General features: G+C 38.6%; 4 protein-coding genes across 6 annotated transcripts; 1 reads left to right on the top strand and 3 right to left on the bottom strand.

The window, feature by feature from the left end:
• The first annotated feature begins 30,695 nt into the window (after positions 1-30,695).
• LOC104094240 (transcription factor MYB32-like) lies at positions 30,696-32,604 on the top strand. Its single transcript, XM_033655634.2, has 4 exons — positions 30,696-30,885; positions 30,997-31,197; positions 31,481-31,610; positions 31,682-32,604. The coding sequence occupies exons 2-4, from the start codon at positions 31,065-31,067 to the stop codon at positions 32,505-32,507; spliced, it is 1,089 nt and encodes a 362-aa protein (XP_033511525.1). The 5' UTR covers positions 30,696-30,885; positions 30,997-31,064; the 3' UTR covers positions 32,508-32,604.
• Positions 32,605-33,333: 729 nt separating this feature from the next.
• On the bottom strand, positions 33,334-49,021 carry LOC104090872 (uncharacterized). Of its 3 annotated transcripts, none has more exons than XM_070197461.1 (2): positions 46,908-49,021; positions 33,334-34,050 (listed from the first exon to the last, which is right to left on the bottom strand). In XM_070197461.1, the coding sequence occupies exon 1, from the start codon at positions 48,768-48,770 to the stop codon at positions 46,965-46,967; it is 1,806 nt and encodes a 601-aa protein (XP_070053562.1). In that variant the 5' UTR covers positions 48,771-49,021; the 3' UTR covers positions 33,334-34,050; positions 46,908-46,964. The 3 variants fall into 3 exon arrangements, with proteins under 3 accessions (XP_070053562.1, XP_070053561.1, XP_009594372.1); XM_070197460.1 differs by lacking the exon at positions 33,334-34,050 and adding an exon at positions 44,314-44,888; XM_009596077.4 differs by lacking the exon at positions 33,334-34,050 and adding an exon at positions 45,935-46,109.
• Positions 38,008-38,496, bottom strand: LOC138908345 (uncharacterized). The gene has a single exon (XM_070199006.1). It carries the CDS (start codon positions 38,494-38,496, stop codon positions 38,008-38,010), a length of 489 nt encoding a protein of 162 aa, XP_070055107.1.
• Positions 38,773-40,775, bottom strand: LOC138908344 (uncharacterized). Its single transcript, XM_070199005.1, has 3 exons — positions 40,173-40,775; positions 39,804-39,866; positions 38,773-39,585 (listed from the first exon to the last, which is right to left on the bottom strand). Exons 1-3 carry the CDS (start codon positions 40,773-40,775, stop codon positions 38,773-38,775), a joined length of 1,479 nt encoding a protein of 492 aa, XP_070055106.1.
• Positions 49,022-63,369: the final 14,348 nt, after the last annotated feature.

Below are 63,369 nucleotides of genomic sequence, written 5' to 3'. Positions count from 1 at the left end.
AAAAGGGGGAAAAATAATTTAGGGGGAACAAGATGAAAAACAGATTCAGGGGGAATTCAGGAAATGCTGGTTCTTAGGGGGAACTTGAATTATAAGTTTGTCATCATCAAAAAGGGGGAAATTGATAGGCTCTATATATATCCCTGTTATGTTTTGATGATCTAACAAACTTACTGTCAAGAACCAGATAAGGAACCTGTTACACATTCTCAAGACCTTATGATCAAAAGGTTCCAGCTTGGGATATGGTTCAACTCTTCAAAGTCAAAGGAACAACAGAGGGAACAGATAGCTACCGTTTCCCGAGGAAACTACACAAGTCAACTGTCTCAGCTGTAAAGTTGCTATGTGCACACGCTACAGTGTAGAAACAGTGCAACTGTCAATTTTATGGGGAATACCCTTTACCTAACTTGCTTACACCATTCAAGTGATGTCACAAATGAGTTATTTACACCAAGCAAAGGTAAAAGAAAACACTTTCACATTCAAGAATTGATCAAGCATTTTCTCTCAAGTCTGTGCCAATCTTGCAAGTGATTCTCAAGGGGATCAAGAACAAAGAACAACATAACGAAGGACCAGTTTTATGTATTGAGTCATTACATGTCCTTAGTTGTGTTGCACCTTTGTTAAAGTTCTTTACTTGTAATTTTTACTTAGTTTAGTTAGAAATATTGTGTAGGAAATCTTTGTAAATCATAAACCATTGTGTTTATGTCTTGGCTAGAGTTAGTCGAGTTGTAAAGTCTTTGTAATAGAGTTATTACAAAGTAGCTTGTAATAGGGTTGTTACAAGTTAGTGAGGGATTAAGAGGTTAATTCCTAGGTTATAATAGATTGTAATCTAAAGTTTGCTTAGTAGTGAAGTTGAAATCCTACAAGGGTAGGTAGTGGTTTTTAATCCCGTGAGCTGGGAGTTTTCCACGTAAAACTTCTTTGTCTCATTTACCTACTGCAGTGTGCATGTGTTCTGTGGGAACTAATAGAAAACCTGGTTCTCTATATAATTTGGAGGACCCTAAAATTCTATCAAGATTAGTCCATAAATCCATATAATATTGTAGACAACACAAATAATATGTATCAGATTACAAAGTCTGTTACCAGTAGAAATATGTGACTTTAAGAAGTAAACAAAATAATAAACGTTGCACTATAGGAAAAATGTATATCCGGGATAATAAAATAAAAATAGAATAAAGTTCTTAGTAAATCACCTTATGTCAACAATATCACAGGAAGGCAACTCAAACGATTTTTGATTTTACAGTTGCAACAAGCATTTTGAAGATCATATCAGCTTGCATCTAGCATCACTTCTTTAACTCCTACGTTTATATACTGAAACAACCAAAAGAAAGAGCTCATTGTTAAAATATTATTTGGTCCTTCTCTAGAGATAATATTTCCTTTATAATGCATTAATTAATCTTCTTCCACAAAGGCTTCTCACTACAGTCAAAACTATGGGTGTTCCCAAATAACTAAGGTATAAGAATATAGTGTGTTAGAAAAAAGTATACACAGTGATACCTAGCTTGTCAAAGAAGTGAATCTTTGAAGCATGAAACATGTAAACTGAAAATAGTAACCAAGACAAAGTTTATCAATAATACCATAAACAAATATGGTATACAGGTATTTTTTGCACTTTCTAAAATACTTGATACTCCATGAAAAAAATTTAGCATCTCGTTTTGTCATCTACTTCAAAATTAATCTTCTCAACAATCCTTCATAATTTGTTCCATCATTTTACAGTCTTCTCATTAGGAAAGTAATTTTTTAGCTTATCAATTTGTGAGAAAAAATATAGTCCACTAACATATTTGATATATGGGGAATACATCACATAAGCAGAAGGTGAGCTACCTGTTGTTGGCTTGTGTAGAATTCACAGATGAAGCAACCCATCATTTCTAAGGCATACAAACTTCAAAAACCAATGCATTTCCGTTTTCCAAATGCTCGGAATATCAAATAACAAATCCAGACAAAGAAGCTATTTAACAAAGACAATGAAACAACTTTTGAGTTTCAATTTTTGTTTTGTATAATAAATGATATATATTCTAAATTTTTACGTCTACCTAATAGCCTATAATAAACACAGTATTATGCTGGGCAAATTGGCTAGCAAGTGCATGATAAATTGCTCATTTTATAGTAATAAGTTAAGTTACGATCCAATAGTTTATATTTGAGTGCAATTCTTATGCAATAACTATTTTTATGATGAAGCAGTACGAAGTTATGTATTTATTTTGTACTTTTGTTAAAGAATTAAAATCTTTTAAGACATAACAAGCCGATAAACTAAATTTACTGAGTATTCCAGAGCATATGCATTCTTTTGCCTTGATAACAAGTTCCAACCATATGGGAAATTCACCATTAAATTTGTCTCAACCAATGTACTCTAATTTCTTTTTATTTATTTTTTTATATCATGTAGCATAGATTCAGAATTGCAGTATAGGAACAACCACACAGTGGAATAATTCATTCGGACAAATAAGCAAACACCTTATGGCCATCTCTTTACATTTACCTATTTAAAGAAGAGAGCTCGCATTCTTCTCCCAAGATAGATTTTCAGATAAAGGGAACTAACAGTAATATTAAAAAAATAAGCACATTGATATAAATCGTCTTCCCAAAATAACCCATTTACTACTTTACCCGATTTAAATAATTTTAATCCAACAGTGATTTCGAAAATTGAGAAATTAAGAATAGCAAATGTAGAGGATTTGCAGAAAAGGTGAGAAGATTAAGGCAAAAATAGGAAAAATATAATTCACCTAATAATTATATATGCAACTCATATAAACCGAGCAGGGAGAGAGTAGAGCAAAAAATAGAGGAGTACGTTAAGAAAGTTGGGAAATAAGACAGCAGTTCAAATTGAGTTCTGCAAAGACAACATCAAGCAGATCAAAGCAAAGTGAGAGACAAAATCGACAACGATTTATAGTGAGAAAATCTGGTTGCTTGCCTCGTTTTTAGCAGAGCTACACGTGCTGCTATGTGCAGATAGTTGTTCACTTGGTGCCATACAAAGACAAGCTCTCCAACGCAGCATAAGCAAGTGAAAACCACCAAAATTTACCAAAATATCCTCAAACGATCCTAAGCTCCTCTTTTATCCGCTTCTATAATAGTAGTAATATATCCATACAATTAGATTCTTGATGTTTTATGCTTCATTGCCACAGAAGAATGGGTGATTTGTATGGTGTCTGATTTTCGTGTGCACTGATTATAGAAGGACATGATTCTTCTATGTGTTCCTTATACTACTGTTGCGAAAATAGTAAATGCGGAAAATAAAGAATACAAGTATTTTTACGTGAAAAACACTGGCTCAAAAGGTTAACAAATCACGACCTACTACTTAGTAGGATTTTTCTCAATACTTCACTAAATCACTGAGCCAAAATAACATTTACAAAACTCTTTGTAAACCTATGGATTACCTCTAATCCCGTTGTGGCAACCAGCCTCTAACTGTTGCGACAACTTCAAATTAACTCTAACTTGAATATTTAGAGTACCTAATACAATTGCCTCTAGATAAAGCTGAAAGGTACAATTTGAAAAGCCCTACTACAATTGAACTAGAATAAAATACATGCACTTGGAATTGGTTCTTCTATCTGGTTCATGTATCTTCAGGTTCGCACACTTGAATCACACAAGAATTATTTTCAAAATGCCTTGCTATTTTGCTCTCAACTCAGGTTTAACTCCAGCGATTGTGCGTGCCTGTAGAATGAGAACATCATGCAATATATATATAGTTAGTAGAATAAGAAATAACTAGAGTTCTAATGCTATACTCTTCCTTGGTGGGAGAGTTCTAGTTATCTTTAACTTCTAACTCCTCCCTTATCTTGGATAAAGTTCTCTTCGGATAAGGAGTCCTTCTCCTTATCATTTATGTAACCTTTTCAATCAGGAGATATCGGATATAACAACTTAAGCTTATCTCCTTCACGTGCATCCCTTATGCTCGAATCTGCCCGTGTATGTGTACACTGTGTATGGACCTGCTTCATGCTTGAGTTCCTTTGTCAATCATCAAAACAAACTTTACTTTGGGCCAACAAATATCTTAGGATCATCTGTTGAAAAAAGAAAGGAAATATCGTAGGATCATAGGATTTGATGGTAACTTCGTTCTTTCGCTACTATCTTGGTCATGTTTCCTTATTTGACAGTGTGATGTATTACGTTGTATAGAAGAACTCGAAACTGTCACTAAAATGTGAATACTATTTCAAAAGGGAAAATTTTCATAGATTATTGTCACGACCCAAAATCTGATCTGTCGTGATGGCGCCTATCTCGAAACTAGGCAAGCCGATAACATCAATAACCCCTAATTTGCTTTGAAAAACATAATAATTTGAGTCTAATAAAAGGCCTCACAATTTCCGATAAAAACACCCAAAATCTAGTGTCACCGAGTACATGAGCATCTAATTATTAATACAAGTTTGAAAAATACGGTCCGTAATAGTCTGAGACCAAATACAGTAAATAAGAAGATAGGGAAGGAGAGGCAAGGTCTGCGAAACACGGCAGCTACTTCAGAATCTCTGAAAAATCAGCTGAGTGATAGAATCAACACCCGCTATATCCAGGAACACCTGGATCTGCACACGAAGTGCAGGGTGTAGTATGAGTACAACTAACTCAGTAAGTAACAATAATAAATAAGGAACTGAAGATAGTAATGAGCTATACAGTTATGGTTCATTTCCAGTAATTCCAGCAAAGAATAGACCTGCTATCAAATCTGGCAGTTTAATATCAATTTAATTTTTTATACAGTTCCTGTTCATGTAATCCGTATATAAAAATCTTTCAGATATTTCACAACAATGACAGATAACAACTAAGTGCAACAACAAATAAAAATCAAGTACAACCTCCCAGGACAACAATCACTCACTAGGCTCCCAGCCCTCATCACTTACGCTCAATGGGTACCCGCACTCACTGGGGTGTACAGACTCCGAAGGGGCTCCTACAGCCCAAGCGCTATAATCTGCACAGCCAACTCACGTGCCATAGTATCAATATCTGGATCTACACGGCCAATTCACATGCTGCACGGATAACTCACGTGCTATAGTATCAATATCTGGATTTGCATGGCCAACTCACGTGCTATAGTATCAATATCTCACAATCAGGCCCTTGGCCTCACTCAGTCATAAATCTCTCCAGTCTCTCAGGCTCTCAATAATCATGAAATCAGCCCAAACAATAATGATATATTGCATCAATAATGAACAATAGAGACTGAGATAAAATAAATAAGTAAACTGTGACTGAGTACCAAACAACAATTTAGCAGATAATTAAACATGTACACGACCTCTGTGGGTCCCGGCAGTACCAACATATAGCCTAAACATGGTTTCTACCATGCCTTACAGCTAAATTTCCACAACACATAGAGAGAATATAGCAAACAACAAGTTATTCAACTTTACAGTCTCACGGAACAGACCAAGTCACAATCCCCTCGATGCACGCCCACACGCCCGTCACCTAGCATGTGCGTCACCTCCAAAGTAATCACATGGCACAAAAATTCGGGGTTTCATACCCTCAGGACCAGATTTAAAACTGTTACTTACCTCAACCCGTGTAATTCTTTATTCTGCTATGCCTTTGCCACGAGAATTGGTCTCTGAAAGCCTCGTATCTAGCCACAATTAATTCGATTCAGTCAATACAAATTATTGTAATTAATTCCATAAGGAAATACTAATTTTAAATAAAATCTGAAATTAACTCAAAAATTGCCCATGGGGCCCACGTATCGGAACCCTACAAAAGTTACAGAATATGAATGCTAATCCAACCACGAGTCCAACCATACATATTTCACCAAAATCCAACACCAACTCGACCCTCAAATCTTCAATTAAAGTCTATGAAGATTTCTACCATTTTCAACCCAATCCTTACCCATTTGAACTTAACAATCTTTCCACAACCTTATTGGTATGTATACATAATACTCTTACACCCAAGAATCATACTATTAATCACCCATTTTTACTCCAAACCCGAAATTGAAGAATTGAGGAAAGAAATTCTTACCTCTTTGAAGCCATAGCAAGATCCTTGTGAAACCTTCAAACCTTGAACAATAATTGATGGATAAATGACTAAGTCTTCACTTTCTCTCTCTAAAATGCTCTCACCTCTCTCTAAAATATCAAATGAAACTCTTCAAAATGATCCCCAATAATGTTTTATAAGAATGGGATCGGGTTTATAAAACTAAAAAATGAAGCTCCGGAATAGGTTCTGCGATCGCATATGCGACCGCATAATGGTTATGCGGACCGCATATCGGTCGCATAATCGGTGTCCAATACTGGCAATTATCTGTCTGTGTATGCGGTCACTATACGGCCCGCATACCTGTTCTGCGGCCGCATAGTGACCGCAAAATAGTTATGTGGTCGCATAGTCGACCGCAGATTTCATCCAAACTGGCCCTCTTCTTCCTCACTTCTGCGGCCATTATGCGGCCCGCAGAGTGATTATGCGGTCGCATAATGGGCCGCAGAAACGTGTTTTTCTGCCAAAAAATTTCCTTTACTTCCCAGTGCAATGTTCAACCCAAAAAGTCCGAGTCGCGGTGAGCAAGCTAGCCGCGAGAAATTTCTACAACCTTTGTACTAATTGATCTAACTCGAAATCACAAAACCTTAATTTCCTTTGCAAAAATTCTCCGGGTCACTGCACATACGTCAACATCTGGTCAACCTTTCCAACTAAATTTCGAAACCTTGGAACTAGGTGTTCCAAATCATTCAAAAACTTCACCGGACCCGAACCAATTACCCTCGGCAAGTCACATAACAAATGTAAAGCATAAATTGAGCAGTAAATGGGGTAACAGGGTTATAATACTCAAAACGACCGGCCGGATCGTTACATTCTCCCCCTCTTAAACAAACGTTTGTCCTTGAACGGGTTTAGAATAATACCTGTAGTCTCAAATAAGTATGGGTATTTACTCTGCATCTCCTGCTCAATTTTCCAAGTAGCTTCTCCGACTGGCTGGCCTCTCCACTGCACCTTCATTGATGCTATGTTCTTGGACCTCAGTTTTCGAACCTGCCGGTCTAAAATAGTTACCGGCTCCACATCATAAGTCAAATTACCGTCCAGCTGCACTGTACTGAAGTCCAGAATATGAGACGGATCCCCGACATACTTTCGGAGCATGGATACATGGAACACTGGATGAACACCTGATATACTAGGTGGCAAAGCAAGTTCATAAGTCACATCTCAAATTTTCTTAAGTATCTCAAAAGGCCCAATATACCGAGGGCTCAACTTGCCCTTCTTCCCGAACCTCAACACACCCTTCATTGGTGAAATTTTGAGCAGAACCTTCTCCCCAACCATGTAAGCAACATCACAGACCTTCCTGTCGGCATAACTCTTCTATCTAGACTGTGTCGTGCGAAGCCTCTCCTGAATCACTTTAACCTTCTCCAAAGCATCCTGAACCAAATCAGTACCCAATAGCCTAGCCTCACCCGGCTCAAACCAACCAACCGGAGATCGACACCGTCTCCCATATAAATCCTCATACGGAGCCATCTGAATACTCGACTAGTAGTTTTTATTATAAGCAAACTCCGCGAATGGAAGAAATTGATTCCAAGAACCCCCAAAATCAATGACACAAGCGCGTAACATATCCTCCAATATCTGAATAGTGCACTCGGACTTTCCGTCCGTCTGAGGGTGAAATGTTGTACTCAACTGAACCTGTGTTCCCAATTCTCGCTGCACTGCCCTCCAAAACTGCGTATCCCAATCTGAAATAATGGACACTAGAACACCGTGTAGGCAAACAATCTCGCAAATATAAATCCCAGCCAACCGCTCCGAAGAATAATTTGTACCAACTGGAATAAAATGTGCGGACTTGGTCAGCCGATCTACCATCACCCAAACAACATAAAACTTTCTCAAGGTCCGTGGGAGCCCAACTACGAAATCCATGGTAATATGCTCCCATTTCCACTTCGGAATTTCAAGTCTCTGAAGCAATCCTCCCAGAGTATGATGTTAATACTTCACCTGTTGACAATTTCGACACCGAGCTACAAACCCAACTATATCCTTCTTCATCCTCCTCCACCAATAGTGCTGCCTCAAATCCTGATACATCTTCGCAGCACCTGGATGAATGGAGTACCGCACTGTGAGCTTCTTGGAGAATCAACTCACGCAAACCATCTACATTAGGCACACATAGCTTGCCATGCATCTGTAATACACCGTCCTCTCCAATAGTGACTTCCTTGGCATCACCGTGCTGAACCATGTCCTTAAGGACAAGCAGATGTGGGTCATCATACTGACATTCTCTAATACGACCATACAGAAAATACTGGGAAACCACACAAGCCAAAACTCGATTCGGCTCTGAAACATCCAATCTAACAAACTGATTAGCCAAGGACTGAACATCCAAGGCTAAAGGCCTCTCTGCTACCGGTAAGTATGCTAAGTTGCCCAAACTCTAAGCCTTAAGACTCAAGGCATCGACCATTACATTGGCCTTGCCGGGATGATAAAGAATAGTGATATCATAATCCTTAAGCAACTATAACCACCTTCGCTCCCACAAATTAAGATCCTTCTATTTAAACAAATGTCGTAGACTCTGATGATCGGTATATACCTCACACTGGACACCATACAAGTAATGACGCCAAATGTTCAAGGCATGAACAATAGCTGCTAACTCAAGATCGTGGACTGGATAATTTTTCTCATGTACCTTTAACAGTCTGGACGCATAGGTAATCACTCTACCGTCTTGCATAAGCACTACGCCGAGAGCAATACGCGATGCATCACAATGCACAGTATACGACTCTGAACCTGTAGGCAATACCAATACTGGAGTTGTAGTCAAAGCTGTCTTGAGCTTTTGAAAGCTCTGTTCACATTCATCCGACCACCTGAACGGAGTACCTTTCTGGGTCAATTTAGTCATAGGCGATACAATAGACGAGAATCCCTCCACGAAGCAACGATAATAACCGGCCAAGCCGAGAAAACTCCGAATCTCAGTAACTGAGGATGGTCTAGGCCAATTCTGAATTGCTTCTATTTTCTTTGGGTCCATCTTAATTCCTTCACTGGACACTAGATGTCCCAAGAATGCTACCGAACTAAGCCAGAACTCACACTTAGAGAATTTAGCATAAAGTCTCTCCTCTCTCAGCCTCTGTAATACAATACCCAAGTGTTGTGCATGCTCCTCCTGGCTACGTGAGTACACCAGAATATCATCAATAAATACCACGACAAATAAATCAAGATATGGCTGAAATACACTATTCATCAAATGCATAAATGTTGTTGGGGCATTGGTTAGCCCAAAAGACATCACAAGAAGTTCATAGTGGCCATAACGAGTCCTGAATGTCATCTTTAGAATATATGAATCCCGAATTTTCAACTGGTGATAACCAGACCTCAAATCAATTTTGGAGAACACCCTCGCTCCCTGAAGCTGGTCAAATAAATCATCAATATGTGGTAATGGATATTTATTCGTGATTGTAACTTTGTTCAACTGCCTATAATCAATGCACATCCACATAGTACCATCTTTCTTTTTCACAAACAGAACCGGTGCACCCCAAGGTGACACACTAGGCCTAATAAACCCCTTTTCAGGGAATTCCTGAAGTTGCTCTTTCAATTCTTTTAACTCAGCTGGTTCCATACGATACGAAGGAATAAAAATGGGCTGAGTGCCCTGCACCAAGTCAATACCGAAATCAATATCCCTGTCGGGTGGCATACCCAACAGGTATACAGGAAATATATCCGAAAAGTCTCGTACGACCGGTACTTAATCAATAATAGGAGTATCTGCATCAACATCTCTCACAAAGGCCAAATGTGACAAGCATCCCTTTCCAACTATACGTTGGGCCTTTAAATAAGAAATTACCCTGCTAGAAACAAAATCTAGAGAACCTCTCCATTCAACCTTTGACAACCCCGGCATCGCCAACGTCACGATTATGGCGTGACAGTCCTGAATAGCATGACATGGAGACAACCAATCCATACCTAGGATTTCATCGAAATCAACCATACCGAGTAATAAGAGATCAACTCTAGTCTCCAATTCTCCAATAGTTACTACACACGACCGATACACACGATCCATAGTAATAATATCGCTCACCAGTGTAGATACACAAACAGGTGAAACTAAGGACTCACAGGGCATATCCAGATAATGAGCAAAATACAATGATACATATGAATAAGTGGAGCCAGGGTCAAATAGTATAGAAGCCTCCCTATGGCACATTGAAACAATACCTGTAATTACTGCGTCTGAGGCAACAACATCTATCCTGGAAGGAAAAGCATAGAATCGAGCCTGCCCGCCACCTGATCGGCCTCCCCCTCTTGGGCGACCCCTAGATGCCTGACCCCCACCCCGAGCTGGGTGGGTGGGTGGTGTAACTACTGGTGCTGGCGCTGTTGGTCGAGAACTCTGCTGTGGAGCCCCACTCAACAGCCTAGGACACTCTCTCTTGAAGTGACCAAATATTTCGCACTCAAAACAACCCCTCCTCTGATGGAACTGCTGCTCCTTATAACTCGAGGATTAAGCTGCAGAAGCCTGTATAGACGAGGCATGATGAGAACTCTATGCTAGTAGTGCACTGAATGAAGACAAGCCTGAGTGAGCATTGTAAGAACCGTGGCTAGCTGATGCACCACGATGAGCTGGACGACCTGTCTTAGCGTGTCTGTAAGAACGACCCCTACCGCGGTAAACCTGACCCCCTGAAGGAACACCGCTGTAATCACCTGGACTATGAGGCCTCTTAGCCTCTCTCTCTCTCTCTCTTTCTCTCTCTCTCTCTCTCTCTCCACGTTCCTGACTATGAACCATCTCTATCTGCCGAGCGTGCACTACCTCATTAAAAGTAGCACCTGATACTCTCCTGGCATAAGTAGTCGCAGCTAATATATGAGGCCATCAATGAACCTCCTAATCCTCTCCCTATCAGTGAGAACTAACCAGACTACGTGAAGATCCAACTTAGAAAATCTCATCTCGTACCGCGTAACGGACATATCACCTTGGCAAAGCTGCTCAAACTGTCTGCGCAACTCTTCTCTGTGGGACTGAGGTACGAACTTCTCCAAAAAGACCACGGAGAATTGATGCCAAGTAAGGGGTGATGCGCCAACAGGCCTATGTCTCTCATAAGTCTCCCACCATCTGAGTGCAGACCCAGAAAACTGAAAAGTAGTGAATGAGACCCCACTAGTCTCCAGAATACCTGCTGTCCGAAACATCCGTTGACACCTATCCAAAAAATCCTGAGCATCCTCTGACTCAATACCGCTAAATGGTAGATGTCGAAGCCTCTCAAATCTCTTAAGTCTCCTCTGCTCATCATCTACCATAACAGGAACTACTAGGGCCTGAGCAGTTACAACGGGCTGGGCTGGTAGTGCCCTCGATATCTGAAGTCCCTGTACTACCTGGTCTGGAGTACGGGTAATGGGGGTATGAGTACCTCCCCCAGCCTAAGAAGTGGTAGGTGCGGCCTGAGCCGAAACCACCTGAGCAAGACCAGTGCAGGCTACCAATATCTGGGCCAAAGTCTCCTGAATGCCTTCAATCTCAATGGGCACAGTTGGTGCCTGAGCTGATCCTGTCGGCTCAACTATATCTGGAATCTGCTACTGAGCTGAGCAACTGGTGGTACTACAGGTGCTGGTCTAACTGTGGTACGAGCTATACCTCGACCTCTACCTCGGCCCACGCCTCTACCACGGCCTCGGCCTCTCACGACCCTAACTGGTGGCACTAGTGATTGACCGTCCGATCCGATAGTACGTGTCCTTACCATCTATGAGAGAATAGAATAGCAGAAATTTAGTTTCCAGAATCAACAAATCCACACGACAGAATACAAGAAAGTGAAATTTTCCTAAGGGTTCTGCAGCCTCTCGAAAATAAGTACAGATATCTCCCCACCGATCCGTAAGACTCTACTAAACTTGCTCATGACTCGTTAAACCTATTTAACCTAGGCTCTGATACCAACTTGTCACGACCCAAAATCTGACCTGTCGTGATGGTGCCTATCTCGAAACTAGGTAAGCCGATAACATCAATAACCCCAAATTTCCTTTAAGTTTGAAAAACATAATAATTTGAGTCTAATAAAAGGCCTCACAATTTCCGATACAAACACTCCCAAAACCTGGTGTCACTGAGTACAGGAGCATCTAATTATGAATATAAGTCTGAAAAATACTGTCCGTAACAGTCTCAGACCAAATACAGTAAATAAGGAGATAGGGAAGGAGAGGCAAGGTCTGCGAAACATGACAGCTACCTCAGAATCTCCGAAAAATCAGCTGAGTGGCAGAATCAACACCCGCTATATTCGGAAATACCTGGATCTGCACACAAAGTATAGGGTGTAGTATGAGTACAACCAACTCAGCAAGTAATAATAATAAATAAGGAACTGAAGATAGTAACGAGCTACATAGTTATGGTTCATTTCCAGTAATTTCAACAAATAATAGACCTGCTATCAAATCTGGCAGTTTAATGTCAAATCAATTTTTTATAGAGTTCATGTTCATGTAATCCGTATATAAAAATCTTTCAGAGATTTCACAATAATGACAGTTAACAACTAAGTGCAACAACAAATGGAAATCAAGTACAACCTCTCAAGACAACAATCACTCACTGGGCTCCCAGCCCTCATCACTCACTCTCAATGGGTACCCACACTCACTAGGGATGTACAGACTCTGGAGGGGCTCCTACAGCCCAAGCGCTATAATCTGCACGGCCAACTCACATGCCATAGTATCAATATCTGGATCTGCACGGCCAACTCACGTGCTGCAAGGATAACTCACATGCTATAGTATCAATATCTGGATCCGCATGGCTAACTCACGTGCTATAGTAGCAATATCTCACAATCAGGCCCTCGGCCTCACTCAGTCATAAATCTCTCTAGTCTCTCGGGCTCTCAATAATCATGAAATCAACCCAAACAACAATGATATGATGCATCAATAATGAACAATAGAGACTGAGATAAAATAAATAAGTAAACTGTGACTGAATACCAAACAACAATTTAGCAGATAATTAAATATGTACACGACTTTTGTGGGTCCCAGCAGTACCAACATATAGCCTAAACATGATTTCTAACATGCCTTACAGCTAAATTTCAACAACACATAGAGAGCATATAGCTAACAATAAGTTATTCAACTTTACAGTCTCACGGGACGGACCAAGTCACGATACCCTCGGTGCACGCCCATACGCCCGTCACCTAGCATGTGCGTCACCTCCAAAGTAATCACATGATATAAAAATTCGGGGTTTCATACCCTCAGGACTAGATTTAAAACTGTTACTTACCTCAACCCATGTAATTCTTTATTTCGTTATGCCCATGCCACGAGAATTGGTCTCTGAAAGCCTCGTATCTAGCCACAATTAATTCGATTCAGTCAATACAAAATATTATAATCAATTTCATAAGGAAATTCTAATTTCCAATAAAATTCGAAACACGTATCGGAACCCGATAAAAGTTATAAAATATGAACGCCCATCCAACCACGAGTCCAACCATACATATTTCACCAAAATCCGACACCAACTCGACCCTCAAATCTTCAATTAAAGTCTATGAAGATTTCTACTATTTTTAACCCAATCCTTACCCATTTAAACTTAACAATCTTTTCACAACCTTATTGGTATGTATACATAATACTCTTACACCCAAGAATCCTACTATTAATCACCTATTTTTACTCCAAACCCGAAATTGAAGAATTAAGGAAAGAAATTCTTACCTCTTTGAAGCCATAGCAAGATCCTTGTGAAATCTTCAAACCTTGAACAAGAATTGATGGATAAATGACTAAGTCTTCACTTTCTCTCTCTAAAATGCTCTCACCTCTCTCTAAAATATCAGACGAAACCCTTCAAAATGACCCTCAATAGTGCTTTATAAGAATGTTGTCGGGTTTATAAAACTAGAAAAATAAAACTCCGGAACAGGTTACGCGGTCGCATATGCGACCGCATAATGGTTATGCAGATCGCATATCGGTCGCATAATCGGTGTCCAATACTGGTAAACATCTGTCTGTGTATGCGGTCACTATGCGGCCCGCATATTTGTTCTGCGGTCGCATAGTGACCGCAGAACAGTTATGCGATCGCATAGTCGACCGCAGATTTCATCCAAACTGGCCCTCTTCTGCTTCACTTCTGCAGGCATTATGCGGCCCGCAGAGTGATTATGCGGTCGCATAATGGACCGCAGAAACGTATTTTTTCGCCAAAAAATTTTCTTAGCAAAAATTCTCTGGGTCACTACACATACGTCAACATCTGGTCAACCTTTTCAACTAAATTTCGAAACCTTGGAACTAGGTCTTCCAAATCATTCAAAAACTTCACCGGACCCGTATCAATTACCCTTGGCAAGTCACATAACAAATGTAAAGCATAAATTGAGCAGTAAATGAGAAAACAGGGTTATAATAATCAAAACGACCGGTCGAGTCATTACAATTATAGACATCATTTTTCTTCACTCTTTATAAAATTGTTACTATCCTTTAATGAGTTAGTAAAGAAATGGGATGCATGCGCACGAGAAATGGAAACACAAGAAAATGGAAACGCCACCTTATTGGTCTCCAAACACAACGAAGTAAATCACTACAGAATAAGGTCTAAGATTTTCAAGTTTAAATTATATACACTATCAGTATAAATATTTTTTTATACCATATCAAATCACCATTACATATTATAGCAGGTAATATTTTATGCATTGTTAAAGCAATATATACCAGGGAATCCTCTATATATGTTAGTGATTAATTCTTGTAGATTAACGGAATGAAGAGATATATCGATGCAAAAGGGAGAAAAGTCGGTGGAATGGTAGGATGTGGAATGGTAGGATTTGGACGTCTATGAAATTTGATAACAGTACATGAAAGGAATATGATGGATACCCATGGGCTAGGAGAAAATATGTTGATTGGGTTCTGTTATCAAAGCAATCTTTGTAAGCTTATTTTTTCCAAATTTCATTTAGGTCATGCAATGCAAAATTACGGCCTATTTATCTCCACTGGCGATGATTCAATCAAGTTGTGACAACTCACATTGTAGTTGGCGAGTTACTCAAATCGGCCAATCGGGGAATTATGATAATCGTCTATAATAAACGTTATTTTAGTTATATTGATATTTTTCGCAGAAGATCCACAAGTTAGGCGCATGTGTCAAACAAATATGTGCATATCATATGTGTGTTACATAAATTTTATCACTTCATTATGATTAGTTAAATGTATATTTAGCACTGAAACATGGCTACTTAAATATGTAATTTTATCGGGAGAAATTCAAAAATAGTCAGATTTACAAGTGGTAATTGAAAAATAGCCACATATTCAAAAGTAATCGAAATTTAGCCACTTTTCATGTAAAGATAAATCTAAACGAAAATACTGTTCAAAATCCGAAAAATATTCCAGCATACTATACTGGAACCCCAGCATAATATATAGGAGTTCCAGTATAATATACCGGTCCAGCATAATATGCTGGAAGTTCATACATAGATGCTCCAATCTCCAGTATATTATGCTGAAACTTTCCTGTCACGACCCAATTTCCCCTGCGTGTGACGTCGTGACGGTACCTAGTCTCTATAACTAGGTAAGTCTAACACTTAACGGAATAATGAAACAAAAATATAAATTTAACCAACTATTCAAAAATACACAACAATCCCCAAAACCTGAAACATCGTGAATCACAAACTACAGAAGGAAAAGTCTAGTGTCTCTATACATCAGAATCTAACAAGGAAGATACAGAAAATAATGGACATGAGAAAGAGTAGAAGGGGACTCTGAGGTCTGCGTACGCGGCAGATATACCTTGAAATCTCCAAAGTTATCATGGCTCACTGATAGTGTGGCTGATAAGGTGCACATAGATCTGCACACGAAAAACATGTGCAGAGAGTAGCATGAGTACACCACAATGGTACCCAATAAGTGCCAAGCCTAACCTCAGTTGAGTAGTGACGAGGTCAGGTCAAGGCCCTACCAGAGTAAATATAATAAATTAAACAGTAAAAGATATAAGTAAAATTTACGGTAATACAGTTAAAGAAATTCTTGAAAATTTAACAGTTAAAGGAGCCCTCGACTCAGAACAAAGTAAACACAATGGGGAATCTCCCGGGATGCCGTCCCGTAATTCCAAATAAATATGCAGTACATGGGGATCTTCTAGAATACGTCTGTAGTCCCAAAGTAAATATGCAGTGCTGGGGGATCTCTCGGAATACGTCCGTAATCCTAAAGTAAATATACAGTGTTGGGGGATCTCCCGGAATACGTCCATAGTCTCAAAGTAAATATGCAGTGCTGGGGAATCTCCCGGAATACGTCTGTAGTCCCAATTTAAATATGCCAAGATACAATGACAGGTATGGCCTCGAATTATACAGTTTACACTAACCACAGATAAGGAAGATAGGGATTTAACTAAGCATAACGCACAGACTGTCAATTAGGCAGTTAAAACACGTAAGCATGCTTTTCTAATCTAAACTAAACAATTAAACATTATTAGTGCAATTGCATATCATAAATACAACCATAATAGACTCATCTAATTATGAAATCAATATTTTAACAAAAATTCCAAAATTAACTCAAAAAATTGCTCGTGGGGCTCACGTCTCGGAATCGAGTAAAAGTCGCAAAATACGAACACTCATTTACTCACGAGTTTACTCGTACCAAAATTGCTCAAATCTGATACCAAAATCTAGACCAAAACCCCAAAATTCGGCCTAGGAACTTTTCTCAATTTTTCACCCCAAATTCGAAATTTAACTATGAATTCAAGCATAGATTAGTGGAATATAACCATAAAGGAGTTAAGAATCGTTACCCAATCGATATCTCTGAAAATTCTTCAATACCCCGTCCAAAATCCGAGCTCCCTACTCAAGTTTTTGATAAAAATGGCAAAACCCCCATTTTTGGCGACTTTAACATTGCCCAATAATTCCTTAATCGTGATCGCGAAAATAGCCTCGCGATCGCGAAGAACAACTTTACTGCCCCAGAAATTAACTCTACGCGATCGCGTAAAACACCACGCGAATGCGATGCTCTGGCTTCCATACTCACGCGATCGCAAACGTCCTCACGCGATCGCGATGAGCAAAACACGTGGCCCAACTTTGGTCCACTTAACCCTACGCGAACGCGACCTTGTCTCTGCGTTCGCGAAGCACCATCTCACATCACTACGTGTTCGCATGCCCATGTCCGCGAACGCGAAGAACAATTCCATCCTCTGCCCAGCTAAGCCTACGCGATCGCGGATCACCCCACGCGATCGCATATAAGAAAACCAGAACTCAGACACCAGAAAACTTCAGCAACCTCCAAATTCTAAAAATCTATCCGTTGGGCGTCCGAAACTCTCCCGGGGCCCCTGAGACCTCAACTAAACATACCAACCAATCCTAAAATATTATACGAACTTAGTGAAATCCTCAAACCACATCAAACAATACTAAAATCACAAATCATCCTCTCATTCAAAGTTACAGAACTTGAAACTTCCAAATTCGACAACCGATGCCGGAACCAACCAAACCACGTCCGATCGATCCCAATTTTTGCATACAAGTCATATTCAATATTACAGACCTACTCCAACTTTCGGAATCAGAATCCGACCCCGATATCAAAATTTCACTACCGGCCCAAAACTCCAAAAATTTGACTTTCGTCATTTCAAGTCTAAATGAGCTACGGACCTCCAAAACACAATCCGGATACGCCTCTAAATCCAAAATCACCTAATGGAGCTAACAGAACCGATGAAATTCTATTCCGGAGTCGTCTTCACACAGTTCTAACTACGGTCTAAATACTAAGGCTTAAACTCTCATTTAGGGACTAAGTGTCCCAAAACACTCCGAAACTCAAAACCAATCATCCCGACAAGTCACAATAGCAGAAATAGATATGGGGAAAGCAGTTAATAAGGGATCGGGGCATTTTCGCGTGTTGGAGTTCCAGCATAATATGCTGAAAGTTAATACACAAGTGCACCATTCTCCAGTATATTATGCTGGACCGGTCCGTGTTGCAGCAAAATAGTGATTATTTTTCAATGACTTTGCAAATGCTGGCTATTTTTCAATGACTTTACAAACGCTGGCTATTTTTCAATTATCAGTGCGAAAACTGGCTAACCCGTGCTATTTTTACAATTTTATCTCGATTGATCGCTAAACTACTCCAATAAACATGCTTTCTCCATATAACCTATTTCCCTCAATCCGGCCATCCTACTTTACAATACTAAAAGATATTAACAAGGACATAAGGTTTCTACTACTATTATCATAGCATAGCTTGTGAATATGTTACAGTCCTCTTGATGATTTCATTTCCATTAATTTTATATTGTACCTCAATATAATAACTTGTAATTTTGAACTCTGAATTTTGTTCTCTTATACTAAAATTACAAAGGGTGCAGGAATAGAAGTTTCTGAAATCCAGATGCTCTGAAAAAAGAAATATACTGTATATTTGCCATACGAGATTTGTTATATATCTCACCCTAGTAAAAGAGTTGGGTCCACCTTAGTATAAGAAATTAAAGAACTAGTAGAAAACAACAAAATTGAAATTACTTTACAAGTAAAATTAAAACATTGAATAAAGATATCCAACAAGTATTTTCAAAGGGGATTCTTTTGACTTGTAATATTTTTTTGCAGTCACGGTTCCATAACTTATCCCCAAGCAAATCAAGATTGTCTTCGCTGTATAACAGCCTGTATGAATATATATGATTATAATAGCATTGATACTATATTATATTGCATGAATTTATTTGATCACGACACACAAATGATAAAATACGAAAGTCCTATATGCAGGGCGAATGTAGTGTGCTAATGACGGGTTCATGTACTGAATTCATAACTTTTGACACAGAGTAAAATATAGGGGTATTATCACTTTTAACCCGCGCCAGAAACTATTTACATTTAATAGTCGAAAAAATATATAAAATTTATATAATTTTTGTATATAACATACAGAATGTATAAATATAAAAATAAAAAAAATAAATATACAAAACTAAAACAATAGTTGCACTCGATATGTAATAGCCTTGGTCATCATTTGTTTAGAATACATTTGTCTCTTTTAAACATCTCATTAAAGTTGCACTCGATTAACTAAAACAATAGTATGTGAATTTGAAAGAAGAAATACTTACTACCTTTTTTTTTAAAAGGTTAAATATATTTGAATAAATTAATTTTCCAAAACTATTAATAAACATCGTAACTGACAGTTTGTAGCGTCACTAAAAATTTCATGATTTTTTAGGTTATTGGACTCAAAAGAATACTATGACCCAACAGAAACCGAGTCCGTTACCAAACTATGGTTCATTTGGACTCAAGAGACAAAAATATGGTAAAAAAAAAATTGGGCACCATTTTATATATAGTGCGATTATTGATCGCGCTATACCTTAAAAGTTTTGTCCGTTAACGTATAGCGCGGTGAATAACTGCGCTATATATAAAATGTGGCATCACCAATAAGTCATCTGCACTTAACTGACGCACCAATATTTTATATGTGTATAGCGCGTATTATGGATGTGCTATACATCAAACAATTGTACCCTCGGGCTTGGTTTTTTTTTATTTAAGGAGTTTCAGAATTTGGTAAAAATCTATTCAGCTTCCTTCGAGTCGTTCGAAATATTTGTTCGTTAAGTTATTTTGCATTTTGTCATAATATCGAAGAGTGAAAAATTAGGGTTTCATTATATGGGGGGAGGGGAGGTGAAGTTGTGGCGGAGAATAACTTAGTACGGTATAGTTGTTCTCCACAGTGTCATGTTAAGTTGCCACTTACAATGGAGTACGATAGATTGGTATCGTTGTTATGTAAAAAAAATGAGTGTGAGCAAACATTCGATGAATATTAAAGTAACCTGGAGATATCCGTATTCTGTTACTCCGCAAGGGGTTGCTTGTTATGTTGAGTTTAACATCGAAAAGGATAAAACTCTGACAGATTTTTTGAGGACTCTGGATGAACACCGAAAATTTCTTGTGATAAAAATATTAGAAATGCACGTCAAGGCTGAAGACATTCGCAATAATAAGGTTCCACAAAGCAGGGATATCCCTCAATCATCGGGTGGTTATTTTGGAGTAGTTTTAGCCGAACAGGTTCCGGGTGAAAGAGTTTGGCCTGATCTAAACTTATCTCCACGGGCGAATGATGAGCGAGTATATAATTTCTCCCCAAATCTACATAATCCACAAGCGGAGTGGTAAACTTTAATTTTTCTTTGTGTTACGATGTTTATTTTTATGTATAGAATTTGTATTAACACTCATATATTCCACAGGGGGTACCGACCAGATATGAATTTTATAAATTATGAACCAACGGGCAGTTGAAATATGCCTAGTTTTGATATGTTGGATCATGGTGGTCCATCCGGCAGTCATCACCAACAGGTTAATGTGCATCATGGGATATCAACACATTATGATTTGTAAGTGAAGTGATAAAGTTTATATGTAAATTTTGGATGAATTTGAGAAACTCATTATTTTATTGGTTGTGCAGTGAAAAAGAGCAACTTGAAAGTCCTGTCCTTACTCAATTTTTCGAAGACAACATATTTAATCGGGATTTGGCAGATGCGCAGAGTCAGGAAGATGATAGTGATTATGACAACAATGCTGGCGAGTCTAGAGATGACATACCCTTCCTTGATAAGGGTGACGGTGATGGACGATAATGATGAACCTGATTTGACGAGGGAGCATGCTTCACCTCCCGTTAGACCAAGAGTGTACGAGTCCCATGTGTCGTTTCATTCAAGTGATGTTCCCTACCTTGATTAGTTGCCAAGTATGCTGGATGTCCATGCCCTCACAAGGGATCTTGACGAAATTCGGACAAAAATGTGGGATGAATCTAGAGCAACGGTGTTGTCAAAAGGCATGCTTTTTGCTGATAAAGTGCGCCCATGCAGGGCGGTGCAAATGTACAGCGTAAAAGAGTGTCGTGAGATCGTGGTTCATGAGTCATCTCCGGAAATATATAAGGTTATTTGTCGTAGATGATTTCAAGGTTGTAATTGGATGCTGCATGTGAGAAAGTTGAAAACAAATATGTGAATTGTGGGAAAATACATAGGCATCCACAATTGTGAAATGGACACATTCAGTGGAAATCATTTTAACTTGAATGTTTACTTGATTTCTCTTGTCTTGATTCCACACATTGAAGCGTCCATAAGGTACAAGATCAAAGAGTGTATAACATCTGTCCACCAAATATATGGATGTACCATTATCAAAAGAAAGGCATTTCTTGGGCGTAAACGTGCGTTTGAAATTATTTATGGTAATTGGGATAAGTCATTTGCCGCTCTACCCAGGTACATGGCTATATTGTAACACTTTAACCTCCGGACTGTTGTTGAATGGAAGCTTGAGCAGAGTCCAGGAATACCAAAATATATATTCAGATATGTGTTATGGGCATTTAAACCAGCCATTGATGGTTTTGTAAATTGTCGGCCGGTAATATTCATAGACGGCATTCATGTCTATGGAAAGTATGATATTAAGTTGTTAATCGTCGTTGCTGTAGATGGTAATGGAAATATTTTTTTCCTAGCATTTGCTATTTGTGTTAATGAAAGCCAAGAAATGTAGACATTATTTTTGAACCACTTGAAGGAGCACATTGTCAAACAGCGTTCAGGTATTTATCTAATATCTGATCGGCATGGCGGTATTTTATGTTATGTACAGAATTTGCGTGCATGGCAGGATTCGTATGCCTACTACCGTTATTGTGTTAGGCACTTGAAAGCCAACTTCTAGAGGGCTTATCCGAATAAGGACTTGCATGATTTAATGTGGATGGATGCAACAGATCACCAAGAGTGTAAATTCAAAAGGCGAATGGAATTGATTAGGCAGGAAGACCCAGAAGCTTATCGTTGGTTGATGCGACATGAGCTTGACAAGTGGACTATGCATGCGGATGGTGGTAGAAGATGGGGAATTCTGACTACAAATGTGTTAGAGTCTTTCAATGGGTTATTGAAGTCTACACGTGGATTGCCAGTCACTGCCATGGTACGGATATTATTCAAGCAAATGCCGGAGAGGTTTGTTGAAAGATCTAGAGGTGCATCGTCATTGATGGAAATGGGTGTTGAATATATGCCGTAACTAATAAAACGATTTGAGAAATATAGGAAGCGAGCACAGTGAAATTTATTTTTTTGCAGTATTGTAGTGAGCGAAATATTTTTGAAGTTTGCACTGGTCTGAATCACAACCATGGGAATAATACACACACCGTCAATGAAGCCATAAGAATATGCTCTTGTGGTAAATGGTCAATCTATCACTTGCCATGCTCACATATCATGAAGTGCTTTCAACATACAGGTTTCGCGGCAACGAGGTACGTTGATAAAGAATATAGTGTTGTTGCATACTTAAACACCTATAGTGGACAGTTGTAGCCAATGGGTGATGAGAATTATTAGCCGCTGGAACTATTTTAAATGGTGTGTAACAAGGATTATGTGTGTCAATGGTAAGTGCAAAAAAGAACGTGTATACGGAATCAAATGGATGTTGGTGATATCGTTTATGCGCGTAAATGTGGCATATGTTCCCAAACAGGACACGATTACCGTAAATATCCTTCAGCTGGTTTGGGAAGCGGTAGTAATATAGCAGCAGGTGGCAGTTCATCCAATGTGTCTAATTAATCACGAATATTACAAATTATGTTTGCTAAACATTTAGAATCTGACCAGTGAATACGAACTCCAGATCGTGAAGTTACAATAATAACTTGCGGCATTGCAGGAGAAACTAAAAGAGGCGGAAGAAGAAAAAAATAGGTTGGAGGAGAAATTTAAGTGGTTGAAGCACAGAATAATGGGCGATAGTGACTAAACAAACACATTGATGCGTTAAGGGTAGTATTTTATTTTTATGTTGTACGTGTTATTTATTATCTTTAATTGGTAACGAATTTAAATTTTATGTTAATTTGTCATTTTTTTCTGTGTTGTACTGTTAAACTATTAAATATCTCGAGAAATAAAAATACATGCGCAAATTATATAAAACATAAATAATGTTGCTATTATATATTTAATGTCATATATACAAATAATAATAAATGTCAATATGTCCCACAGCCTGTATGCTTTAAAGCATTGGCTAGCCTGAGGCGCATCCCATCTCGTCCGGCTATGCTATCAGGATCATCCTCATCACGTCTCCTCTTAATTGGAGGATGAGCTGCAGCATGATCGTTGGTAAGGCGAATCGGTAGAAGCGGTCATCGGGCCGGCAGTAACCTACAGAATAATAAGATATTTTACTATATGAAATAATAATTACTAACGTACATGTTAGGAAAAAAAATTAATGGTCATACCATGGTCTCAGCGGGCTCCTGAATTAGATCATCCGTCTCCGGCATCTCAGTATCGCACAGCCACTGGTAATGTATCCTAAGCCAAGCGGGCGGAATAGGTACAAGTTGCGGTCGACCAAACTGGCGAAGGACTCGCTCGGTGGCATGATGCTCGACAATATAGAGACATATCAATGGGATGGAAGAGCTCCACATAGCTCGATCGCGGGAGCAATAATCGAGCAAATCAGCTATGAGCGCATCGTTATATTGCCTCCATAAGAACTATTAATCAAACACAGGAATCGTGAGTAAATGCAACACATATAAAGCCAGACCAAGTAAACTTAAGAATACATGTACCTGCACGCCTTCAAGCAAATCCAACAAATCCTTGTAATAGGGGAGATGATGTCGAGCCTCAACCTTGCATCTGTAGCCTCGCCTATCAACCCACCTCCAAGCTAAGGGGAGAAACGGTGGAGGTGGTGCATCCGAATTGATGGGTGATAGAGGTGGCTGGAACTGTAGGAACCGCTCCTAGGCCCAAACCTAATATAGATTGTGGACATAAAATTTAAGGTATTTTTTTATTATGTATGTTATAATCATGAAAAGAATTGGCTATGTTTTTACCTGCAGCAGCGGTAAAAATCTGGCAACGTCTCTCTTGGTGCCCATGCACGCCCAGCATATCTGCATATACAGGCAACCTAGAACAGCTGCACCCCAGCTGTAACCAGGTAAATCATCTAGCCGCTCAAGATGATGTAGAAATCTCAAGCTGACTAGGTTTTTCGAAGTGATCGGGAACAGTACACCACCAAACATCAACAACAACAACAATCTCGTGTGTCGGTCGATAACCTCCGATAGTGAATCATCCGTAATCTCCGCATCCATCGCATCCAGATGCTGCCGGACGCGCGTCAGCTGCAAACGATTGGCCCCACTCAATGCAGTCTCCTCCGCTGGCTGGAATCCGGCGAGCGGCTGCAATATATGCAGTTAATGCAATCCCCTATAGTCTCTGAGAGCATGCGGGTATGCTACAGGCAATCCATCAACCGATAGCCCGAAAAGAACCTCCATGTCCTCAAGCGTGATGGTCGCATCGCTGATGGGTAGATGAAACGTGTGCGTCTCTGGTCACCACCGCTCTATCATAGCCGTGATCAACGCCCAGTCGAACTGCAACTGGCCAATCTCTATGATCTTATAGAAACCCGTATCATGAAGGCGTCTATCTATACGGGGATGGAGTGGGTGGGCCCTAATGAACTCCCACATATCGTCTATATGTCTAGGGCGGAATGTCTGGGACAAACACTGCCCATTCAATATGTATGAAGACCTATGGTTGGCATGTAGCAACAATAGTTATAGAGATGCAGGTCTGAGATGCACAGGGGGAACCTCCATGACGATGTCTGTAAATTGAACATTATTAATTAAAATATTTTTCTTTTAAATTGCTTAACATCTATAAATATATTGCAATATATTTTATATTAGTATTTAATCGATATTTTTACCATATTTTATATGTTAATTTATATTAACATTAATATTTAATCGATATCTTTTATATTATTTTATATGTTAGTTTATTATTTTATATATTTGCTTATTATTTTATATGTTGGTTTACTATTTTATATTATTTTTCTTATTTTATACGTTAGTATATTATTTTATATGTTAGTTTATTATTTTATATGTTAGTTTATTACTTTCTATATTTGTTTATTATTTTATGTGTTTGTTTCTTACTCACCTATTTTTGGGTATAATAAAATTAAATAATTAATTTTCATAACTATACTTGATATAATTAATAAGTACTCATATAAAAATACTTAGTTCGACAAATATTTTTGTTTTTTATGTTAATATTTTATATTTGTTGACTAAATTTCGAGAGAGTTTGTGTTTGAACTATCATCATTTTCAGATATTTTTGGGGTTAACAGATAATTAAATAATTAATTTTAATAACTACCAAGATACTAAGCTAAAGGGCACTACATTATAATTACAGACACTACATTAAAATTACGAGCACAACATAACACTAAAGGGTACTAAACAATAATAAAATCACATATTAATATATGTACAACAATAAAATTCGGATAAAAAATAACTACACGATAAATAATCTAATCCTGATGAAAAGCAACAAATTAATTTAATCACAAAACAATCACGAAAATACATATACACATTAAAAAACAACCAATAAATATTTTTTATGACATCTAATAACATTAATTATTCATAAAATAACAATTTCTCTATTTCACTACACAAATAATCTAATCCAGATAAAAAATGACAAATTAATGAAATCACAAAACAATCACAAAAAGACATAGACCATAGTAAAAAATAACTAATACGCATTTTGTATACATGAGTTTTGACAAAAAAATAAGTCGGAATACCTCGATTTACAATTTTTTGAAATGTGAAGATTTGATGATTTGGGGGCCGAAACGAGCAAGCCACTACACGATAACGCCTTAGATCCGATATTAGCTTGCTACAATACGGACAAGATACATTTTTTATGTGACGGGTGGGCTCCACTGAGTTTTTTTCTTTAAAAATGGAGGGGGGACCCATTTTTTTTGGGCTTGGGGGTTGTTGGTTCGCGTCTGGCTGAGGAAGGAGAAGGCATAGTTTTTTATATAGGTATAACGCGCATATATAAGGTGTTATACTATAGCGACTTAAATATGTGCGTTATACCCTTCCGCCCATTTTAAGTTCAAATATAGCACGATTGTTCATCGTATTATACTTTAACGGATAAAATTATTTTTAAAATATAACGCAATTAATAATTGCGCTATAAATAAAATGATGCCCAATTTATTTTTTAAGATATTTCTGTCTCTCGGGTCCAAATGAACCATAGTTTGGTTGGGGGACTCACAAAAACCTTCCTCAGAACAAGCTGGATTTTCTAGCTTTTCATAAAATATGAAATGTCATGATTTTTTTCTTTCACATCCCGACACATTGTTTTTCACGTGTGATCCAAGATGTTTTCTGGACCCCACATAAAAGTTTAATATCACATCTTTTCAATACTTGCTTTTTACTTCTCATTTTTTTCCTTTTAAAATATAAATCTAATAGAAACTGCAAGATACACCAAAGGAAGTATTTTGAGCCACTCGGAGAAGGAATTACTTCAAAGGGAAAGAGAAATCAATACATATTTTCCTTATATTTATCGTGAAGAGATTTCATATCTGGTAACAAGGCATTATTTGTTCATATTCAAGTATTTTACTTTGACTGATTGCATACACATGTATATATCAGAAATAATCCAGTTGAAGTTTCTCTTTTTATGGTTCAGTTCACTATTCTACTACTTCCTCCGTCTCAAATTATCTGTCGTATTTCTCTTTTGCACGTCTTCAAGAAACATTAATTAGAAGGAAGATTGAATTATTTTACCCTTATTTATGTCTTAAGATATAATCTCTTTTCAATGAATATTTATTTTATTTATGCATTATCTCCATTTTCAAGAACAATTATTATTAAGGGTAAAATGAAAAAATATAATTTATTTTGTCTTGAATTTTTAAAATAACAAATAATTTAAGATAATTATTTTAAAAAATACGACAAATAATTTAGATGGGATTAGTACTTAGATCTAAAACTAGTAAAGTAATTTGTTGAAAATTGTCTTCTTGTATACGTTAGTGCCATACTTATATTTTGCATAAGTAACACTGAACGTAATTTCCCAAGACAAATGAATTTATGTCTATCCGACGTGTAACTGTCGGAGGACACGTTAACGTCTATCGACGCGCCAATCATTGATTCTTCATTTATCTGCACAGCCTCCCTTGTCCACTCCACCCTGCTCTCCAACTATCTCCCTTCCATTATTTCTTTGTGTTTTTTCGTTTAATTCTTCTTTTGTTTCTAACCCGTGTTCACTATCAATATTGTAGCTCAAATTAATTTAGATTGTGCAACGTAAAATCTATTAAGAGGCAATTGCTTCCAATCAAAATATATATATATATATATATATATATATATATATATATATATATATATATATATATAAAATGTTGGGTTTTTATCTAATTAGATAAGAGGTGTGAATGGGAAATGCAGAAAAACGAAAAGTTTGAAGTGTTTCCTTTACTAATGTACTTTGTCCGTCTTTGTGCTTATATAGAGAAGCACATCTTCTAGCTCATAAAAGGGTTAAGAAGAAGTGTTGTCTTGCACCGTCATCCTCGTCGCTCACTTGCTCGGCTTCGGCTTCGGTCAATTGATTGATAATTTTTTGGATCAATTATTTCTCGTTTTCCATTATTTAATTTCTTTTCTAATATTTTTCCGCATAAGTTTTAATTTAAAAATCACGGTACCCAATGGTCAAATTCGCGACTAACATAATTTTAATTCGCCTTCAAACGAATAGGTTTCTTGGTACATGTTGAAACCCAAATCGTTGGCTATAAATTCAGAGGAGTAGCCTCATTTTTCAACACCGAAAGTCTGCATACTCTCCCTCTCTCTTCTACACTATTTTTCAAAAGCAAAACGTAAGCATAAGTATGGTTTACTATCGTTTGTGGAGTTTGACGAAGTTATGTAATTTTCATTGTCGGTATTACAGAATAGTTGTTTCGTTCTATCTTGGGAGGAATTAATTCAATAACCTTAGGCAATTGTGAGGGGATTAAATTTCTTAAGGAAACATAATTTTTTGTTGGGCTTGAAACTTTTACTTATATTGTTTATATTTTTGTTTCTGTTTGTTTCCTGTTTTATTTGCATAAATTATTTTCGAAACACAGGTTGATAACATATCATTCCTAAGGTCGAATCTAAAATATCTAGTTAAGAATAGAGGTATTCCATCAATATCAACAAACCTTAGTAGTAATTCATCATTTAGGTTTACTCCTTTTAACCATTTATTCCCCCATATTTATTTTTCAAGTCTTGCCATGAGTTATAGCTATTACATGGCATCGGTTAAATTCGATAAATTCACGACTCAAACCCGTAAAATTGTGAGGTGCATTTTTACTACAAGTCTAGTCTAAAATTATTAAAGGATTTTTGGACTTTTTAGTACTGTTACTCAATACGATCCTTCAATGTTTTTCTCCTAATAATACTTTAAATAGACTTCTAAAAAAAATTAATGTTTATTTAAATTCTGAAAGCATTTCCACAAAAAATGGACTTATCCTCTTCTTCTTCCTTCTCTCTTAGATAATTTAGACCTTAAATTGAATGTAACAGTCTAATAACTGATATGGATTACAAAATGATTATTACACTAACTAGTTGTATTCATAGATGGCACTAATATTTTTTTGCTAAGATAAGAAGAAACTACTCTTTATAAATAAAAATACTTACAAAGTATACTAACGATTATTCCAAAAGCAGGGCCACAACAATAATGTTAGAAACTATTAACACGTATGATTTTGGTGAAGCTATTCATTGAAACATACACAGTTGGATGTGAAAGCAATTTACGTTTCATTATTTGAAAAAATTAAGTAATTGAAAATTCTGGACAAACTACATAAATTATGTATACTGCCACTTGTGTATTGTCTCATTAAAAATATAGAGAAAACTTTTGAAAATGACACAATTTTCCTGAGGTATGTGTATGCCGTGTATTTTGAAGTACTGATAACGAATCTTGAAAAATAATATGTTGGAGAATGACATTGCATGCAAAACAATACGCTACGAACATTTCCAAATAAATTTCTGATACGTAGTTTTCATTTCCTCCGTTCTTACCCATCAAGAAAATGTTCATTTTATAAGTAAAATCCAAAACTAAACCTCTCATCTTAAAAAAGCAACCCCTGTCCAAGTTTTAATCTTTTTTCAGTTTTCGTAAGAGTCAAATTTGTATGTTGGGCCTGGGTGCTTTGGTTTTGAGAGAGGGTTAAGGTCACTCTTAGCTCTATGTCGGCAATTCAAACTCGACTGAAGCACTTTTGTTCACTATCTTTTCTTTTCCATTATTTTGTCTTTTCCGCTTCTTATTTCTTTTCAAGAAGCATGTGAATTTATTATGTTTTACTTCATCAGCAGACAATTGATTTTGAAAGATTGAGCTCTTTTTTGGGGAAAAGGTGGTGGGGGTGGGTGGTTAATAAGTGAAATGATCATGTTTAAATGAACAATTCAGTCAAATGATCATGTTAAAACTTCTCTTTTTTTTTGGATATAAAGATATAAAATTTTGCTCATTAAAACTAATCTTGTGATTTTGATTCTTAAAATTTGCAATTAGACTTATTCTAAACTGAAAATGCACTATCTATTTTCCTTCCTTGGGTATCGTAGAATTTGTAATTTTATGATTCATAAAAGAATGAGTAATTATTTTCGAAGCTAATGCACATGAAGGTTATTTTCAACAAAGTGGGTGTGACCAGTAATAGAGTCAGAAAATTTACAAAGAGATATCAAAATATTAAAAAATAAACACATGAAGAAATTTTGGGTGTGACGATTGATGAAGTATGCTTTCATTGTCCAAAAATAACCTTTTGTTTCTTTTGTGGTTATCTGAGAAATGGTCCTGGAAATTGGATACAGTGTTCAAAAATATAGTTCGAATCTTTCAAACTTGTTCAGTTATTTCTATTCAATCTTTATAAGACAGTGACTAACAAACAAAACCAGAAAAAAATGGTTCAATCTCTGATGACGATGGTGCTGAATTTGAGGTTACAAGATAGAGATATATGCATATAGCTAATACAAATTAAACTCATACTTATTAGTAAATGAAGGGTCCCATTAGCTTATTATCAAATTGCAACATCTGTCTATACGATTATTTGTGAGGAAAATGATGCAACTAACACTAAAACTCAATCATACTGTATAATTGCGAATGTAGGGCTAAAATTGAGTACACTTAAATGCTTACTCTTAATAGCACGTTTATAGACTTCTCCTTTCTAATCTTATATATTTATTCGGTTTTTTTCTTTTCTGCAAGTTTGTATAAATACTTGGAATCTAGAGATATCTTAAAAATCAATCCAGTCCACTTCAAAAGCAGCAAAAAAATTTGCTTCAAAACCACTTGATTGCCTCACCTCTCTCTCTCTCTCTCTCTCTCTCTCTCTCTCTCTCTCTCTCTCTCTCTCTTAGCTTGAGGTCTAAGTATGATTTTTCTGTAGACTTCTTTTGAATCATAGATTATCGTTGATATTTTCTTCTCAAATATTAATGCTGATGACTTTATAATCTCGCTTCCATACCTGAAATTTTCAGCTACAAGACAAGTAGTCACTGTTGAAAGCTAGGTGCAGAAATACTCTAAGGCTGCAACAGTCAGATAAATGGGGCGCCATTCTTGTTGTGTGAAGCAGAAGCTAAGGAAAGGATTATGGTCACCAGAAGAAGATGAGAAATTGTGCAATTATATCACCAAATTTGGTGTTGGATCCTGGAGTTCTGTCCCTAAGCTAGCTGGTAATTATTATAAACGTTCTTACTGTTATTTTCTGTTCAGTTTCCTTTATCTAGAGCAACAGGTTGTCTCTGTGTAACCTATAGGGTTCAAGTCGTGGAATCAGCGATTGATGCTTGCATCAGAGTAGGCTGCCTACATTACACCCCTTGGGGTGCTGCCCTTATCCCGAAACCTGCGGGAGGTTTTATGTACCGAGCTGCCCTTTTGTTTTATATATTTAAATTTCCTTTTTCTGCTCTATGCCAATTAATGATATTTTCCTTATGCTGTGAAATGCTGCAGGCCTGCAAAGATGTGGAAAGAGTTGCAGATTGAGATGGATAAATTACTTAAGGCCTGATCTTAAAAGAGGAATGGTTTCACAGGATGAAGAGGACAGGATCATTAGTCTCCATCAAGTTCTCGGAAACAGGTTATTCATCTTCTCCTTTTTTATCTTTTTGGTTTGTTTAGTACTTAATTAATAATTTAGTTATATAACAGGTGGGCACAAATTGCTGCCCAATTACCAGGGAGAACAGATAATGAGATAAAGAATTTCTGGAATTCGAGTTTGAAGAAAAAACTAATAAAGCAGGGGATTGATCCAAATACTCACAAGCCCCTAAATGAGAATCAAGTAAAGGATGAAGAGAATTGTAGAAATAAGACCTCAATGTTGCAGATACCACATCTTATTGAATTACCTTCAGCTGAATTAGTGGACCAACCATTTCACTTGAGTAATAGAAGTTTTAACAGTGAGGTAAATGGGCAATTAACAGAAGCTTCAAAAGACCAATTTGTAAGTAAACAGGTATTTGATCTTTTGTTTATTCATGAATTCCAAGCCAATGTGAATCCGAGTGGGTATAATTCAGAAATATTAGCTCAATACCAGCAAAATATGAGGCCGAATGATAATCGTCAGAGAGAATTCCAGGGAAATACAAATTATGGGTTTGGTTCAGAGACGAGTTTAACAAAATTAAAACATGGACAGACGACAGAAACTGATTTTGCTAGCAGCTCAACTTCAAGATTGAGTTCAAGTAACAGTTCAAATATATGTAGCTATCAGAATACAGCTGGAATTCGGATGACAAGAATGCTGGAAAATAGTGAAGATTTGTCATGGGAAGTTGATAACAAAATCGAATCTTTGTTTCAGTATCCATGCGTTGGGATCAAGAATGAAGAATTGAAGTCAAGTCCGAGGCAAGAAAGAGAGCTCTATGGTCACAGTTCAGGAGATTTCATGAGTAATCCATTGAGTTCCTTAACTGAAGAGTTTAGTGGGGCGACTCTAGATGTCTTCCAGCAAATTTAAACTGTAAACTCGATTTGTTATTATCCTTTTTTTTCCCTTGCTTTCCCACTTTCTTCTTTCCTATGTATCAGATAAATATACAAAGGTGTTATAAACATAGGATCTGTAATGAGTATTTTCTACTCCGTTTTAATATTAACTGCGCTCGTGCGGATTGTAAGCGTGAACAGAAGATTTCCCAGACCAAAGGTTCAATTTGCAAATGAAGTTAGTGATAACGCCCAACTATGCCTTGTAAAAAGGATTAAGCGGTCGCTGCAAATATAATTCGGTTCAAGTCCGGAGTCGAATCCCACAGGGAACTAATCTATTTGCTACAATTTTTAACAATGCTAATGATAAGCTCAGATAATTTCCGGATACAAGATTTTTAGTAGAGCAAAGGTGGAATTTATTTATCTAATGAAAAATGACAACAAAATTAGCAATAATCAAGAATAAGGTTGAATTCAAAGGTAAAAGGATTTAGGGCTATTGATTTCCCCAATTGCCGGACTAATTCCTGACACGTTAGCTATAATCTCGCCGTAATACTCTATGAGCATTATGAGTTCCGGGTTACCGTAATTATCTCTCGATCAATTACGATAATTTACTAGAAGCATTCTCTCGAACTAATCCAGTTAACAATTTATGCAACTCAGAATTATCCCACCAAAACTTCGTTATCTCTAACCCCGCTTTTAATTTCAAGTAATTAATCTCTTAACTTACCCGAAAGTGGTGTTGTTCAACAACAATCTAACCAAGTGTTCTTTCTCAAGCAACACAAGGTAACTAGACACGATTAATCAAAGGCTCTTTCAATTAATCACAACACAACACATAGTTGAACAATCATAGAATAAAAACGGCTCAATTATATCTAAACATAGTCAAAACTTCATCCAATAATTGGTTCCATCAACCCTAAATGATGGGTTTAGCTACTCATACTAATGGATAAAAATTCACTATAGCAATTCATAATCAACAATGGAAGTAAGAAGAAGAAGATGATGAAAACTCTTAGAAAATTCTCCATCTTCTCTCTCTTGTTCTTGCCTCCAAAAACTCTTAAAAACAGCTCTCGCTCTCTTCTGGGCGAATTAGGCTTCATATAGGTTTAGGTTAGTCGCCTTAGAAATTACGTAATTGCCTCTGAGTTGTTAGCCTCCGTCCGCCCGTCCGCGGCCGCGGATTCGACCGCGGATCCGGCCGCGGATTTCAGCCAGTGTTCTGCCTCCAGTGCGCGGTCTAATTCGCGGTCAACTCAGCGGCCGCGCACTTGGAGGGGACCTCTCCGCTTGCTTTTCTCGCTCCTTTTCGACCGGGCTAACCTTCGATTGGATTTTCACACTCCATATTGACTCCAAAATACTCTTTAGCTTTCTCCTAGCTCGAAGTGGCCAATTCGCGGTCAACTCCGCGGCCGCGCACCCAGAGGGGACCTCCCCGCTTGCTTTTCTCGCTCCTTTTCGATCGGGCTAACCTTCGATTGGGCTTTTACACTCCATATTGACTCCAAAATACTCTTTAGCTTCCTCCTAGCTCGAAGTGGCCCCTGCAAAGCATAAAGTTCTTAATTAGAGCATTTTTGTTATCTTTTAGCATTCAAATATCAATAAAGTGCGGCTAAATTAGAGTATAAATAGTGTCTAAATTGCATAAATATAGCCTACTATCAACACCCCACACAATCATTGCTCGTCCCCGAGTAATCAAACCACACTCTACAGAGGCGTAACTTCACTGAGCGACTTCCCTAACTCGTCACACCAAGAATATTTCATATAGTTTGAGTATACATTAGTGTAACATCTACACCTCAAGAGTAGACTCCTGCGAGCCACGCAATATTCTTAACCGGCTTACTTACTCTATTCAGAGGTCTAGGCTTACCTCTCCTTCGTGAATCAAGTGCCTGCTTACTACAAAAGAGACTCATTCTATAATCAATAAAATTCACGCACACTGAGGAACTTCAAAATAAACAGAATTCACTTACCCTTAGAAATGATATTCGTGTGCCACAAAAAAATGCTCCATAGGCTTGCCCGTAGTGTACTACTCTACTAATTGAGCTTGTTCAGTTTAGGATCAAGTAGGACTTTATTTGGATATAATAGTGATTACACCTCCCCAAGCACTTAAATACATATATTTTATAATCAAGCCCACATATAAGTTAAACTAATATTTCCACCTTCAACACCACGTAAATTACCCTACACTTCTTTGAGCACAAACACCTTAAAAGCCACCACAGAATATTACTAATCAACATGATACACTATTAACACATGATACATTTTTTTTTTTCAACAATGTGCACCTTTCTTCTGATTTCCTTAGTTCCACTCAAAATCTCCATCAACTACCCCACACTTTATCCTTTATAGATTCATAGTAATTCAAGTACTTACGAGAGGTAAAGGGTTCAAAAAGATGGTCAATTCGAACAAGGGATAAGGCTTGTAATGTGGTTGCCAAGGAAATAGGATTACAGGCTCAACGGGATTAACTACGATACATAACAAATAGGTGGGTGTAATATGTATATATATGGTTCAACAAAGAAATACCTATATTACTTCCCAGACTAAACAAGACTACTATTTCTCTTTGCAGACACACATGGCAAGTTCTAGGCATCAAATGTCGTGCACAGAATATAACAAGTCTCACACACACATGGTACATGACTCACTCCATATCAGATCATCAAACACTTAGATCAGACTACTTAAGCCAAATTAAGAACATACAGTTTAAGGCATTCTTACAAGAGTCAATAAATGAGCCTAAGCGTCACACTAAGTACCCGCTATATTCAAGGCATTACGAAGTTAAGAGATCCTATTCTAATCCTGCCCATAGCCCATAAGTTCCTAACTAAAAAATAAAAACTAACTACACCCGGTTCAAATGAAACCCTTGAAAAAGAACCGTGGTTTAAAAAAAACCAAGGGAAAATTGATACACTACTGCAAAATAAAATCCACACTCACCGCACCATTTTTTTTTACTTTTAACAACTTTTTTTTCTTTCGACTTTAGTCCCTCAAGAAATCCGTCATATGGTATCCATCGTCGGGACAAGTCGAAAATGATTTATGTAAATAAACTACGAAAGTATTCTACATATAACAAAGTATCCCCCACCCCACACTTAAAAAGATGGCATGTCCCCATGTCATACAAAATAAAGTAATGCGATGTAAAGGAACTTCCCTGATGGATCAGTCTTGATCGGAGATAGTGCCAGGGTCGAGATGACATGCCCTCCCCAGGGTACGCAGCCAGCCCATGATTTTCTTCTCTGACTTCGCATTTTGGGTGGCCAAGGCATCAACTCTAGCCCCCAATTCCGTGACGGAAGTGCACAGCCCTGCCATATCCTATTCTAAGGCTGTCATCCGTGTACTCCGTCTGACCTGGGATGGTCCTTCAGCCACTGCAACTTGTTCCTGTGGGGGGTAAGGCAGGTCCAACCTCCTCCTACCCTTCATCGCCCTCCTCTGACGCATCAAAATTGTCACTATGAGTTGCCCCATGTGCCACTGGGTCTTTCCCGATGGTCACTTTGTCTGCCCGAAACTTTTCTTCTTTCTTCACCATGCCATTTGCATTTGGGTTCTCAGGCACCCTTGCTGCCTGGCACAATCTAGTGACCAGAGAGGGGAAAAAGAACCCATACCTCTTCAGTGGTGAACGGACTAACATCTCAGACTAAATAACCTGGGCCACATCAAAATCGTGGCCATTTACGAAGCACCAGATCAAGGCAGCTCTCGGACCATTTACCTCTGTGGTGTTGTGGGACGGCAGCAACCGACTGTTGATGATGTACAACCAGCACTTTCCTTCAAAAGTGAGTGAGGCAGAGTGCAGCTCCGATCCCGGTACAACCCACACTACCTCTTTGTCTGGTGCACAGATAATTCTGAAAAACATGTTCCATGTGATGGGTTCTCGCTTGTAAGTATCATAGAAATCCTCCTCCCCATTGAATACAGGCAATCGATACACTCTCCTGATGGCTTCTATCGAGGCATCCACCCTCGTGTGTCGCACAGTGCATATTCTATCCTTATGTTCTGGGCAGTTGGCATAGAACTCCCAGACAAGCATCAAGTTACCCTCTTCCGGCTCTTCGAAAAAGTTGTCCAACTTGTGCCTGATCAACTCCCGATACATATTAGGGAACTCATCATGGAGGGATGCCCTGTCAATACCCCTTTCCGGTACAGGTTTGTTAGTGGCCTTCAAACTAAAACGGTCTTGGGCAGCTCTGGAGACAAACCTGGTACGATCAAACTGAGCTGCACTTGCCGATGCTCGTGCCCGGGATGAACCTCCATGACCACTTGACGAGGCTCCGGTGGTGCATCTCTTCTTTGAAGGTGTCATGGTACCTACACAACAAACACTACTATCAGTAATCGGCGGAATATGGGAATCAATGGCAGTTACTCAGACTTCACTCGCACAATTGGTCACAATTTACATTCAAACTCATTGTGACAATTCAACAAACACTTAAAGTGCATATACCCCCCAAGTTACCCAAAGCCCTAATTAAACTTCCATTCCTCACAAACTCAACAATGTCTTCCCCAATTTAACCAAATCTATTAGCCTCACATGCCGCATATATACTACAATCCTAAACCAAGACAAGAGTACTCATGATTCTACTATCGTACACATACAATAGCAAAGGAAAAGAATGGGAAAAATAAAAAATTTATAACAAAAAAAATACTAAGAAAGAGGAATAGAATCATGTAACTTACTTGGAGATCTTGGGAGGAATGGAGATTGGGGATTGGTTGAGTGGAGAAGAGGAGGAATGAGAAGAAACTTGTTGATGAGAGAAATTTTGAGGGAGATGGAGAGGGGGCGTGTATTTTAGGGGAAGGGGGAAGGGTTTTAGATTTTGTTAAGGGGGAGGGAAAGAAGAAGTGGGGGAGTGGGCGGTTGGGGGGGGGGGGATAAGTAAAAAAAAACTACTTAATAGGAAAGAAAAGAAAAGAAGAGCAAAGAAAGAAAAAATAATAATAATAACAAATTCTACCGCCTAATCCGCGGCCTACTCCGCGGTCCAATCTGCGGTCGCGGATGAGGAACAGTGAGGGGGACAAAATCCGCACCCCAATCCGCGGTCAAGTTCGCGGGCGCGGACGGGGAGGCAGTGGTCTGTGCAAAATTCGCGGCCTACTCCGCGACCGCGGATATCGATCTCCAACAATATTTTGTCTTTTTCACACTTTTATCTATCTCCGGGTTAATTTCGTCTCCCGAATCCTTTCGATGCGCATAATTTTATCCCTACACATTAGTAGCTCGGTCAATGCCGTTCAAAATTAATTACAAAAATAAGAGTAAAGAAAAATAATGGGTTGCCTCCCAAAAACGGCCTGAGTTAACGTCGCGGCACGATGATTTACAACAAACCATGGGTTGCCTCCCAGGAAGCGCCTGATTTAACGTCGTGGCACGACGCATGCTTTCATTATTACTCTTCGCTTGCGTATTGGGGCTCTTCCAAAGATATCACCACTTTATCCCCCTTTTCTTCGACCATTCCAAGGTAATGTTTCAACATTTGCCCATTCACCGTGAACTTATTTGTCCCATCTTCGGATTCAATTTCTACAGCTCCACTTGAAAACACTTGCACCACTCTGAATGGTCCTGACCATCGGGACTTCAACTTACCCGGAAACAATCTCAATCTCGAGTTGTATAACAACAATAGATCTCCGGGTTTGAAGTTCTGATCTAGAATGTGCTTATCATGCATCATGTTCATCCTTTCTTTGTACAATATTCCATTCTCAAATGCATGGAACCTGAATTCCTCGAGTTCATGTAACTCAATGACTCTGCTGGTGCTTGCGGTCTCCATATCCAAATTCAACTGCCGTAGTGCCCAAAGGGCTTTATGTTCGAGCTCTACCGGAAGATGGCATGCTTTTTCAAACACCAACTTGTATGGTGACATACAAATTGGAGTTTTGAATGTTGTGCGGTACGCCCATAATGCATCATCTAGCTTCTTTGCCCAATCAATCCTTGTCGCATTCACTGTCTTGGTCAGGACACTTTTGATTTCCCTGTTGGACACTTCAACTTGCTAGCTCGTCTGTGGGTGGTAAGATGTGGCTACCTTATGGCGAACTCCATACTTTTCCAACAGTCGTGCGAACGCTCTATTGCAAAAATGGGTTTCGCCATCACTGATTATATCTCTCGGGGTGCCAAAACGTGTGAATATGTTTTATTTTAGGAAGCATGTCACCCCTTTTGCATCATTGGTTGGGAGAGCCACCTCTTCGACCCATTTGGAGACATAGTCAACTCCTACCAATATGTATTTGTTACCATACGAGCTGACGAAAGGCCCCATAAAGTCAATCCCCCACATGTCAAAAACCTCCACCTCTTGAATTGTGATCATCGGCATCTCGTGACGTCGAGATATGTTACTTGTCCTTTGGCACTCATCGCAATTTTTTACCCAAGCATGGGCATCTTTGAACAGAGTTAGCCAATACAACCCCGATTCCAACACTTTTGCTGCTGTCCGGATTCCTCCAAAGTGTCCACCATATGGTGAAGCATGGTAAACCTGCAAAACAGAAGGTTGATCTTTCTCGGGGATACACCTCCGGATCATGTTATCTACACATATTCTAAAAAGTAGAGGTTCATCCCAATAATAAGATCGACAATCGCGAAAGAACTTTTTCTTTTGAATTGAAGAGAGTTCATAAGGTACAATACCGCTTGCTAAATAGTTAGAAACATCAGCATACCATGGCGTCTCCTTCATTGTCACAACGAGTAACTGTTTATCCGGGAATGTCTCTGTTATATCTTCAACCTCCATCTTCTTTCCAGCTCCTTCCAACCTTGAGATGTGGTCTGCCACTTGATTATCCATCCCTTTTCTGTCACGGATTTTCAGATCGAATTGTTGTAGCAAAAGAACCCAGCGGATTAAGCGTGGCTTTGACTCCTTCTTTGCTATCAAGTAATTAATTGTTGCATGGTCAGTATAAATAATAACTTTTGACCAAATAAGTACGACCTGAATTTGTTGAAGGCAAACACTACAACAAACATTTCCTTTTCCGTTACGGTGTAATTGAGCTGTGCACCGCTGAGCATCCTGCTTGCATATTAAATTGGGTACATCATCTTGTCTTTTCGCTGCCCCAAGACTGCTTCTATAGCATAATCAGTGGCGTCGCACATCAGCTCGAACGGTTGCTCCCAGTTGGGTGTAACAATGATGGGTGCAGTTACCAGTTTCTTCTTCAGCTCCTCAAATGCCAACCTACAATCATTAGAAAATACAAAGGGCTGACCCTTTTCAAGAAATTTACATAAAGGGTTAGCAATCTTGGAAAAATCTTTTATGAATCGCCTGTAGAACCCGGTGTGCCCAAGGAAACTTCTCACTGCCTTGACCGAAGTGGGCAGTTGCAATTTCTCAATCACATCAACCTTAGCATGGTCGACCTCAATTCCCTTACTGGACACTCGATGCCCCAAAACTATTCCTTCTTATACCATAAAATGGCACTTTTCCCAATTCAACACCAAATTTGTCTCCACACATCTTTTGAGCACTCTTCTTAAATTGTGAAGACAATCTTCGAATGAATCCCCCACCACGGAGAAATCATCCATAAACACCTCCATAATGTCTTCAACCATATCAGTGAAAATGGCTAACATACACCGCTGGAATATAGCCGGCGCATTGCAAAGTCCAAAAGGCATTATCCGAAAGGCAAAGATGTCATACGGACAAGTGAAGGATATTTTCTCTCTGTCTTCAGGGGCTATTGAGATCTGGTTATACCCCGAATATCCATCCAAGAAATAGAAGTGAGACCACCCAGCTAACCTGTCCAATATTTGGTCAATAAAAGGCAAGGGGAAATGGTCCTTCTGGGTGGCTGTGTTCAATTTCCTATAGTCCATGCAAATCCGCCACCCCATGACTATACGAGTTGAGATCAACTCGTTATTCTCATTTTGTACGACCGCCATTCCTCCCTTTTTCGGCACACACTGAACAGGGCTGACCCAGTTGCTGTCAAAGATGGGGAAGATGATACCCGCATCCAGCCACTTGATCACTTCCTTCTTTACCACCTCTTTCATATTCGGGTTCAGCCGTCGTTGATGCTTTCTGGAAGGTTTGTGCCCCTCTTCCAAGAGAATCTTGTGCATACAAAAGGCTGGGCTGATGCCCTTTATGTGTGCCATGGTCCAACCAATGGAAATTTTACATTCTTATAACACCTGCAAAAGTTGCTCTGCCTGCACAGCTAGAAAACCAGATGATATAATAACAGGCAAAGTATAATTAGGCCCTAAGAAAATGCACCTGAGGTGAGCTGGAAGCGGTTTCAGGTCCAATTGTGGTGGCTCCTCTATTGATGGTTTTGCAGGTGGCGTTGCTCTTTCTTCTAAGCGTAGGGGCTCGAACTGAGGTTCCCTTTTCTAGAACCCTTGACCCTCGAGAGCCATGACCTACTCCGCCAGCCCTTCACCATCCATCTCTTCCAAATTCATCAAACAGGCTTCTAGCGGATCCCTGACAGTTAGGGTCTCATCCTCCTCTTGCAGTATCACATCCACGGCCTCTACTAGCGAGCAATTTGCAAATTCGTTGGGTCTCCTCATGGATTGTTGAACGTTGAATATTATTTCTTCATTGTTCAACCTCATTTTCAACTCTCCCATCTCACAATCAATCAATGCTCTCCAGTGGCTAAGAACGGCCTTTCCAGAATGATGGGTATCTCTTCATCCACTTGACAGTCAAGAATAACGAAGTCTGCAGGGAATACAAACTTTCCCACTTGAACAAGAACATCATCAAGAATTCATGTCGGTCTTTTGACTGTGCGATCAGCCAGTTGCAACAATATTGAGGTCGGTCTAGCTCTGCCAATGCCCAGTTTTGTATAGATTGCCAAGGGTATTAAGTTTATACTGGCCCCCAAGTCACACAATGCTTTAGCAAAAGCATAACTCCCAATGGTGCATGGGATAGTGAAACTACTTGGATCAGACACTTTTTGAGCCATAGATCTTGTCATTACCGCGCTGCAGGTATGCGTCAGAGTTATAGTGGACAGGTCCTGGAAGGTATTCATGACATCAGATCCTTCATCATTTTTGCATACCCTGGCATTTCCCTCAAAGCATCCATCAGTGGAATATTCAATTGAATTTGTCAAAGCATTTCCATGAATTTCCTATATTGATCATATTTCTTTTGCTTTGCCAATCTCTGAGGGAATGGTGCAGGAGTCAACCTCTGCTCACTGCTTGGTGTCTTTTCTTTGTTGGAAGTTTTTTCTACCACCTGTTCTAAGAGTTGTTCACATTCCTTCTCCTTACCCTTGTCAACATGTGCTTGTTTAATTACAACCTCAGTGAGCTCTACTGACTCGTCTGCCTCTAATGTAACTGGAGTAGTTTGCGTAGTCTCTCTCCTAGATTGAGCAACTTCTTGCTCTCTATCTAAATCTCTTCCTTTCCTGAGACTCACTGCCATTAGTTGATTTGGGTTATATACCTTTGGGTTAATATTTCTATCTGCAGGCAATGTTCCTTGTGGGCGATTGTTCAAGGCCATAGACAGCTGTCCCAGTTGAGTTTCAATACCTTTGATAGTTGAATCATATGCTGCTAACTTTTCTTGCATCTTACCATTTATCCCAATGAGTTGTTGCAGCATGCCCCTGATTTCTGTCATGTTATTGTCCTGTTGTTGATGAGGTGGTTGGTAGGCCAATTGTTACTGGTGCTACTGATTATAGCCATGTTGCCTTTGATAAGGCACGACTTGGCCTTGTGGTCGTGTGCTTCCTGGATTGGGGTTGTGTTGTGGCTGGTTTGGTCTGTACTGCTGGTTTGGTGCTGGTCCCTATTGCTACCCACCTTGCCTCTGACCTTCAAAATTGTTGACATAATTCATGTCTTCTCTGAAGCCCTGGTTGTCATTCTCTCCACTCCACGAGCATACATATGACTGGTTTATGCAAGGAGTACACAAGCCTCCATTTGTTATATCAATAATGTGCACTTGCTTTGTACCCATCTCATCAATTTTCTTTGTCAGTAAGCTCATTTGGGTCATGAGAGTGGCTATGTTCTCTGCATTGGAATTGTTTGGGTCAAGAGCAACAGAATGTACTATTGGTGTAAGTGTCATACCTCTAGTCATCCAGCCTGAATTTTAGGCCATCTTGTCGAGAAGAATCTTGCACTCTGTGAACGTTTTGCTAAAAAAATGCACCCCCAGCTGAAGCATCTACATTGGCCTTCAAACTGTCTGCCAAACACATGTAGAATCTCTGTCCCAGCATCTGATCTGGAATGCCATGGTGTGGACACTTCACTAGCATACCCTTAAACCTCTCTCAGGTTTCTTGCAAAGTCTCAGTCGGTTTCTGCCTGAACTGCAATATCTCATCAATTTTCCTTGCAGTCTTGTTGGGAGGATAAAACTTGTTTAAGAACTGCTTGACTAATTCTTCCCAAGTAGCAATGGAGTTTATTGGGAGCGAATTCAGCTAAGTTTGAGCCTCTCCGGTCACTTAGAATGGGAACAGTAATAGCTTAATTGCTTCAGGAGTCACATCCGGTTGTCTTTGAGTCACACAAATTGATAGGAAGTTCTTCAGATGTTGTTGTGGGTCTTCGATGTATGACCCGGAGAACAGTCCCTTATTCTGCAACAGGTGCAGCATGTTGTTGGTAATCTGGAATGTCTTCGCTTGTATCTGAGGAACATCAATGGCGGTGGCCAGGTTATCAGCAGTTAGTTGTACCCAATCATAAAGAGCAGCTTCTGGCACAAGAGGTGCCACCACTCCATTGTTTGGGTCAACACGATCATTCTGATTGTTTCTGTTGACGTCGTCCATGTTGTCCACTTCACTTTCGAGTTGATCTTTTTGTTTTAACTGTTTGTTCTTCTTGTTGGCCCGATTCAATACCCTTAATGCTTTCTCGGGGTCTGAGAGACCTTCAAAAAGTTCACCAGTCCTCAAAGAACTTCTAGGCATACACTTGAGTCGCAGAAGAGTTCAAACGTGAGAATTTCAATGGAAAATTTTAACACCGTAGGAAATTGATCTAAACTAAGAATCCTATCAATTCCTCTAAGTTATAATAAATAACACTATTAGTTCCCCGGCAACGGCACCAAAATTTGATCACGCCCAACTATGCCTTGTAAAAAGGACTAAGCGGTTGCTGTAAATATAATCCGGTTCAAGTCCGGAGTCGAATCCCACAGGGAATTAACCTATTTACTACAACTTTTAACAATGCTAATGATAAGCTCATACAATTTTTGGATGCAAGATTTTTAATAGAGCATAAGTGGAATTTATTTATCTAATGAAAAATGACAACAAAATTAGCAATAATCAAGAATAAGGTTGAATTCAAAGGTAAAAGGATCTAGGGCTATTGATTTTCCCAATTGCTGGACTAATTCCTGACACGTTAGCTATAATCTCGCCGTAATACTCTATGAGGATTATGAGTTCCGGGTTACCGTAATTATCTCTCGATCAATTACGATAATTTACTAGAAGTATTCTCTCGAAATACTCTAGTTAACAATTTATGCAACTCAGAATTATCCCACCAAAGCTTCGTTATCTCTAACCCCGCTTTTAAATTCAAGTAATTAATCTCTTAACTTACCCGAAAGTGGTGTTGTTCAACAACAATCTAATCAAGTGTTCTTTCTCAAGCAACACAAGGTAACTAGAAACGATTAATCAAGGGCCCTTTCAATTAATCACAACACAACACATAGTTGAACAATCATAGAATAAGAACGACTCAATTATATCTAAACATAGTCAAAACTTCGTCCAACAATTGGTTCCATCAACCCTAGATAATGGGTTTAGCTACTCATACTAATGGATAAAAATTCACTATAACAATTCATAATCAACAATGGAAGTAAGAAGAAGATGATGAAAACTCTTAGGAAAGTCTATGTTTTCTCTCCCTTATTCTTGCCTCCAAAAACTCCTAAAAACAGCTCTCCCTCTCTTCTGGGCGAATTAGGCTTCATATAGGTTTAGGTTAGTCGCCTCGAAAATTACGTAATTATCCCTGAGTTGTTGGCCTCCGTCTGCTCGGCCGCGGCCGCGGATTTCAGCCAGTGTTCTGTCTCTAGTGCGCGGTCCAATTCGCGGTCAACTCCGCGGTCACGCACCTGGAGGGGACCTCCCCGCTTGCTTTTCTCGCTCCTTTTCGACCGGGCTAACCTTCGATTGGCCTTCCACTCCATATTGACTCCAAAACACTCTTTAGCTTCCTCCTAGCTCGGAGTGGCCCCTGCAAAGCATAAAATTCTTAATTAGAGCATTTTGTTATCTTTTAGCATTCAAATATCAATAAAGTGCGGCTAAATTAGAGTATAAATACTGTCTAAATTGCATAAATATAGCCTACTATCAGTTAGAATAGACCTTGACACATTATATTTGGGAGGGGGGTGTGATGGGATGGGTGATTTGCACAAATAGGCTATTTTCGTGCCACAAGTTTGTTTTGTGCAAAAGTTGGACATTGCTGCGGATCCTCTCAATGGACCATATTTAATCCTTATTTCGTTCATAGATCGACTTGTATTGTATGCACACAAATATGGCAAATTCAAATGTGTAAGGCACATGTTGCTCCCATCTATGATAGAATGTGGACTTCTAGTAGTTGGTACTACTTGTTTAGTTCTCTCTCTAATTCGAGGGGCCTTTCGGGAAATTAGTTTTCCGACATGGATGTTGTACAAGGCCTGTAACTTGTATTTTCAGTTGACTAGTTTAGTTGAGTAATAATATTGTTTGTTTTATGAATATAAAAAAAAAAAACTAGAAGTGCTGATATGCTGATCAAGACGGTTATCCAGGAAGAGGGAACCTAAAGGCTAAAGCCAAGTCTAGAACTGAAGTTGAGATCCTTGAATTTTTATCCAGTGTAATCTTAAGCCAAGGACGGGAAGTTAGGATGGTCATGTAGCCAGTATGTTAACTGAAACTGTGTTGCTGCTACAGTTATTTTTTTATTATGCGGTAATTCTTGCACTTGGTAATCAAAAATTGTATTTACCCACACAAAAAAAAATTATAGGGAGTGCTGCTGGTTAAACAAGCATGTTGCTGATTAAGAAGTCCACCCGGGTAACTATGTCCACCAAGGCTTAGACAAATGGAAAGAAATCACCTAGTATTTTAAGCTCCATTAGGATTTGAACCTGAGACCTCATGGTTCCCACCCACTTCATTGACCATTACGTCACACCCTAAGTTGCATAATTGACCAATATTAATAGGTATGCTTTACTGCATATATAATCTTGCTTCAAAAAGTGGTAAAAAATATTACGCCGCACAAAATAGCTTTGATTTTGCATGCTGTTGACACCCTTATTCTGATAATACACTTCTTCCAAATAGATGTCAATTACTATCATTTATCACATAGAATCAACGCTCTCTCTGCAGCAATGCAACCCTAGGATTTGAAACCATGAAGATATGTGAAGAAGCAGGAAACCTGGTATAAGTCGTGCGACAAATCAATTCCCCTTCCAAAGAATGATTCACAACAGGATAGATGCATAAAGTTAAAATTTCACAATGGATCTAACCGGTCTCGAATATTCCGAGTGTAACATTGATTATTAACTAATTTTTCATTTATTCTACAACTGTTCTTGTGTTATTTTCCCAGGAGAGACAAATAGTGTTGACTCATACATATACTAATCAAACTACTAAATGTCTAATCTAAATGTTATAAACGAATGGGTTGCACCCTTACGATGAAGTGTCCATTGTTACATCCTCTAAAAATAGCTTACCAAGTATTGAGATGATACATGCAAGAAGTTATTTCACGTAAAAATAGGACTCTGCAATACGAACTTAAAAATGTGATGGCAAAAGAAAGCTGATGGCCAAAAATATATTAACATCTGCCAGATACTTTACATATTTGGCCTGGAGATAATTAGAGCACTAGAATGATGATATTGAACGGCTTAGATTTATTCTAGAACTGTGATTCCCTTTCTCAGACCAAGTACAAAAAGAACTGTTTTTGTTAGCAATCAAGATTTATTTTGGTTCTTCTAATATCTTAGTAAAGCAGAATCAGCAAGTTAACCTAAGTGACCTTCAAGACTGTAGACAACCTTTAGATAAACAATGTAACATTTGTGTAAGTTTGATAATTCCTGATCTGTACAATGCTGCCAATGCACATCAGTTTCACATAGCAATCTTCAAATGTTGAAGCTGAAAATTCTGCAGGAATAATAAATAGGACTTTTGTCGGGACAGTGCTTCAAACCTGATTATTCGAGAAACATGGACATTCTGGTTGGATAGGAATCCCAACGATGAAACATTAAACTTGTCTATGTGTATGACCTCCAGCTTGATAAAGTGCAAGATGGTGGATCGCTTTGGCAAACAACTCCTTCAAATCAGGACGCTGGGAAACTACATGACGAGCAGCTCCCTCAAGGAAGCTTAATGCTCTTGCTTGCTCAAGGGCCTTACTATTACCAACATGTAAAGCAAGGTAGCAGAGCAATAGAAGCTCGTGTACCTGTCCTCGGTCATTGCTCCTCAGCAAATTCATCAACTTTGGTACTCCATCAAATTCAACAATTGCCTTGGAATGCTCCATGCGATTAAAATTGTCCGGACATGCGAATTTCTCCAAAGCAATACATGCTTCCACAGCTACATCAGTATTTCTATGCCCAAGTTTAGCCACTATATGCTCAATGATTCGTGTGTCCTTTGCAGGAAATGTCCTAGCCAACAACCCAATTGCCTTAATAGCCGGAATCACCAATGGAGCGCTGGTTTCCTCATTTATCACCCTCAATAGCTGATCAATAACCGCCTTTCCAGCAGGTGATGTAGGCTTGAACGCCACTCGTCTAAGTTCAGCATTAGACTCGGCCACTGCAGCCAATTCCATCACTGTCATCAGACAATTAATCTGCAAATCCCCCTTCTCCTTCTCAATAATCTTTGCAAAACAAAGCAAAGCCTTAATCTCAGTAATCTTCCTGCTATTTAACAAACTACCTTTAGCCAATTTCCACAGTGCCATTGCACAGCTTATCTTAAGCCTAGCTTTCACCTCAGGGGGCTCCAATTCTCTATCTTTCTCTTTCTTATTACCATAATGTCCACCCCTACTACTCCCATCCATTGAATTAGAATGAAAACTAAAATTATTCCGAGCCATCTCCTTATTTATTTGAACTAAAGAATGTAAACTAGGAGTCTTATGTGGCTGCGATTCCCTGTTATCATCCAAAACTACATCCATTCCTAAAAGGGTCACCAACGGCCTAGTTATATTCTCTCTCCCAAATTCTTCCTGCGCGTACGCGTCCAAATCAGCCATTCTTGAGACCAAATTCGCAACGTGAATTTGAACTCTCATGGGCGCTTCCGCAAGCACCTTTACAACAATTTGAACACCGAGATCATTCGCTATCGCCCGCACTCTTTCCTCATCGTCAGCCAAGTTGTACAAAGCAGTTGCTGCAGCAATTTGTGCTTCTGCTGAAGTGGTTTCCTTGAGCAGCTTCAGCAAAGGAGGAATTCCGTTTTCTTCAACAATCATTTTCTTGTTGCGGTCATTATCGCGAGCTAAGTTAGCTAATTCCTGAGCAGCGTCAATACGGTACTGGAGATTACCCATTTGAACAGTAGCGATGTAAGACCAAACCCAAGCCATAATAGGATCGTTGCTGGCAATAGGGGGAAGGGAAAGAGCGGGGCCCGCATCCGGGTCGAAAATGGAGAGCAGCCACGAGACGTCGGCCGTGGAATTTTCTAGAAGGGCAGAGACTTTCCGGAAGTCTGCAGTAGAAGTGATGGCGAGTACATGGCGGAGGAGATTGGGCTTGTGACGACACTTGCGAACAAGAGTAAGGGACCGGTCCAGAGTTTTGGTAACTTCAGAAGTTATACGGCGGATGGGCCGATCGTAAAGGGACTGGGATTGGGATGAACTGGTAAGGCGAACTGTGGCTCGGAGGAATTGGCTGAGCTGAGTAGCGTGGCGAGCCAGTTCCGCACATTCCACTTTGGATGATTCAGCTTCTTGGGCTGATTTAATTACTCTGTCAGCAAGTAGAATTGGAAGTGAAAGCTCCTCTTGCACTGATTTCTCTTCTTCCGCCATCAATATTGACTTCTTCGAATTGGTAAAGTGGGTTCGAAGGAGAAGAGGAATAAAAATCTAACAGCAGCAGAATTTTAATTGGGAGACCAGCTGACATACCTTCTTTAAAACAGCTTAATTTAACATTTCTGGGAATTGTTTAATCGATTTCATAGTACAGTGGGTGAATCATATTTCCACAAGAGTCAATGGGTCAATAAATTAAATAGGTACTACGATAAAGTTTAGTATGGGATAATATCGCTTTAGGAAAAATTCCTGTGGCAATGAAGTAATGACCAAATAATGATAGAAAGAAGAATGAGTCAAAGAGAGAAACAAAAGAAAACTTATCGACACGCGTATTTTAGCTGAAGCAACACTAATTTATTAATTATTAATTATTAATTATTATATAAAAATTATGTATTACTAATAAATTTTTGCTACTAATATATTTGTCTCTAATTAAAAATGAGTCGTAGCAATTGACAACTGAACCCGTCAAGCCCTCTTATTCACACCACAATGAGCTGAACACTTTCATAATTCAAAGAAAAAGGATGCCATAATAAATTTTTAATACGTTCCGTCTAGTTTACTTCAGAAAATTCTTTGCTAGACTGATACTACATACGTTTGATTGGCCACAACTCTCTAACTAAATATAGCTTACGTGCTTGGTTTTTTGTATTTTTATTTGGGTAAAAGACCGCTGAGGAGCTTTTATTATACTAGTGTGAAGCTACATTGAAATGCTCGAGTAATATCAAGGAACTTTTGTTATTACGTAGCCACTTGCACTTGATTTATTCTTTCAATTTTTAACAACTCATTTACTTGTCTTGTTGTACCAAACTATCACGGAAAATCGAAAACACGAGTCTTCGTCAACCCCTTTACGAAAACGACACAAACTTAGGGTGTGTTTGGTACCTAGAAAACTTTTCTCATGTTTGGTTGGATTAAATGTTTTAAAAAATATTTTTCTTATTAACTTATTTTTCTCTAATTGGAGGAAAATATTTTTCCTATTAAGAGAAGGAAAAATATTTTCAAAAAAAAAAAATTCGATCTTACCCACCCTATTCTCCAACCCCACCAACCCACCCTCACCTACCCACCCCCGCCCCCGCCCCCGCCCCCGCCCCCGCCCCCCATCACCCCTCACCCCGCCCCCGTCCTAAATAAAAATATTATTAATAATACTTTCTTTTCATGTTATAGATATAATTTTTTTTTTCATTTCAACAAATGAGTATTTTCTTTTCATAATATAAAAAAGTAATTTTTTTTATTTTAACAAAAAAAGTATTTTCTTTTCATAATGTAGAAAGTATTTTCTTTATTTCAACAGAATGACGTAGTAAAAAATTCTTTCATTTCAACAAAATGAGTATTTTCTTTTCATGATATAGAAAAAGTATTTTCTTTTATTTTAATAAAATGAGTACTTTATTTTCATGTTGTAGAAAGAGTACTTTCTTTTTTAACCAAAAAAAAAGTATTTTTTTTTTAATTATGGAACACAAATTTTAACGTTATTTTTGTGTAAAAAAAAGTAAAGCAACACATTAGTTCATTTGGGTTTGTATGAATTTTTAGAAGAATAATTAATTTCTTGAAGAAAATAAAGTTCTGAAAACGTTGGGTATTGAGGGGGGGTGCGGGAGCAAGGAAACGTGGGGACTTGGGGGAAGAGGAGTGAGGAGAATAGCATAAAAAATATTTTCTATTCACTGATCAAACACTAGAAAATATTTTCCGGAAAAAATTTTTCATTCACCAACCAAACAAGGTTTTCCACTCTCTCTAAAAGTTTTCTCTGGCCTCTCTCTAAATGCATTCAAGAGATCCCAATGGACCACCAATGGTCCCACAGCCCCCGCCCCCTGCACCACCAGATCCACCACCACAATCAACCAATGAGCACTTGACAACCACTCAATCCACCCCACCTAGCACAAGAGTTACTTCTCCCCTTAACACTCCACCACCGATCAACACCCAAAATCAGGCCAATAATCACCTATCTTCTGTATCTCAACATTATAATACTACCATAGATCTCAAAAATAAGGAGAATCACACTAGAATTTTCAATGCTCTAGCACAGACAAATCTCCCAACGGATCTTTGCACTTTACAAGACCAAAGGGCATCTCTTCCGGTTCAGAGCACCACATCGCTACCCCGGTCTATAAAAGTTTCTTCTAATTTTGACCCACCTCATAGAGCTAGTTGTGCTAACAATGTCATGCAAAATACTAGTTTTAATTTTCACCAGACTGAGCAGAACACTCCAAACAGTAACCCACACCCCCACAGCCACAATCAATCAAAAGGCTCCATCATGGCCACCTGCCTCTATTTCCAAACCTTCATTTGCCTCTTCTATCTCTGCAACTCTTGCTAGCATCTCTGTGGGGAAACAACCTGTTGATATTAAGCATGGAACTCACATGGGTAAGCCAGCAGTTTATTTTACTGCTGAGGATTACTTTGTTAATCTAGTTGAGGATTGTAAGCTTACTATTGTTGGGAAGTTTCTTAAAGGAAAGCCAAACATGGAGGAAGTCAGGAAATTATTCATCAGTAATGTACCTTTGAAAGGTACTGTCAAGATTGCCTATTATGACCCCACCCATGTGTACATCGATTTTTCTAATGAAGCTGATTTCTATCATATCTATTGCAAGCCCTTCATTACCCTTGGTCCTTATATTATGAAGATAATTAAGTGCACTCCTGATTTTGTCCCTGAAAATGAAACAACCATAGCTCCTGTCTGGATTTTGATTCATCAACTACCATGGCATTTGTTCAGATGGGATATATTATCTATGATGGTTAGCTCCGTCGGAACTGCTATGGCTCTAGACATGGCTACTTATTCGAAGTATAGAGGTAATGAGGAAAAGCTGAAAGTCGAAATTGATTTGCTAAATCCTAAGCAAGATCAAATTTGGGTGGGATTCAATAGGCTAGTCACTAATGCTGAGGATGGTTATTGGCTAGATATCGTTAATGAGGGAGCTCCTTCATACTGCCCATATTGTTCTATGCAAGGACATGATCAAAATTCTTATAGAAACAAAAAGAGAGATGAAGAATTTAAGGCTCACGATATCTCCAGCAAAGAAGTGGATAACGATGAATGGAAAGTTCAAAGAAACTCTAGAAGAAATGGTCAGCATGCTACTAATAGGAGTGTTTGCAATGGGCAATCTCTGCAAAAGGATCAAAATGGCAACCTCCAAAGCAATATTTTAACAGAACAGGTGGAAAAAGGACAAGATAATCAGGCTATACAGACTGAAAACATGCATACTCACCAGCAAACCAACAACTTGTTAACACAACATCAGAGTAAAGCTAAACAGTATGAACATGTGGCTCAAACACAACAGATGTTAAATAAAAAGAGAGGAAAGAAGAAGAAGGTCCAGTGGAGAGCTCATCAGAATTCATCCCAACCCATTTCTTCCAATACCCAACTCAATGAACCAAAACAGGCTCCACAAGGAAATGTCAATCAACTAGAGTCTATTCCAAAGTCACGCCTCCCACAAACTATAAACTCACAGCCTCAATCATCTATTCGTAAACACATTGACCACCCTTCTGATCACAACTTCCTCAATCAACAATAAACATAACAATTATCCCCAGCCCTATCAAAAACCAAAGTCAATCCACCACAATTGTTAAATTCCCAAAATATGCTCAACAGGCACCTCCTCAACTAGATAACACTCAACCTCTATGCGTTGAAGCCTCTAAGGAGAATCATCCATCCCAAGAACCACCAAATCCTTCACCGGACCACAACCCTAATAATCCATGTAACGACCCGGCCAGTCGTTTCGAGAGTTATAGCCCTGTTTCCCCCATTTCTACTTTTTTTTATGTTATTCAGCTATATTATGTTATATCGGATTAGTTGATTTGGGACCGGAGTAGTTTCGGAGTGAATTGAGACACTTAGTCTCTTAAGTAGAAATTTAAGTTGGAAAAGTCAACCGGATGTTGACCTATATGTAAACGATCTCGGATTTGAATTCTGATGATTATGTTAGCTCCGTTAGGCGATTTTGGACATAGAAGTGCGTCCGGAATGTGATTTGGAGGTCCGTGGTAGAATTAGGCTTGAATTGGCAAAATTGGAAATTTGGCGATTTCGGTCGGCAGTGGAAAATTTGTTATCGGGGTCGGAATAGAATTTCGAAAGTTGGAGTGGGTTTGTATTGTCATTTGTGATGTGTGTGAAAAATTTGAGGTCATTCGGACGTGGTTTGGTTGGTTTCGGCATCGGTTGTCGAATTTGGAAATTTAGAAGTTCTTAGACTTGAATCCGAGGGTAATTGGATGATTTGATGTTGTTTTGAGTGATTCGAAGGTTCGACTAAGTTGGTATGTTGATATATGACTTGTTGGTATTTTTGGTTGAGGTCCCAAGGGCCTCGGGGTGATTCCGGGTGGTTAATAGATTTGTCAAAGTTGGAAAATGCAGCTGAAGCTGCTGCTACTGCTATTTTCGCACCTGCGGAAGAAAGAGTTGCAGGTGCGAGGCCGCTGGTGCGCGTGGGGAGTGCGAAGGTGCGGGCAATGCTGGGCTAGGCAGGTTGCACAGGTGCGAGTTGGAGGTCGCATCTGCGAGCTCGCAGGTGCGAAACCTGGGGCGCAGATACGGAAAGGGGGATGCTGGACAGGCTTCGCAGAAGCGGAGGAAACGCGCAGGTGCGCCTTCGCAGGCGCGGGGTTTTGGGCCGCAGATGCGGAAGCTGGGCTCCTAAGTGAGTTCCTCACCTGCGATGGATTTTTTCACAGGTGCGGTGGCGCAGAAGCGTGAAAGTTTCCGCAGGTGCGAAAAACCTGGGAAGAAACCATAAATATAGCCCTTCGCGAATTTGGTTCATTTCCACCATTTCCAAGTCGGTTTTTGGAGCTTTTGGAGGGATTTTTGAAGGGTGATTCAAGGGCTATCAGTGAGGTAAGTTGCTTGAGCCCTAATACTCGTATATATGGTGATTTTCCGTTGTTTAATCATTGTAATTAGTCAAAACGAGGGGTTAGGGCTTGAAATTTTTGGAGAGTAATTTAAGGATTTGAAGGACCAAACGATGTCGGATTTTGATGGATTTGGTATGGCTAGGTTCGTGAGTGAATGAGCTTTCTAGTTTTGTGAATTTTGTTAGATTTTGAGATGTGGGCCCGGGGGCCGGGTTTGAGCCAATTTCGGATTTTGGTCTAATTTTGTAGCTTTTCTTGTGGAATTCATTCCATTAGCGCGCATTGATGGTATTTACTGATTGTGAATAGATTCGGAGCATTTGGAGGCCGAGTCCAGAGGCAAGAGCGTTGCGGGGTAGAGATTTGACCGGTTTGAGGTAAGTAACGATTGTAAATCTAGTCCTGAGTGTACAAAACCCCGGATTTTGTATCATTCTACTATTTTAGTGACGCACATGCTAGGTGACAAGCATGTGGGCATGCACTGTTGGGGATTGTGACTTGGTACGTCCCATAGCAACTGTAAAGTTACATACTTTGTTGAAACTATATGATACTTATATGTTTTAGAAAGAGTTTCTGTAAATTGGGCTGAATGCCATGTTTGGGCCTTGCGTCAGTGCTGTTTGGACCCTTAGGGGCTTTTTCTTACTATTCTCTCATTGTTTTCGATTGAAAATCTATACTCGGTCATATTTATACTTGTTTACCGCATAACTCAGTTTTATGACTCTATTTTGATGCATATAAATGTTTTGGGTCGAATGCCATGTTGTACTGAAATGCGTGAGTGGCTTGAGAGGTTTATGACTGAATGAGGCCGAGGGCCTGATTTGTGAGGATATTTATGGGATCGGGCTGCACGCCGCAGCATGTTGATATCGGCCGAGGGCCTAATTGCGAGGATGAGTGTGGATCGGGGTTGCCCGCCTGCAGTATACTTTATTATTATAGCACATGAGTTGTCCGTGCAGCACGTGAGCTGTCCGTGCAGATTATAGCGCTTGGGCTGAAGGAGCCCCTCCGGAGTCCGTACACACCCCCAGTGAGCGCAGGTACCTACTGAGTGCGAATGTCGAGTGCTGAGTGACTGGGAGGCATGAGTGATTGTGAGGTATGCACGAGTGGCAAGAGTAATTGTGAGGTATGCCCGAGTGGCACGAATAACTGTGAGGTTTGCCCGAGGGGCTGTATATGAGTGATATTTTGCCCGAGGGACTGTTTATGTTTTCATCATTTTTGCTCACCTTTATTTTTTTTTATCTATCTGAAAACTGTTGAAAAATATCTTTAAATGATTTTTACTAGAACTGGGTTAAACGAGATGTTTTGATTCAAACCCTGATTTTAAAAGCATGTGGTATTTTACTGAGATTTTCCGATATGAATGTTAGATGCTTTATTGCTCGTCACTACTGCTCAGTTTTTATTTATTGTTGTTACTTACTGAGTTGGCATACTCACGTTACTCCATGCACCTTGTGTGCAGATTCAGGTGTAGCTGGACATGGTAGCGGTTATTGATTGTTATGGTTGCAGATTTTCTTAGAGATAGCAAGGTAACTGTTTGGCGATCGTCGCCCCTGCTCTTATCTTCCTCTAGTTGTCTTTAGCTACTTTACAAGCTGAGTTAGCCTTGATATTGTTAGACAGATTGTAGTAGATGCTCATGACTAGTGACACCCCGATGTCGGGCTTTTCCTTCTGCACTTTTATTTTGATTGGAATTCCTTTACGAAGGTTTTTATGTTAAATAACATTGGAATTATCTTTGAAATAAAAATATCGGTTTGTTTTGGAAATGAGTCGGCTTGCCTAGTTTCACGATAGGCGCCATCACGACAAGGGTTAGTTTGGGTCGTGACAATCCAGAAGTTGGATAACCTTTTACTGATGCCAATGATGAAACGGACTACGAAAGTGAAATCGCTGTTGATTCTCTATTTGTTGCATCCCGTGAAGAATCGGGAATTGGTGAGTATGAGAATGAAATAGTCAGTGATACTGAAGATGAATATGAAAGCATTGAAGATCAAGCGCCATCCAGTGATGATAGTTCAGATAACTTTTCAGTTCATAGTGATGACAATGTCACCAAACTAGCTGAAGTTTTTGCTTCTCAACACACAACCACGAATGAAATAGATCAAGCATTTGGGAATATCTCTGACAAACATAATTTGTCTCCTAGGGGGGCTCGAATCTAGGAGGGGTGGACTATCAACTAGAGGTGACAGAAGAGGAAGAAGAGGCAAAGGTATTCCTTCTGTGAAATATTCACAGAACAATGATGAATTATCACCATCTTTTTAATAATTAAGTCGCTAATATGGAATATTAGAGGCATCAAATCACAGGGTGCCTTTGACAGATTAATGCAACTCAAAAGAGCTCATAACCTTAGCTTCATTGCAGTTATGGAACCTTTTTGTAGAAGATCTAAGTTGGATAGATTTAGAAGAAGGTTGGGTTTCGATTTTGCTCATGCCAACTCTAATAATAAAATCTGGCTCTTTAGTGATATGGCTATTAATTGCACTGTTATTGAAGATCTAGATCAACATGTTACTTGCTCAATCAACAATAATGGGGACAGCCTGTACATTACAATAGTATATGCTAAGTGCCACGTTCATTTAAGGGAAGAGTTATGGGGTAGTATTAAGAACTTTGCTAAAGGGAACACCTCTCCTTGGATGGTAGTAGGGGATTTTAATTCCATTACTGACTAAGAAGAGAAAAAATGAGGTGTTGCTCATAACATATCCAAGAGTATGGCATTTATCAACTGCATCTTGGACAGTGGACTAATTGATTTGGGGTATTCTGGCTCTCCTTTCACATGGTGTAATGGATGGGCACCTAGAAGGAGAATTTGGGCAAGACTAGACAGAGCTCTTGCCAACTCTGAATGGATCCAAGCTTTTGCAGAAACCTCTGTTGAACATCTTGTTAGAACTGGCTCTGACCATTCGCCATTGCTTATTTCCACCTCTAATCCTCAAACTGAACCCAAAAAATACTTTAGATTTCTGGATTTTTGGACTGAACAATATGGATTCATGCAAGTAGTTGCAGATGCTTGGCAAATTCAAGTGGAGGGAGGTCCCATGTGGAAATTTCACCTCAAGCTTAAAAATGTTTGCAAAAGGCTCTCTTATTGGTCTAAAAAATATTATTGGCAATATCTTTTACAAGACCAAAGAGCTACAGTCTAAGCTTGAGGAGTTAGAACAAAATTGCTTGATTGACAACTCGGAGTCTAACATAATAGAATATAAAAATATGAATGCCCAGCTAATTAGGCACATCAACAATGAGGAATCTTGTTGGAGACAAAAGTCCGAATTAAAGTGGTACACAGATGGAGACAACAACACCATGTTCTTCCACTCAGTAATTAACTCCAGAAGGAAGAAACTCCGATTGACAAGAATTAGAAAGCAAGATGGCTCATGGCCGGAGAATAGTGAGGATATAGCTACTGAAGCTATATAGTTCTTTGAGCACCAATTCTCCCAAGAAACCACTTGCAGGGATTTCTCAATTCTTAGGAGACTTCCTAGATTGGTTGATGAGGAAGATAACAGGATACTAGGAGATATACCTACTATGGAGGAGCTCAAACATATTGTATTCTCCATGAGTAGTACTAGTTCCCCCGGTCCATATGGTATATCTGGAAAGTTTTTTCACCAGTATTGGAACATAATCTCGTCTGACCTTTACATGATTATTCTGAATTTCTTTTGTGGTAATCAGCTCCCTAGGTCTTTTACACACACCAATCTGGTCTTGATCCCTAAAATAGACAACCCACGGGAATTCACGGATTTTAGACCTATTAGTTTAAGCAATTTCACTTCGAAAATTATTTCTAAGTTGCTTAATAGTAGGTTAGCTCTTATCATGAACAAGATTATTTCTCCTAATCAAACGGGATTTGTCAAGGGTAGATCTATTTCAGACAATGTTATGCTCACTCAAGAGATGGTTCACAATATTAACATGCCTAATGTGAATGGCAATGTGGTCTTCAAACTAGATATGGCCAAGGCCTTTGACAGAGTACCTTGGGACTTTTTTTGCCATGTTATGAGACAATTGGGATTCTGCGAGATTTGGATTGATATGATTGCTAGAGTGGTCTCCAACAACTGGTATTCCATTATTATAAATGGAGTTAGGTACGGCTTTTTCAAATCCTCTAGGGGGCTAAAGCAAGGTGACCCTTTGTCACCTTCTTTATTTGTTATAGGGGTTGAATTACTATCCAACTTAATGGACCAGTTATAACAGGACAATTTCATTCCTTATTCCCTGCATAGGGGCAGTCCTCTTATTAATCACCTCAGATTTGCTGATGACACTATTCTTTTTTCATCTGGAGATCTCCTCTTAATTGTTATGATGATGAAAAACTTGGATACTTATGAACAAGTTTCTGGTCAAATGGTGAACAAAAAGAAATCAACCTTTTTGGTTTCTCCTAAAACTCATGTTCATGTTGTTAAGGATATCAAAATACTGACTGATTTTTCCCATTCCCTATTTTCCTTCAAGTACTTAGGGTGTCCTATATTCCTTAGGAGAAAGAAAGTGTGTTATTTTGGTTCCATGGTTTCTAAGATAGTCAATAGAACTCAGGGATGGTTAGGAAAATTATTGTCAGTGGGTGGAAAAGCTATTCTCATTAGGTCTGTCTTGCATTCTATGCATTTGCATATCATCTATGTGGTCTATCCCCCAAAGACTATTCTTAATCATATTGATAAAGCTCTTGCTAGTTTCTTCTGGAGTTCATTTGATAGCAAGAGGCAATATCACTGGTTTTCTTGAAAAAATCTTTGTTTTCCTAAAAATGAGGGGGGTGTTGGATTCAGATCATTGCATGACATTTGCACTACATTCGCTGCTAAAGCATAGTAGAATTTTAGAACCCAGAAGTCTCTCCTCTCCGTATTTTTGGAAGCTAAGTATTGTAAAAGAGTTCACTCAGTTGCGAAAAAGAAAAATTACAATCAATCGCACATTTGAAGAAGACTTATGGATGTCAAAAAAGATTGTGAACAACATATCTTATGGAAAGTTGGAAAGGGTAACTTGTCCTTTTGGTGGGATAACTGGTCTAATAAAGGTGCCTTAGCGAATGTGATTCATCATAATAACAAGTCTAAAAATGTAAGAGTAATTGAATTCTTTTCTAATAGCCAGTGGAACTTGGATAAGCTACATGCTAATCTGCCTGCAAATCTAATTCCACACATTCTTTCCATTAAGTTTTCTACTGATAAGCAAGACCAACCTGTTTGGACTCTTGATCACACGGGAGTTTTATCTTCCAAGTCAGCTTGGAGTACTCTCAAGAAATCCAAAGGCTCATCACTAGGGGTGGGCGTTCGGTCGGTTCGGTTCTGTTTGAGGAAATTCGGTTCGGTTATTTAGTTTTCGATTTTGTAAAAGTAGTAACCAAAACCGAACTGAAATAAGTTCGGTTTAGTTAGGTTTTCTAATTTCGGTTCAGTTTATTTTGAATCGGTTTTCGATTTGAACATTATCATATTGGGCTCCTTCTATGTAATAATAGGACTGGCGAATTTGTTATTTTTTTCAAAACTTCGGACTTCTTGGAAATACTGTGTTTATTAAAAAAAAATAGACTAAACTTTGCACACTATTATGGATCATAAAATTCAAACATAGTGTAAATTAAAACTCTGTGTGAAATCCTCCCGGTATACTATCATAGATGCTATGGAAGTTTTAATAGAGTGAAAGTCTTTAAGATTGGGAAGCTGATGTACTTACTTAATTGGGTTGGGTCTTTGATGGATTGGACCTAATAGTATTAATATATTACCTATGGGCTTAGCCTATATATAACTTAAAGAACCTATATGCTAATAATTCGATTTTTCGGTTAACCAAACTAAATAAATTAATAACCGAAAACCGAACCGAAAAATTGAAATTTTAAAATTTTAAATCGAAACCGACCGAAAAAACCGAATAACCGAAACCGAAATAAAAATATTTTTGGTTCGGTACGGTTCGGTCGGTTTCTTCTGTTCTGACCGAAATATGCCCACCCCTACTCATCACTGACACTGTCTAAGATTTGGCACAAAATATTACCATTCAAAGTGTCTTTTCACATGCTCAGACTATTGAATGGCATGCTGACTACAGATGATTCTCTAACTAGATTTGGGGTGTATGGTCCATCAAAATGCTATTGTTGCTATAATGTTAAGGAGGAAGATGTTAACTACTTATTCAGTCAAGGGCAGCCTGTTGGGTTAGTATGGAAGTATTTTCAAGATGCTTGTGGACTGTCAATGCCTAATACAGACAACATAAGAACAAAACTCATGAGGTGGTGGCTTCTTAAATCTTTAAACAAGGTTCATGAACTGATCATGCAATGTCTTCTTTCTGTGATATGCTAGAAAATTTAGAAATATAGATACACCTATAAATTTGAAGGCTTCAGAAGATCTCCCAATAGCATCATTCATCAAATCACCTACCTAATGCAGTTGATTCTCTCCACCCAATTTTCTTCACTAAACTTTTGCTCTTCATTTCCTAGTATTTGTTATCTGGTAGAAAGACTCAAACCTCAATTGGCCATCACTCCAGTAAGTTGGGATAAGCCAATTGATGGGGTTTTCAAGCTCAATGTGGATGGTTGTTCCAAAGGAAATCTCGGTAGTGCTGGGTGTGGGGGAATTCTAAGAGATCACCTCGGCCAATTGATCATGGCTTTCTCTTCATATCTAGGTGCTATCACCAACAATTATGCAGAGGCACAAGCTATTAAAATGGGATTGAGATGGTGCATCGATCATGGCTTCAAACTCTAGAAATTGAATCTGGCTCTTTGATTTTGATCAAAATGATCAAAAAGGACATATGCACCTCTTGGGAGATCAAGGATGTTATTGATGATATTCATTCTATGTTAGCTGATGGTTCCTTCCAATTTAATCACATATTCAGGGAAGGAAATATTCCAGCTGACCTTCTAGCCAATCTTGTTGAACATGATAAGATCAATGCTTTCTTCAATGACGCTATAAGCTTACCAAGGAAGATTATAGCCACATTGGAGAATGATGCAAGGAGTCGTCCAAACTTTAGAATTCGGGTGCGAAAGAACGCCTTCATATTCGTCCCCGGCTGAATGAATCCTTTTGGTGGTACTAAGCATTGAACTTAGTCCTTATTTTTGAAAGCTTTCAATTGTAATAGGAAAAACCCTCCTCTGATGTATGTTTCATAATTATTTATGTCAATCCGTAGGAATGGCTTGTCCATTCTAGCTATGAGAAGAAGAGGTTTGGTTGGGAAAAAAAAAAAAAAAAAACTTAATTTTCATGAAAATATTTTCCTTCGTACCACAACACACCCTTAATCACGTTAGCTGGACGTCATTGACCATAAACGAATTTAATAAAATGTCAAATATTACTATTAGAGTAGACTTGGCCTGTGAAAATGCTCATAGGGTACGACATTAGTGAAAACAAAGACTAAAGTGGATAATATTTATGTAAAAACAGTATTGAAAGAGTGTTTTTATTTCGGTTTCGCAGTTTTTTTATAAAGCAAACATCATATACGAATGCAGACATATGAATCTTCATAATAGATGAATCAAAAAGTTATGCTGCTAAATTTACCTTTTCTCAGTAAGTGCTCAATGTATTATTGAAGTTGGATAATATCTCTTTAAGCAGGCAATTCTCTAGCGTATCCAGCATTTTCGAAAAGAACTATCTGTCACAATAACAAGCCAAGATTTGTAACATTTGGACTTCAGATGTTGGTTTTGTCCAACAGATATGAGATATGGTATAAAAGAACTCACCAGAGAATTATGTCACTTTCTTCCAGAGATTGGTCTTGCTTGATCCAGTAGCTAATACCTCACCAACCCATAGATTGGGGTAAAGTGCACAAATAGCCCTCAAAGTGGATGGTCTTAAATTTACGTTCTCCATTATCCAATAGGACAGAATTTCAAGTTTAATAAGTGTTGCCCCTCGGTTACCCTATGGGCAACACTTTTAATTTTTGACCTTAAAGTTTTGTCCATGAGATAAGTAGAGGTCAAAAGTTAAAGACTACTCAAAAAAGTGTCATATTTCTGCAATTGTTTGCATATATTGTGTTTGAAAAATGAAATTTAGCCTCACGTCCAGGGATCGGCCCACTTCTAGAGGTTAATGGCCCAGTTGCTTTGGACTGATCCCTTAGAAGCATCGGGCCCAGACCGAGCCCCGAACCAGGGTCCTAAATATTAAGTGGCCAGTCGGAGTCCTTTGCCAAGCTTATGAAAATTATATCTCCCTTTCAATTTAGTCTAAAAATGTGTAAACTATAGATTCTGTATCCTTCGCCAAGTCTATGAAAATTATATCTTCCCTTCAACTTGGTGTAAAAATGTCTCAACTATAGACTCTAAACATTCTTACCTTCTATCATCAATACCGAATTATTGAACGACCCAGCAATTTCATAGAGGTAAAGTCAATTTAGTCTTTTGGATCGACAAGTGCTAGAGTGGCAAGAACTTCAATGGGTTGTGGAGCATTGTAATGGGAAGTCAGCTACAGCAAACATCTGCAGAATCACTTTAGCTGTAGCAGTCTATTATATATGGCAAGAGAGGAATGCAAGAGTTTTCACTGGCAAACAGATACCGTCTCAGATTTTAGTGAAGATGGTTATCCAGGAGGTTATATTAAGGTGTAGTATGGAACCAAAACTAGCTAAGATCTTAACTTTTATCTTAAATGGTCTGGTAGGATTATGTAGTCATCTATTAGCTGATGCTCTTTCTCTCTGTAAACTAGTGTTTGACGTACGGAAGATTTTTTGTGTTGAGCTGTAAATATTCTGTATTGGTAATAAAATTGTTTATTTACCAAACAAAAAATGTCTTTTGGATTATCAAGAGGTACAGTTTTTTTTCAGATCTATAAAATTCAATAAGTCATCTGATTATGTTTAAAACTTTCATAGTTTCTTTGGTCAGTAGAAATTATTAACATAAACAACTCTCCTCCAAAGAGAACAGTAGGCTAAAAGATACTTACTAAAACAACGCAACTGTATGGGTGATGGGGGTTTGAAGGTGCAAGTATGTTGATGTAGCAATGGTGATTTAATGAAGCAGCGGTCAAATAATGAGGAAACTCAACACTATCTAATCTACGAAGATGGTTAACTGTTGATCATTTGCCGAGTTTACCCTTCCCTAAGATCTATTATAAAGAAAAATTCTAGTGCATTCATACGTCATAGGTAAATGCTTCAACCGCACCGTGTGCGGATAAATTTTTGCACTACTAAGGATCATCCTCAATATTACCACAGCCGATGATCATCCTCCTTTTTATAAACTAATAGCCTATTTAGCCAAACTTTTAAAATCAGCTTATTTTAAAAAGTAGTTTTCTCAAAAGTACTTTTTAAAAAAATACTTTTAGTGAGAGGCAGTTTGTGTTTGGCTAATTAATTTGAAAAATACTTGCAGTAATTAGTATTTGACCAAGTTTTTGAAAACTGTTTCTAAGTGTATTTTTCTCGAAAATGATTT

Source organism: Nicotiana tomentosiformis, chromosome 3 (assembly GCF_000390325.3).
Source record: "Nicotiana tomentosiformis chromosome 3, ASM39032v3, whole genome shotgun sequence".
NCBI classification, from domain to species: domain Eukaryota; kingdom Viridiplantae; phylum Streptophyta; class Magnoliopsida; order Solanales; family Solanaceae; genus Nicotiana; species Nicotiana tomentosiformis.
The sequence above is the reverse complement of the archived record's forward strand: the minus strand, read 5'-3'. Positions and strand labels throughout refer to the sequence as shown.

Excerpts from the sequence above, each read along its gene's own strand:
- LOC104094240 (XM_033655634.2), top strand. The coding sequence starts at position 31,065 with ATGGGGCGCCATTCTTGTTGTGTGAAGCAGAAGCTAAGGAAAGGATTA. Across the intron at positions 31,198-31,480 it reads TTCTGTCCCTAAGCTAGCTG|GCCTGCAAAGATGTGGAAAG; the intron begins GTAATTATTATA and ends GAAATGCTGCAG. Across the intron at positions 31,611-31,681 it reads CATCAAGTTCTCGGAAACAG|GTGGGCACAAATTGCTGCCC; the intron begins GTTATTCATCTT and ends GTTATATAACAG.
- LOC138908345 (XM_070199006.1), bottom strand. The coding sequence starts at position 38,496 with ATGTCACCATACAAGTTGGTGTTTGAAAAAGCATGCCATCTTCCGGTA.
- LOC138908344 (XM_070199005.1), bottom strand. The coding sequence starts at position 40,775 with ATGGCACACATAAAGGGCATCAGCCCAGCCTTTTGTATGCACAAGATT. Across the intron at positions 39,867-40,172 it reads TTATGGATGATTTCTCCGTG|GGTCAGCCCTTTGTATTTTC; the intron begins GTGGGGGATTCA and ends TTTCTTGAAAAG. Across the intron at positions 39,586-39,803 it reads AGGAGCTGAAGAAGAAACTG|GTCGTACTTATTTGGTCAAA; the intron begins GTAACTGCACCC and ends CAACAAATTCAG.
- LOC104090872 (XM_070197461.1), bottom strand. The coding sequence starts at position 48,770 with ATGGCGGAAGAAGAGAAATCAGTGCAAGAGGAGCTTTCACTTCCAATT.